Raw genomic sequence first — 70,661 nt, forward strand, 5'->3', positions numbered from 1 at the left:
CAGTAGTAAGGCAGCTTAACATACAGGAATAATGTAAATAAAATAAATAACTGCAGTACTACAGGATAACATGTTTATCATTGAACATACTATAGCTGCTTCCAAAACATTAACACAACATACCATTACTCTGATGCAGTCAAACTAACCTTTCCTGGTGATATGTGAGTCTTGCACACAGTCATACCTGTGGTCACAGTGACGCTGTGCCTCTATCTCCACAATTGTGAGTTTATCTCTGTTGTTGCTGTTGCTGTACAATCTCTTTCCTCTCCTCTATTGAGAGTGTCTCATAAGGCAGTGCTAAAGGATGCACTGTTTATATGTGCTGTATAAAGTTAATTGTACATTGTGGCAGGCTGGCGAGTGGAAAGAGGCCCAGAGACAGACTGCAGTTCAAAAAAATAACTTATTATAAATAAACACAAAAATGAAAGGGCACAAGGGCCAAAACAAAGCAATTTAAACACAAAGAAAGACAAAAAGCAAAACTTACAAAAATAACAATTTCCAGGCTGGGCAATGCCTTCACTGGATTGGATAACCTAACCTGGATTGGATTGGATGGGACCCGAACCGGACCCGACCCGACCCGCCCGGCTGGGACCCGACCCGACCCGACCCAACCTGCTTCCTCAGCTCCCTCTCCCTAAATGAGAAGCAGAGGCCTCCTTTTATGTCAGGTGGCTGGGCGCTGATTGATCGTTAATTAACCTAATCATCTAATCAACCCCAGCCACCTGAACATAATAAACCTAGGCAGGTAGGGAAAGTTAACCCCATCCCTGCCAATTTAAAAAGGGCAGAGCTTTGCTCTGCCACATACATTTTAATACTAGAACTGCCATGGTTATTTGTACTCATATAGGCAGTCATTATGATAGTCACATTTTAAATAACCTCAATATGAAAATGAATGACAAACTGTCACATACAACTCAAAAGTTTCATTCAAGCACATCACATCAAACATCTGCTCAGCCGAAACGTAGTATTTAAATGAATAATTAAACATACAAAGTTTTATTTTCTTACTTACTTACCACATATAAAGCACTACTTCAAAAAATGAAAAACTATAATATAGTAAACATTTCAAAAGAAACTAGTGTGTAAACAGGTATATGTACATACAAAACTGTAAAAAAAAAAACTCAATATTTTTTAAATTTAAAAGGAAAATAACGTATGTTTTCTCTTGCGTGTGTCACTCGGTGCAGCACTGAATCCAGGTTGAGCTGCGGCACTCTGCTGCTTTGTAGTTTTCTGATCGAAATGTTTTTGCTGAAGCACTGTGGCTAGCTTCAAGATGAAATCTCTCCTACTGATATTTGCCCCGATGCATTCCATGTACAAAACAAAGGAATTAATGGCTGCCAGGTCTAGTAGCTATATAGTGGCTCTCAAAAGTATTCACCCCTGTTACTGTGTTACAACATGGAATCAAAATTGATTTAATTAAGAGTTTTTGCCACCGATCAACACAAAAAAAAGTTCATAATGTCAAAGTGAAAAATAAAATCTACAAATTGTTCTAAATTAATTACAAATATAAAACAGAAAATAGATGATTGCATAAGTATTCATCCCCTTTGCTATGACACACTTAAATAAGCTCTGGTGCAACCAATTGTCTTTAGAAGTCATATAATTAGTTGAATGGAGTCTACTTGTGTGCAATTAAGGTGTTTCACATGATTTCTGGTTCAATGTACCTGTCTCTAGGAGGTCCCACAGTTGGTTAGTACATTTCCTAACAAAAACTACATCATGAAGATGAAGGAACATTCAAAGCAAATCCAGAATAAGGTTCTTCAAAAGCACCAATCTTAGGATATAAGAACATTTCCAAGGCACTGAATATCCACCGGAGCACAGTAAAGTCCATTACTAAGAAATAGAGAGAATATGGCACAACTGTGATTCTGTCTAGAACAGGCTGTCCTCAAAAACTGAGTAACCGGGTGAGAAGGGCACTAGTCAGGGAGGCCACCAAGAGGCCTATGGCAACTCTAAAGGAGTTACAGTGTTATAGAATGCCTCAAGGCATTTCTTATTTTGAGTTTTTGTTTGAGTAAATGAGTTTGCGGCCTGGGTTATTCATTCACAGTGTGGGTCTATAAATACATTTGAATCTACTCACTGTTTTGCTTTGTCCAGTCAGTTTACAGCTCCATTGTTAGTTTTAGCAGTAGGGTTAACTGTCTCTCTGAAACGTGCGTGTCTGTACAATACTTCATTTTAACTTGATACACAGGATTATAAGGTAACAACTTTTGTTTAAAAATAAAAATAAATAAATAAATATAAATAAATAAATAAAACATGTAGATGCATCTGGGGAACCACACTTTTATTCTTGCTGCCCTTTTAAATGAGAAGATACCCATATTCAAACACATTGTCTGCCGGCCAGACATTTTGAGTTTTGCAAACCTCAGCATAGTGACAGGTTCTCTAGAAATCAACATGCAATGCTTCTACATAAAATCTTTGCTATAAAGTATTCAAGTTACCTAATATATCTGATAGCTACATTATTGGTTTACAATCCATGGCCAGGCATCATGTTTCAGAGACGTACATGTGACAGGTGTGTTTTAACCCTTTGCAGTCCATTTATTCTGCACCTGTCTGGCTCGTCGCTTATCTTATATAAAATAACATTACACAACATGTGTTGTTTAAATTGAATAGTCATTTTATTCACAGTAGAACAGTTTTAAAAGCTCTGTATATCAACATGACACTCAGCACTGCATCTCCAGCCCTGCCCCTCCCCTTGTTCGATGTATTTATCACATACCTGAGTCGTACATACTGATAAATCTATCTCCTGATCACTGATCCTGATCACCAAACTCCTCAATAATGCTATCCAAGTTATTATTTTATTACTATAACATCTCAAAAAGCTTGGCAAATGTCCTGATTTTCTGTGAGCTCTGGATGCGGAAGCAGCTATCTTGCTTGTTCATGCCCGTGTTGTGTCTATGGTGAAGGGACTATGTGTATTGCTCAGATCCCCCTCCAGTTTTTCTTTCCAGCTTTTTCCGGCTTCTCTTGGCCATTGAAAGCTTTTCTCTGCTTATTTTTTAGACAAAAAACAAATAGGAACCTATAAGTGACGCCTTTTTGATGATGTCAGACAGGGTCCAACATTGGAAAAGAAAGGGAATTTTGAAACGTCAACGTCTACAAAAAGACTTGAATTAAGATAACTCTTATTTCATAGCCTTACCAAGTTGTTAATTAAGAGTTAATGCTTACGTATATTTGAATTGCATTTGAATTGCCTTTTTGATTAAATGTTTTCATAACACCTATTTCTGGTATATCTTTTAAAGGATGTTTCCGAATCGAGGTACATTTCAAATTGCATTTTCTGTTTTTACAGTTAATTATGAAATAATAACTTAGACAAGTCAATGATACTTGAAATCCAGAAGCAAATTAAACTGGCTTTAACCCTTTGCAGTCCATTTGTTCAGTACTTGTCAGGCGTGTCAGATCCAATTTATTTTCACACGCACTGTTTATTTTACACGCAGTGTTTAAAATATTTTTTTCAGTTTAAAAGGCATTGAATCGCAAAAAGACACTCAGTACTGTATCTACAGCCAAGCCCCATCCGTTGTTCGCTGTATTTTTCACATACCTCTTTAGAGATGTGCATTCTGATAAAGCCCCTCCTGATCACTCATTTTATCACCAAACTCCTCAATAATGTGATCCAAGTCATTATTTTATTACTATAACATCTCAAAAAGCACTGCAGAGGTCTGTGATATTCTTTGAGCGCTGGATGCAGAAGCAGCTATCCCCTTTGTTATGTCTGTGTTATCTCTGTAGTGCATGGGGCTATGAGATACGTCCTTTCACTCGGCTCCTATCGGTCTCACTCAGCGATTGAAAGGTTTTCTCTGATTTTTCTGGAGAAAAAACGACTGGAGACCTGTGCTTTATGATGTCGGACAGGGTACAACATTGGACTGGGAAGGGAAAATTGTAATGTCGCAAAGGGTTAAACATGACTGTGGCCTACTGTATTTGTCAGTTTTACAAAAATGCTGTGCTAGGATCAAGTATGTTAAACGTGTAATGGGCTGTGTTGTGTGATGTACCTGCATTACAGATTCTTTGAGGAGGTTAAAAGCTCTATAACTACAAATGCAGACAAGCCTTTCTCTTTTGCATTATGATTAAGACGCTTGCTTGCAGTGTGCATGGATTCCGGTTCACTCCCAGCCTCTGCCCCTGATACATTGGTGCTGGGCTCATCTGCATTCGTGGTTATAGAGCTTTTATCTCACCTTACCTTCATTGAGAACCCTCTGGATAACATACAGGATTTCCACAAAAGAATATCAAATTACTGTAAGTCATTGTTTTGCCTGAATTTAACATCTACAAATTCTTTGCATTTCTAAGATCAGACCAGTTGATTTCTGAACATGGAGACTGTTCTCCAGTCACACTGATAACTCACTAACCTTGATCTGCAAAAAACATATTGAAATAAAGTAATTAAAAAAGTAAAATAGTATAAAAGTAAGTAGCTTCAAAATCAATAGTCCCTTGCCTTTGCAGCTTTTGAATTCTGTCAAAAAAAAAATACTTTCACAGTATGTTTTTACATTTTTAAGTGCTGAATTACTTAACCCTTGGCAATTTAGCATGTCTACTTGTGTTCCCTCACCACAATAGCTCAGGAGACTTGAAGGTCAGTGGACATCCTCCAGTCCCACAACCATCCAATCGCCTCTTTACACACAGTTACCAGCCCCTGGAAGACACAGGTCAGCCCTGCAGGTGTCCACTTCACCAATAGGTAGAAACAGTCTCTGACAATTTTTGACTCCCTAACTTGGGGAGGGCTAGAGCCCTGTTCTCTGTCGAATCCCTAGCAAAGGCTGGCAGCTTCACGTTGGACTGATGTACGAGTGAGTCAGCACACCATGTGGCCGTTCCTTTACCAGGTGAGCAACTCAGGACCCAGGCCCTAGCTGATTTAACGTACCCTTCTGCTTTGTGAATGCGGCCCATAGCCACCAATAATTCACTTTTCAGCAGCATATAACAGCCAGTCTTGGATAAAGGGGCAAATCCTTGTAGACTGCTTAGAAGATCATCTTTTTTAAAAGCGGAAAACTTGAAAGTTTCCTCAGACTTGAATATGTGTTTCACTTAGAGGCTGAGGACATTGGGAACACAGGCTGAGTGCTTTAGTGCCTGCCGATGCTGATGCGATGTGACGGCTGCAGCGAGGCATGCAGGTGGAAGAGTGCTGCACGACGTGGCCTTTGGGACAACGGGGCTACTTTGCAGAATAAAACATGAGGCCCATGAGGGACCCAAATCCGCAAGCTTGTCTCAGCCTGTCTAGCCAGGCTCTGTCAGGTGTCAGACACCTGGAAAGGTGAGGAGGAGGAGGACAACAAGCTTCCTCTAAGCAAGCAAGGCCAATTCAACGGCTCTTAAAGGAATGGGTGACAAATCCTATTTCAAACTCTTTATGCCAGGTAGTCCTGTGTTGATGTGTTGAGTGTATTTTACAGTCTTTTTCTTTGTTGCACTCACTGTTTGAGCATTGGTAGACATTAACGCTACCCTTATGCAGTAATATTGAAAGGCTGTGCAGTGTACCTACAATGGCAATGCTTCTTTGCTACATTTGTATAATTTGACACACCAATGGTATCACAGTGATTTGGTTTTCTTTTGCAGTGCCATGGTACCATATCACCACTGTAAATTTGTTCCAAAACCATTGCTGTAGTCTACTCTGCTAAGGTGTCGTAAAACAATATCTCAATTTTCACTTGAGTGCCCAATTATTTTATCTCTGTTTTTTTTCTCCCAGATTTAGACTGTCTAATGTTCTCTCACCGTAACAACTCCCTACAACAGCTCACAAGAAGTGAAGGTCAGTGGGGGGTCCTCTGATCACCTCTCCACTCCCAGTTGCAGGTATCCGCCCTGACTGTATGACTCACCCTGCACACCACACGGTTGCATCTGTATATGTGTATTTTATCACTTGTTTCGGAACACGCCTATTTGTCCAGCCTGTGCAAAATAAGAGGACTTGTGGAAGATGTCATGAAAGTTGGTATTAACATTGCTTAGCATAAGTTATTGAGAGAATCAGACTCTGGAGATATACTGAGGTGTCTATATGCTGCAGTTACATTTTTGCATTAATCTGGAGGATCGCTAATTACATTGTGATGAAACATTTAATTGCTCATTCTTTTTTTTTTTTTTTAAATACTTTTCTGTACATATTGTTCCTATAAGTCATGGCCATGATTTTTTTTTTTTTTTATCATACTGCTAGCTCTAAATCCTGAATTTACAGCTGTGCTGGAAGGTGTATGTTACTGGCATTATTTTTAAGAATATCTGAAGATGTTCTGAAGATAGCTAGATATTCCAAGATACTGTAACCCAGTTAAATCAAGATATTTGGACTAATGTACGAGAGGTAAGAAAATGTTTTTATAGACCCTCAGTTATCCCCTTGTATGACCTACAAATGACTACATCAACACTGTTATATTGAACTGTCTGAGAGAGGGTACATCAAACTGGTCCTGTCCTCCACTCCTTTGAAGGGTGTTTGTAGATGGACTGTATCAAGTTTATCCACCGGCAGAATTCTAACTGTGACCTTCTAGCACGAAGACGATTAAGTCACCAACACCCTGTAAAGAATGAAGATCGCGCACACTCTGGGGACTAGCACGACAGAAATGGGTTACTCAATAAGTCAGGATTGTGCTGGGACTATTGACAGAAATGCTTTGGAAAGCGGTCGCTCAATGTAACACTAAAACCTCAGCAAAAAAATGACCAAATAATTTAACCAAACATCAATATTTATCAACAAAACTTTCAGGAAGTATAGAATAACAAGTAAAAAAATATACACATTTTTATAGTTTCAGAAGTACTTTATACTGTCCCCAGTGTGAAAAGAATACACCAATTCCAAGATACTTCTGGAAATAAATTTGTGCATCTTTATAGGAAGAGAGTCAATACAGCCAAAAATAAAACTGGTCCTGGGGGCACATCCCACTGAAAAACGTTTGGTCCTTAAAGAGTTAATAAGAATGTCAAGGGACAAGCAAAACAATGTGCCTCATCAGTAATGCATACTGTCAGTTTTATCAAAGTTACAGTACCACTGAAATCTGTTTTCAATTATAGTTCAATGAAAATGATTCTAAAGTACTTTACATTTTATTGAAAATACAGTTGTAAGTCAACTTTTAAAAAGTACACATTACAAATGACATGCACTTGAAGTCTGCATGCCATTCTGATCACAGGCATTTTTAAACCTCAAAGGCAATGTGCCCTCAGCATCAGGGCATTAAGCAAATCCGAAAGCTGACCGCTTCATAAGCCTGTATTATTGTATCCTGGGTTTTCAGAATGGTTGACGAAGTGTTCACAGGAATGTTTAAATCTGGTGGTGCATCATCCACCTCTTCAACACCTCCACTTTTCTCAGAAAAGATAATGTATGTTTTTTGCGCTGCTTCGTGGAAATGGCATTGATGTGTGAGCACTATGGCAACGAAAACTACAGTATGTCTATAGCAACTTGAAATGCATCATAGTATCAGTAATCCAAAAACAGCACTGAAATACAGTACAGAGGCACTAATCTGGATGCAAGCTAATACATTTCCTAATAGCCTTTATACTTAGCTGTTCAAGAAATAATTTGCACAAACAGGAAATTCATGCTGAGCAAATTCGCATTATAAGTAATTTACAATAAGCAACTGCTAAGTTTGTCTGGGACCACGTAGAAAATTCATAGTATCAGGAAATGTGTTTTAATCAGAGTTCAATTTTATGAGAAATGAGAAAAATGAATGTTTTTATATATGGATTTCCCAATAGTAGTTAATTAGTTCATTATTAGGTATTTGGGGGATTCTGTTGAGGAACCTTTTGCTAAGGAATATAAAAATGGAGCAATGAATGAGCACAGTATAAAAGAGAGTTGGATCAGTGGGGAGGTCTGGAAGAGGACAGCTTTATGTTTATTTAGAACACATGAAAAGTCTGAGAATCAGAGAAGGCCATTCGTCCCTTGTTAGCACACCATTTTCCACTACTGGTTACATTTAAAGTTGGAACATGCTGCACAAACTTTATTTCATCCATCAAAGTGGTCTTTGAAAGCTTTTTTACTCCAAAGTGTGTACTACTCCCATTTTTAATGAGGAAAAACTATTTTAAGATGGAAATGAATAATTAGTAACCAAACTGTACTTCAAAGTCTTTATATTAAATACCTGATGTGATTTGTGTTTAGTTTTGGATCAGCCCATTGGGGTGAGGTTGGAGTGGAAATTATGAAGTGACTGGGTACTAGGCGTTAACTTTTCATCTATGGCATTGCCTTTGAACCACACAAGCAAACCAATCCATCTTTGACTGAAGTAATGCCAGAGCTTAAGGTAAGATCATTATTATTTATTGTTTATTTAGCAGACACCTTTATCCAAGGCGACTAACAGAGACTAGGGTGTGTGAACTGTGCATCATCGCTTACAACAACGTCTCACCTGCAAGACACAGCACAAGGATGTTAAATGACTTGCGCAGGGTCACACAGTGAGTGACCCGGGATTTGAACCAGGGGCCTCCTGGTTACAAGCCCTTTTCTTTAACCACTGGACCACACATCCTCCTAATATGGATTTAAAACTTTATTATGCACTCCTTTGTAAATGGGACCTATATCTCAAAACCCATTACTGATTGTTCTATGTGATACCCCCAGAGCCACAGCTGAGATATCTTTATGTGACATGATTCAACTCAAACCAGGTTCTGTAGTCTCAATGTGGAGATGGGACAGTCAGGGGATCCAGCCTCAATACTAAACAGACACCCGGTCCAAGCTAGCTTAACTCCAACAACGATGGCACGAACATTTCAATCCTAGCCAAAGATTGAAGAAGTACAGAATTGTGATAAATAATAAATTTGTTCTTCTGTGTTTATTCAGGGGGAAAGATGTAACCGCACAATGCTGCTCAAAACATGAGCCCTGAACTTTATTTATTTAACTATATATTTTTTTTGGCTTAAACGACAATGTTTTAGATCAGTGGTGCACAACTCGGTCCTGGAGGGCCGGTGTCGCTGTAGGTTTTTATTCCAACTGCACCCTAAAGTACTTTATTGGACCTTATTAAAAGCTTAATTGGTCCAAATAACTAATTTAGGGTATGGTTAGAACAAAAACCAGGAGGGACACCGGTCAGCTATAGCCTGAGTTGTGCACCACTGCTTTAAATCATTTAAGCCATTAAGAAGACAGTAAGGGAAAAATATAGTTACAGTTCTGCCAATATAAAAGAATTGATGTATAAAATGACTTGGACATTTCTAGCATTGTGATTGGCTAATGACATTCCAAAGCCATATGGCTACTAGAGTACAAGCAGTGGTTCAGATAGAATTTCATTGCATGCATTAAGATCAAAGCGCGCCTGGGTCAACAGCTTTTTAAAGTGAAATTCATCTCCATTACAACTGCTGGTTAAGAGCTATAGGCCACTTATAAATTGAGTTTTCCATTAGTCTAACCATGTGATAAAGTAAACACAACTGTATACATTTTAAATGCCTGAAAGTATCTAGCCCAGGTATAAACCGGTTCTTAAAGTAAATAGTTATTTACATGGGTTCAGCAAAAAAAAAAAAAAAAAAAAAAAAAAACAGTGTGTCAATATGGTGTAGAAATGACTGCAATGATTCAAGGTTCTAGAGCAGGGTTTCCCAACCCTGGTCCTGGGGATCCACTGTGTCTGCTTGTTTTCATTCCAGCTAAATTACTTAACTAGAACCTTAATTGAAGTGATCATTTGCTAACTTGAAATATGCAACACTTAAGAGCTGAAAACAATTAAAAAAGTCAAATTCAGCAAATTATCAGTTCAATTAACGGTCTAGTTAAGTGATTGAGAGCTCAGTTGGAATAAAAACCAGCAGAGACAGGGGATCTCAGGACCAATTTGGGATGCCTTACAATTCTTTAATGATTATGTCTGCAGATTCTATTGGATAGATATCGGCTGTCTATACAGTATTCTGTGAAAATATGACAATGTGTACATTATGATGACAGACATAAATACTCATATTGGTGGGCACCCTAATCATAGCATCTCCAATTCTGTGGTGACAGAAGATGTTTCGCTCACAACATTCTGAGATGTATATAAACCCAGCCTGTTCAGTAAGAAAGCCATTTTAAAACCACCTTAAATGTGTCGGAGTGGCAGTGTGTGAAACAGACTCTATTATATAGTTAATGCCCATTTCAAAACGTGTAACTGTCTGCATATGAAGTTCTTTTATGATTAGTATTCCAAGTCTACTTTATGATCAGAAGATATTCTTTAATTCCCATTCTATACTATTCCCAGCCCATGGACCATTCATTTTTAATTCGTAAACCATTTACTTTGCTGCCTAAAAGCTGCAGAACATGCGGGGGAAGTACTTTTCAACCTTGCAGAAGAAGTGAAGCAGAAGAATGGACTGTGTGGAAATGAGGACATGAAGAGAGGGAAGTACCTTGGAGAGCTGCTAAAAGCCTGTTTTCAATATGGGCTTCACTTCACAGCTTCACCGACTAGGACTGCGATGCTTGCTGATGAACATGAAATGAAAATCTGTCCAGAAAGATTCTATGGAACATTTGAAAGACTATCCAAGCTAATGAGATACTCAAACAAGGACACCCTTAGATCTGGTCATTATGTCAATGTGATGACTACAGGAGTAGGTCAGCTTCACTAGTATGTGGAGTACATATTTCTTTTGTCTTTGTTGGGTTTGACAACATCGTATTTACATTCAAGGTTGCTGGTTAATTCAAGATTACTGATTAATGCCCTATTTTGATTAGTTTCTAAAAGGATGCAGTTAAAGGTGGGTAGCTTAGATTACATTGTTATTTGTGAAAAGTTCCTTTTGTAAAATAGCTAACTCACCGATATCGACTCTCAAACTCTGAGTGAAGAGATAATTGGTTTGGAGGACACCCACTGATCTTCATTTCTCCTGAGCTGCTGTGAGGAATAGCTGCAGTGCAGGAAAATAATAAAACAAGCTAAATTAGGGAAACAACACAGATAAAAGAAGTGGACTCCCTACATGTACTGCCAGACCAGCTAAAGAATTCTTTGACAGAACTCTAGAAACACTTTCTTTATATGCTCCACTGTTAATGCATCCTCTTACAAGCCCTTCATATCTGATGAATCTTCACTGCCTGTTGCAGTAAGTGACCCTGAGCTAGCTCTTGCATCCTTCAAATGTTTAGTCCCCTTGGATAAATCCAAAGTGACAGTCCTCCCCTTTTAAGGTAGGGAAAGATCAGTAGTGGCTATCTGTTTCTGAGCCTCACACAGTCCACCCTTCTCACAAGCACTATCTCTCTGCAGTTTGTTTTTTACCTTCTAAGTGGCAGCTATTTCAGGCACTGTGCAAACTCAAATTTTCCATGATACCGGAAAACTGCCAAGATTCCATTAGGCCTGCCTTTTATAAGTACCACCTCATATGGAAGTCCCAAGTTTCTATCTGCTAGGAGAATAAATACACTACTCAACAAGCAATAGAAAACTTCACAAACGATAACAGCCTTCTCTTCAAATACATGCATCATTTTTTTTAAATAAATTGGGATCCGAAAATATTATATATGAATGGGCTCCTGGCTGTCACCTTTGTATTATTTTGAGATTAGAACCAATATCCAACGTTGTCATTCTGCATTGGTACAGAATGTATATTGTTGGAGTGGAGTAGCACTTGTAGGATGGTCTGTACCTTTTTTATTTCTTGTTCCTTGGTTAACAGCACCATGGTACTGTATGGTTTAATATAATTCATTAGCGCTACAGTTTTTCGTTTTTTGACAGTTTCTGGCTTTTGGTGTTTATCGATGTTGCTGCCATTGTGCTAACAATCTGTTTGTTGAGTCTTTTATTTTTTATACCACCCGAATAGTGAATTGACTGCCTCTTTATGTTATTTCCCAGAAGCACTGCTCTGCAGTATTGGTGTGTTTGGTCATCCTGAGAACAGCACAGACTGGAATCAAAGCTCTACTACTGCACTATGAGCGGGTTTAAACTGTGTTCTCGGGATTTGTTTGTTCAGGGTGGAGTTTTTGAACTGTGTTCATCAGTTAACCCTTAAATCAGAAACCCTAAGTAAACACCATTAAACACCACGTACATAATCTTCTAGGGTACACGTTACACACATATTGTGAAGCCATCTGGTCCATATCATTTATTTACTGCAAAAACCAACATGTTCACAATCCCATTGTAAAATAACGACAGTACAGTTTTTATTGTATGCCCCCTTCATGTCTCTCTTAATGGTTTTCCAGAATTGAAGGGAGTGAATAGATGTGTTTTTTCAAAGCCCTGCTGCTCCTCTGTTCCAGTCTTCATTTGCCCTCAATTGCAATAGTTCTGTTCGAATGGTATCACCAGAGCAATTGCAATAGCATTCCATTGGTAGAATGGTACCACTGAGTCGCAACCCACTTAGACCAAAAAAATAAGAAAATCTATCTTTGAGGCCACCATTTTCCCTTGAGGAAAATGAATTGGGTGTTAACAAAACGTGGAGTGCTGGTATAAACTAGAGGGTAGTTTCTGTATTTTGTCGAGTATTAGAGATGACACTGATCGAGCTGTTCTTATCTCAACGCTTAGGGAAATAAACAGTGGGGCTGTTAGTATCAATGAACCTAATGAGTCCGGAGAAGGTGCTTTTATCTTCATTGTAAGTTAAATGAATATAAATATTTTTGGCTTTAAATCTATTCCTGAATACACTCTTCATTTGTGTGATTTAATGAGTTAGAGACGGCATTTGATACAGTTTGAGCAGTCAGAACCGTTCCGTGGTCCTGTTGCCCAAATGACATGCGATGCCATCTCTTCCAAAATAAGAGACATCCTACACATGGTGTACTGACGTGTATAAATATAAATTGGGATCCCAAAATATGATATATGAATGGGCTCCTGGCAGTCACCTTTGCATTATTTTGAGATTAGAACCAATATCCAACATTGTCATTCTGCATTGGTACAGAATGTATATTGTTGGAGTGGAGCAGCACTTGTAGGATGGTGTGGCAAAGTGGCTAGTGGAGGGGAACAGGTATAACGGTGATGCGATGCAGGAGTGACAGGCAGACAACAGTTTCCAGTGAAAAGGTGCTTTTATTTATAATCCAGGTCTGGTGACCGTTAAATAATAAATCCCCGGCTATACACAACAATGTGTAAAGCACGGGGATAGCAATAATACAGACACAGTCCCGAACAAAACGAACACACGGTCACCAGTCCTGGGTGAGTGCAGACGTGCTTGTGGTGGGTGAAGACACTGTATTTCGTGACGGTTCCGTGCAGTGGTGATCCGGATTGTGCTGACCCTGGTCGACAGCTCCGGACAGGTGAGTTAACTGTCTGGTGGTGCAAAACGCAGACAATTACAAACAAACACAACAAAACACAACACGTAATTCTCTTTACAACGAGAGCTCCTCTCTCGCTCCTTCTCTCTCCAAGCGTTAACCCAAACGAAGGAAAAGACCAGCGTTACCCTGGCCCCTATATGTAATCCCGCATGATATCGAGATAAACGGTTGCAGCTGCCTTATTACTTGCAGCTGCCTCTCGTTTATCTCTCAAATCAATACGGTCTTACAACAGAGTCTCGCTTCTTTCCAGGCTGACCCACTTCCCTGACCCGGAAACGAACTGTCAGGCCAGCCCTTCCAGATGCTTCTCCTCCCGTTCTTTAGCGCCCTCACAGGTTGGGAGGAAGATTTATCACCAGAACTCATCTTTCCGTCACATATCCCACCGCTCAGAGTGGAGCCGAAGGAACACTCGGCTAAATCTACCTTCCCCATTACTCCCCCCTCCCGGGAAAAATAATCCGCATTTTGGTGGTCTTTCCCCGCACGGTGTACCATGTGGTACATGAAGGGCTGCAATGCCAGATACCACCGAGTTATCCGGGCATTGCTGTCCTTCATTGTGCTTAACCACTTGAGTGGGGCGTGGTCTGTGACCAGATCGAATGAGTGTCCCAGCAGGTAGTATCGTAAAGAGTGAGTAGCCCATTTAATGGCCAAACACTCTTTTTCGACTACGGAGTAGTTGCGTTCCCGAGGTAACATTTTTTTACTGAGGTATAATATCGGGTGCTCTACTCCAGCTACTTTTTGGGACAAGACTGCACCCAAACCTACATTCGATGCGTCGGTGTGGAGGATGAATCTCTTGGTGAAATCTGGAGTAATAAGAGTGGGGGCCTGGCAAAGTGTACGCTTAATAGTATCAAACGCTCCCTGACACTCAGCTGACCATTTAATTAAATTTGGAGCACTCTTTTTGGTGAGGTCGACTAACGGGTTAACCACTGTGGCGTACTCGGGGATGAAGCGGCGGTAATAACCGGCTAAGCCCAGTAGTGACCTCACCTGAGTCTTGGTTTTGGGGATCGCTGCATCAACCAAAGCCTGGATTTTGGTGACTACAGGTCTCACCCTTCCATTCCCCATTAAAAATCCCAAATATTGAGTCTCTGTTTTGGCAAACGCACATTTCCTCAAGTTAGCTGTCAGCCGGGCTGCCCTTAGAGACTGAAGAACGGCTGCAACCCTAGCCAAATGCTCTCGCCAGGTGGAGCTGTATATCACCACGTCATCAATATACGCTGCTGCATATTCATGATGTGGGCGTAAAACCTGGTCCATCAGTCTCTGAAAGGCAGCGGGCGCACCATGTAGCCCAAACGGCATGGTTTTAAAGTGGAACAGCCCTTCTGGTGTTGAAAATGCGGTTTTCTCTCTGGAGCTGCGGGTTAAAGGGATTTGCCAGTATCCCTTCGTCAGGTCCAGAGTGGAAATAAACCTCGCTTTTCCCAGTCTGTCTAAAAGTTCGTCGACCCGAGGCATGGGATATGCATCGAACTTAGCAATAGCGTTCACCTTTCTGAAATCCACACAGAAGCGGTTGGTGCCGTCTTTCTTAGCCACTATGACGATCGGACTGCACCACTCGCTCCTGGAAGGCTCAATCACCCCAAGCTCGAGCATATCCCATACCTCTTTGCGAACGCCACTTCGTCGACTTTCCGGGATCCGGTACGGTCTCTCTCGCACTGTGACACCTGGTGGAGAGATAATGTCATATTCAACTAAGTTTGTCCTGCCGGGCACGTCAGAAAAAACATCGCTGAACTCCTCAATAAGCTTACGCAGCTCTCTTTGCTGATCCGGAACCAATTGTTCCCCCATAGAAATCGCTCTTGTGCTCGGGGTCTCTGAACAGGGACCTAAATCATCCTCCATATTGCCTGGGGCTATAAATAAGACCTCCCTTGCCTGCCAGGGCTTTAATAAATTGACATGATAAATTTCACGTTCATTTCGGCGATCGGGCTGTCTAATTTCATAATTTACTTTCCCTATAGCCCGAATCACCTCATACGGCCCCTGCCATTTAGCACACAGTTTCGATTCAGATGAGGGAAGTAGCAGCATTACCTTGTCCCCTGGTCGAAAGGTTCGAATCCGTGCATTTTTGTTGTAATGCTGCTGTTGTCGGTGCTGAGCCGATCTGAGGTTGTCTTGGGCCAAACGACCGACCAAATCCAGCCGATCTCGTAGTAGGAGCACATACTTCACTACATTTTTAGACGAGCCTTTGTGCTCCTCCCACCCCTCCCTCAGCAGGTCGAGAATGCCGCGAGGCTGCCGGCCGTACAGGAGCTCAAAGGGGGAGAACCCCGTTGAACTCTGCGGCACTTCTCTCACCGCAAAAAGGAGGTAGGGAAGAAGCGATGCCCAATGTTTCTGCTCCTGTGTTACAAATCGCCTCAGCATCGACTTTAAGGTCTGATTAAAACGTTCAACCAAACCGTCCGATTGTGGATGATAAACGGACGTCCTGATGGGACGTATTTTTAATATTTTGTACACCTGCTGTAACGTATTGGACAAAAAATTGGTTCCGTGATCAGTCAAAATCTCCTTGGGGATCCCTACTCTAGCCATAATCTGCGCTAACTCGGTGGCTATTGCAGCTGCACTAGTGGACCTCAATGGAACTGCCTCTGGGTATCGCGTTGCATAATCCACCACTACTAATATATGCGTATACCCAGAGTCAGAAGGTAGCAAAGGGCCCATTATGTCCATTGCAATGCGCTCGAACGGAGTGGAAATAATCGGCAGTGGGACCAAAGGAGCGGGGCGCACTCGACCTGGCGCTACTCGCTGGCAGTCTGGGCATGTGGCTACATATTTCGACACATCAGTATGAAGACCGAGCCAATAGAATCGAGCCAATATTCGCTCCCTCGTCTTCTCGGCTCCGAGGTGCCCCGCAAAAGGGATATCATGCGCCAGCCTCATGACCTCGGTCCGACAAGACGGGGGAACCAATAATTGTGTTACAGGCTGTCCTGTGCCCGCGGCTAGGTTTACCCTATATAGTAATTGCCCCTTTATACTGAAATGTGGATATACTAGCGGCCCAGCGCCATCAACATCCTTACCTTCAATGGACCGGACCTGCCCCCAAGCGTGCACCAGTGACGGGTCGTTCTTTTGGCCCCACACTAGGTCCGCGCTTGAGTACCACGGGTCCGGTATATTGAGAGGGGCTGGAATAACCTCTGCCCTAGTCGGCCCAGTAACCTCGCTCTCTCGGTCGCACTGCGTTCCCACTCCCTTCGACTGGCGTTTGTTCCCATTACAGCACTCTCCCACCAGACCCCAGCCTTGTCTCAAAGACGCTCCCTCCCATTTCGCGGTCCGTCTCTCCTTATTTGTTTTTCTAGGACGGAACAGAGGGGAAAACATTTCAGGATGAAAAGGAAACACATCACCAATCCGTTCCTTTTTCCCTTTTTCTGCCACGTTTACGTGTGTGGCTGAGACTGCCATTATTTGCACCAATTCTTTGAATTTTGGCCAGTCTCGGCCCAGAATAACTGGGTGCGGCAACCTTTCCGCCACCCCGACTACAAGGTGACGTTTTATCGGTCCTACCGATAAATATACTTTTAGGGTGGGGTATGCCGCCGTGTCTCCATGGATACAGGAGATGGCCACCTGACCTTGTGGCCGCCACGACATACCGCCCAAGAGAGCTGTCCTGATCAAGGTTTGCTCACACCCTGTGTCCACTAACGCGTGGGTTTTCACATTCCCTAAAACCACGTCAATCAGACAGGGCCCCTCCCAACCGTTTTCCCCCTGCTTACCCGTTCCAGGTGTCCAGTTGCATGCAGCCACGTCACACTCCATAGCAGCGGGGCATGACCTGGCCCTATGTCCTGGCTGGTTACACCTAAAACAGAGTGGAGGGACAGAGGGGGCATAGGTTAAATATCTGTCCCGCTGCTGGTAGGGCAACGGGGCAGGGGCAACACCTCTACCCCAGCTGGGGGCCATCCTCGGTCTCCATGGGGGGGAGGCAAGGGGGCCCAACGGGGTCGGCGGTCTGGGAGGTCTGGGTGCCGGGACCGAGGGTGATGGTGGTGGTGTTGGAGGAGAGGGAGGGAGAGGTTGGTTCCTGAGCAGGGCAGGGGCTGACAGGATCCCGACCCGGGCTGACGTCAAAGAGTCCTCAAAATCTTCGGCCAATTTGACCGCCTCCTCCAGGGTGTCAGGGTTGTGGCGCCGTACCCACGCCTGAGTTTCGGCGCCGACCACATGGCAGAATTGTTCCACCACAATGGCTTCCCCCATTTGTTGAGCGGTCTTCTTCTCTGGGGTCAGCCAATGGACCATGTGGTCGCACAACCGCTGTGCCACCACCCTGGGGCGTGTCTCCGGGGCTCTCCGGTACTCGCGGAACCGCGTCCGGTGGGTCTCCGCGGTGATGTTGAGACGACGGAGGATAGCCTGCTTGACTAGGTCATAGTCAGTGGCGTACTGGTCGCTCAGGGCTTGGTAAGCTGCCTGCGCTTCCCCGATCAGGCAAGGTCCTAGCTGGCTTGCCCAGAACTCCCGAGGCCATCCCGCCGCGGTTGCCAGCCGCTCGAACGCCACCAAAAATGCCTCCGGATCATCCTCCGCCGTCATTTTCATGGCCCGTGCCTTCGGGGCCGACATCAATGATGTTCCGGTAGGGGTCGCTCCTGCAGCAACGATCAGCCCTACCCGTTCAATGAGCGCCGTATAGCGCTCCTCCCTCCGTCTCTCCTCTGCATCCCGTCTGGTCTCCAGTGCCTGCAGCAACTCCGCCAGCGCGTTGCGGTCCATAGTCCCGTGTTCTGACACCACGTGTGGCAAAGTGGCTAGTGGAGGGGAACAGGTATAGCGGTGATGCGATGCAGGAGTGACAGGCAGACAACAGTTTCCAGTGAAAAGGTGCTTTTATTTATAATCCAGGTCTGGTGACCGTTAAATAATAAATCCCCGGCTATACACAACAATGTGTAAAGCACGGGGATAGCAATAATACAGACACAGTCCCGAACAAAACGAACACACGGTCACCAGTCCTGGGTGAGTGCAGACGTGCTTGTGGTGGGTGAAGACACTGTATTTCGTGACGGTTCCGTGCAGTGGTGATCCGGATTGTGCTGACCCTGGTCGACAGCTCCGGACCGGTGAGTTAACTGTCTGGTGGTGCAAAACGCAGACAATTACAAAACAAACACAACAAAACACAACACGTAATTCTCTTTACAACGAGAGCTCCTCTCTCGCTCCTTCTCTCTCCAAGCGTTAACCCAAACGAAGGAAAAGATCAGCGTTACCCTGGCCCCTATATGTAATCCCGCATGATATCTAGATAAACGGTTGCAGCTGCCTTATTACTTGCAGCTGCCTCTCGTTTATCTCTCAAATCAATACGGTCTTACAACAGAGTCGCGCTTCCATCCAGGCTGACCCACTTCCCTGACCCGGAAACGAACTGTCAGGCCAGCCCTTCCAGATGCTTCTCCTCCCGTTCTTTAGCGCCCTCACAGGTTGGGAGGAAGATTTTATATTAACAATATTTATAATTATAATTTCTATATTCATTTATTGTGAAAGCACAATGACACCAGCATGGCATGGATTACAATCACATGGTATGGGCTTCAATCACTTGGTATGGGCTTCAATCACATGGTATGGGCTACAATCACATGGTATGGGCTTCACTCACATGGTATGGGCTTCAATCACTTGGTATGGGCTTCACTCACTTGATATGGGCTACAATCACTTGGCATGGGCTACAATCACTTGGTATGGGCTACAATCACATGGCATGGGCTACAATCACTTGGCATGGGCTACAATCACTTGGTATGGGCTACAATCACTTGGCATGGGCTACAATCACTTGGTATGGGCTACAATCATCACTTGGTATGGGCTACAATCACTTGGTATGGGCTACAATCACATGGCATGGGCTACAATCACTTGGCATGGGCTACAATCACTTGGTATGGGCTACAATCATCACTTGGTATGGGCTACAATCATCACTTGGTATGGGCTACAATCACTTGGTATGGGCTACAATCACATGGTATGGGCTATAATCACTTGGTATGGGCTACAATCACATGGTATGGGCTATAATCACTTGGTATGGGCTACAATCACTTGGTATGGGCTACAATCACATGGTATGGGCTACAATCACTTGGTATGGGCTACAATCACTTGGTATGGGCTACAATCACATGGTATGGGCTACAATCACATGGTATGGGCTACAATCACTTGGTATGGGCTACAATCACATGGTATGGGCTACAATCACATGGTATGGGCTACAATCACATGGTATGGGCAGGCACACTTGACCTGAACACCAAATGTTACTAGTTCAGGCCTATCTCAAGACTGACAAGTGTGCCAGATTGTGCCAGGTACCATCATTCTTTCTACTAGGAGGGATGTGCACCTTTAAATACTCTACCTTATGACGTTATAAAACGTCTTCATTTCTATGGTTGAAGCCACTTAAAGAGTAAGTAGTGGATTTCCAAAAAAGACAGCGTTACACATCCCCACATGATGCTACAACTATTTAAACAACATACTTGACCCTTTTCTTTTCATTGTTAACATCCTCTAGCTCTAGTGCGCTGATAGTGTAAGGATTATTGCCCACATTGTCAAACAGGTAACACAGCAATAACGATCCATGATGTGGTATGAAACAGAAAAGCCAAAGCACTTGCTGTGTTTTTTTGTTTTTTTTTAATTGCTGTTCCTGCAGTGATTTAGAGGACAGATCTCAAACCCCAGTGCACTAGAGCAGACATTTTGAAAACATCTTTGAAACAGACTTTAAAGTTATAAGTGTAAAAAGCTCTCAGGATGTTAACAATGAAAAGAAAAATTACAGGTATGTTATTTAAACAGCTGTAGCAACACGTGGGGATGTATAACACATTATGTTTTCTTTAATGTGTCGTGCCCAATACTAAATTACACAGGCACGGGCCATAAATATATATATATATATATATATATATATATATATATATATATATATATATATATATATATATATATATAATATAATATATGGTAATAATGGTACATACCTTCAAAGCCAATGATAAAAATAAAAATTCTGTTTTGTATTACCTTTCAAATGTTACTTTGGCCTTATAGCCAAAAGGCAATGGTGCAACTCTGAGTCATATTCCCTTGCACTGAGCTTGAATCCAAAGGGAAATTTAGCACTTTGCTGTGGCAGACTGAAAGTAGGGCACTGACAAGAGAGCAAAGTTTATTAATTTCAGGAGAAATCACCTTAAACGGAGTTCAGCTGATACGTGTAGAAAAGACATCTGGTAACACATTATGTGTTTGTCACATTTGCTGTCATGGTTACCAGTAAAAATATCTGCGTGAATTAGTAGCCATGTACTGATTTGTGTTCGAGCTATGGCATTATCATTTTCAAGAGTAGGCTTTATTTTCATGTTGCTAAAAGGCTTGTTTACAGTTTGTTTACATTAAACTGCAGGTTTTGCTAAATGTTTCCTTGCCCCTTGAAACCTTCTTGTCATTCTAGAAGTTAAATAGTTTCACTCTTTCTAAGACTGTAGTAGAAAAATGCTGGGGGTTGACCATTTTTTTTACCAAAAGGTCGAAGTGATTTTCAAGAATATATTTCATACGTGGACTTATAAGGGCTTCTTAAAAATGTTAAAACACTGAATCATACTCTTAAAAGTTGTTTACTGGGTGTTGTTTGCATGTGTGTATCACTTGGTCACATCTAAAGGAAAAGGGCTTAATATAAAGCATATTGCAACTAGAAACTCATACACAATGGCTTCATCTAAACTGTTAAACAAATCTCAAATGTACAGGTTTATTTACATTTTCATTGTTGTGTTTTCCTTCTGTTTCATTGTTTTAAAGCTAGACGCTCTGTCTGATTGTTCTGTGGTCGTCTAATGTGTGGTAGTGCCCTACAATGGAACGTCCTGATTGGTGGTTGAAGGAAGGTTCTAATGTTTGCTATAATTGTCATCTGGTTAGTGACTGATTTAATGTAGCCACTGATTTTACAGTATACATGATGGATTACCAGCACTGCTTTGGTGCAACACAAAAAGTATCCTTTCCTTTTATTGTTAACCTCATTAGGAAGTTGGACATGGAACAAATTAGTAAAGGATACTTGTTGGCATGTAATTAGATGAACTTTACATGTATATGGGACTTTTTTTCAGCGCAGTTAAGATAATCATGTTTTAATTACTAGAAATAAGCGATTTAGGTGTTTCTGGCTAAAAGGGTTTAATCTTAATTTCAGGTTTTTATACACATTCTTAAACATTGTGTTAAATAAATGTGAAAGATAAGATACAAGGCTACAATAAAAAACATGTTGGTTTGCTGTAACCCACCCTGCCTATCATTTTGAACCCTACCTCAATATGTTTTCATGCGGTTCTCAAACTGGGGGTCCGGACCCTTGGGGGGGTTGTGGAAAGGTTTCAGGGGTCACACAACAATAAACTCACAATTAAAGCTTTACTGAACGTAATGGCTCCAGAGCACTATAACGGTTTCTTTCTTTTTTAAATCTAAAGCAGACATTGCATTTTGAAACTCTTGTCAGATAAGAATGTATGTCTTTTTTAGCTGAGCTCAGACTTAAAAAAAAAAAAAATGAAGACATTGAGAAAGATTTCACATTTTGGGTGACTCAACGGTTTTGCTATCGCCATTCGCTGTCTTCTTGTCCAACCAAAAAACTCACAAGAATACAGTTTTATACCATAAGTGACAGAGTCAACTGAACTTCTAAACTAGCCATATAGACCACCCTGCCCCATCATCCAAACAAAATAAAAAACTAAAGATAAATATGTTACTGTCTTTTAGGGGGGAAAAAAAAACTTCAGCACTTTAGTTATTAAAATATTTATCCCTGTGCTTTCGTCCAGACATGAAATTGCTATAAAAATTACTAAATGTTTAATTTGACAAAAAAGCTTGACAAGGTGTGGGACAAACAAAGTTAAAATGAATGCACTTCACTGGAGAAATTAAATCATGAGAAATATAGAAATAAACTTTCATTTAAACAAAGGGGTCTGTGTCCCCAACAAATGTCCCCTCATTTCAGCCAAAGAGGATTGAGGCAGATTTAACTTTAACATGTTGTGGGAGGTCAAGGTGTTAGGGTGGGGTTTATTCTTTTCTTTTCTTCTTTCTTTTTTTTAAAGTGCCAATTTTTTTCTTCCAGATTTTTCTGCCCAATATAGAGGTCCAATTACAACACCACAGCAATTCCCCACAACAGCTCATAAGAACTAAAAGTCAGTGGCCATCCTCAGATCCCCAAGCTAATTGCCTCTTTAAAACCAAGAGCACCAAGAGAGTTGGAAAACTACCCTCACTTACCTTGGGCCAGTGGGGTTCACTGTAGTGAGGAGACACATTCCCTGCTGGTTTTGCCTCCCTAACCATAGGATCACCAGAGCCAATGCAATACTCCCTCTACAATCCCAAGTGAAGACCAGGAACTTTGCACAGCTATGACACAAATTTGTGTTCCACTCTCTATACAGAGCAGAGACACAACAGGTTTCAGGTTCAAACACCTTCATGCACCCTTTTATCAAAGAAAAGATTTTAAGCCATGAAAGAAAGTATATTTAAAATACTAAAATAAACTTGATATACTCTTTCACAAAGACATTGAAAGAGATTGTTAGTCAGAACACTTGTTATTGAATTTACAAAGTTGATTTGTGCTTCTTTGTGTGTTTCTTCCAAAACTTTGTGACCAATGTAGCTAATGGAAGGTAAAGGTTTGGGATAAACTTGTGGTTTAGGGTTATGTGTAAATGTAAATGTAAATGTTTATGTCTCAAATGAATCATCACAGTGAATTATTATGAAATTGATTATGAGCCCCAAAAAAAGATAACCTCAAGTCTACAGTATTTGATATTACATTAATTTCTGTCATCTGTTTTGTGTTTCTATTGCATTTTGAGTTATTACTACTTTCATCTAAATACAAAGGGGATTATTGTGGCTATGAAATAATTATTTTCATTAGCAATTTTCATCTAATTCAGTGCAATCTCAGTTCCTGTGGATGTATTTTTAAGCTGAACTATATGAGGATAAATGACATAATGGGCTGTAGTTAAACTGTTGCTGATCTTTTTATTTGAGAATGTTCTCTGAAAAACATTCAGGAGCCTGATTCTGGAGTTAGAAGCAGTTTGCCTTTCTGAGTGACATTTTGTTAGCATAAATATATATGTGGAGATAACATAGTGTCTTTTTTGGAGAAAACTTGAGAGCCCTTTTCTTGAGTCCCTATAATTTTTAAAATCCACTGTTTTACACATTTAAGAAAGTTGTTACCTGGGCGTCCTGGCTGTGCAAAGCTGTGTCTTCACTGGGGATTCCACAGGATGTTGCATTTGGTTCCGCACTTGCGGATTAGGGAGGTAAGATCAGCAGGGACTTTGCCCTGGCCACAAGACAGCGGCCCCTATCGGTACCAGTAAGCTCAAGCAGACACCTGCAGGGTAGATCTTTGTACTCCAGCGGCCAGAAACTTGTCAACATCTGCGAGAAACTCCTGGGTATAAAGAGGCACTCAGCTTGGTCATGGAATGAGAGGACACCCACTGACCCTCAGTTCTCTTAAACTGTCGTGGGGAGGTGTTGTGGTCACGGAAGCATGCCTGTCTGAATGACAGACCCTTAGATTGAACTATCCTTAAAACAGCATTTAAAAAATACCAAATAACTTGTCACAAGATAACTCATTGTTTCAGCAATGGTATCCAGGGTTAGCAGTAAATATCTTCAGTGTTATATTTATTCATTATTTTGTTAACCATTTTTGTATACTGGACAAGGGTTAAGGTGATATAAACATTTTTTTAAAAAGTTTGTGCATGTATTTGGAGAACTGCGAATCAAATTGTGGTTAAACATTTTATTGCCATTTGTTATTCTGTACATCCTGGTCATATTCTTGTTTCATAGTAATTTTTCTAATTTTTAATTTACAGCCATGGAGAGAGGATGCTCTTTACTTTCCATATGAAATAAGGAAAAGATACGGTACTCAACCTTTTCCTTCACCTTTTCTAAATCTCCAAACAATATAAACTATGTCAGTACAGTTCTTCCTTTGTCTAAGTTGACAGTGTCTTTGAGAGATAAATTGTGTTGGCTAAGTCCACATAGATCCAGTTTGTTTTTGTTAGGCAGTAAGATTTATTGCAGCCTTGTGCAGTGTTTATTTCATACCTTCTCTGTTATAATTAAGACATTCTTACTGTTTAAACTAATACAATGGTGATCGCCTTAAATGGCAAATAATTTGTAACTGAATTACAATGTCTAAGCTACAACACTTTGTCAAATAGGCCTAGATATGCTAGCCTGCTAGGTTACAGGTTCTGTAACAACAGCCAACACAAACACAGGTTGTGTAGTCTTGAGTTGTTAGGTATTAAGTAAATGTATTAAAACATGTTAATTACTCACTACAAAACCAAGGGTTCCCTTTGTTGCACTTGTTTGCACGATCATTGAACTGAACTGACACTGTGATTTAATCAGCTAACTAAAACCACTCATATTTTCTATGCGATTATGTCTTAAATGCCAGGGTCAAAGAGTCCCAATCAGTTTTAAAATCATTCAATGCAGCACTGAATTGCCATTGATATGTACTTAATTGTGAGAGAAAGGCAGCTTTTCCTGTTGTGAAATAAATTAGCCCATTAATGAACAGGCTTATTTGTTTTCATTTAATACTTGCCGACAAAAACATTTTAAAGGGACTTGCCCAGTAAATACGAGTATCGTATTTCATTCATGAAAATTAATTTTAAAACCTTAGTTATCACTCATTTTGACTTTTTCAGTGCCAGTGAGGAGAGGTCTGGTCCTAATCTATTGTTAAACATAAAGATTTTAACAGTGAGCAGCCTACAAAACATCAAACGTCTCAAAAAAAAATACACTAATGTATCTGTAATGACTGATCAGTGAATTATGTGTGTGTGTGTGTGTGTATGTGTGTGTGTGTGTGTGTGTGTGTGTGTGTGTGTGTGTGTGTGTGTGTGTGTGTGTGTGTGTGTGTGTATATATATATTATATATATATATATTATATATATATATGTATATATATATATATATATATATATATATATATATATATATATATATATATCGTATTTCATTCATGGCTATTTCAGTGCTGTTTCTGAAACAGACAACACGCACGTCATAAACAGCTACAGGTTTCTTAGATCCGGTCTGAATCTATGTGTTTTCACTGCACTTAGAGTATTTTCTATTGCATTATATTAACAAGTTGATGTGTTTTTATAAAACACCTTAACAAGGAATGCCATTACTGCATAAGTTACAAGGTTAATGTTGGATGTGCCATGCTGGTCCACATAAAAAACTTTTTTTTGCAATACCTTTCAATAGAATCAGCTGAATATGTATTTCAAATAAGGGAAAACTTTATAGGTGTATTATTACCATGGCAATCCTCGCCAAAAGATCTTCTATAGCATTATAATATCAGTGTAGTAGTTCTCTACCAAGAGGTAAGGGTAGCCTAAAGGCAGGTGCAATGCCTGAGTCAAATCTGAAATCTGAATCTATCCTTGGCCCCACACATTGTTATCCATTGCAAAACCTTGTAGTGTGCTATTGTATCCACTGTGCAATATCTGCTTCAAATCTATATTGCTATTGCTGATAATGTTGTGGTCTGCTAATGTTAGAGTTTCAGGGCAATAAACTGGGATTTTAATGGTATCGTATTTGCATTTTTCGATTATTTTCTGGAAGGGTAGCCTTACTGATCTGCTGTAGTTGTGTTTTCTCTCAAAAACTGGGGTCCTCAAAGAACACATTAGATAGGACCTTTTTGGTCTTGTCCTGTCTGGTGATAAATTACAGTAAACAGTATATGTAATACTGAAGTTAGTAAGAAAATAAAACCATTTTTATTTTTAGAATGCCAAGCTCTTGGAACTGTTTGAAACATACATTACAGTAACAGACTCTGTTGCCATTGACGATCTCCCTCCCGCAGCCACCACTGTTGCATTGAACTGCCACTCAGTCAAACACTGGCTGTCGTCCCTCGGTCCTTATCTGTGTCAGGACGGAGGTGTTTGGGAAAGTGATAACCGACTGGAAAACATAGAAACACTTTATTTATAAACCCAGGAAAGAGATAAAGGAAAGCCAGTGCAGGAGGAAGTTTATCGTGATTCTACAGTGTCGCTTTCAGCTGCTGTCTGAGCAAAATAATGCCTCAGTGTGCCAGAACATAAAATAAAATATGTACCATTTTTACACAATATATACCATAGGTTTATTTGCCCTTAACCTTTGTGAGATTTGTCTTGACTTCTTGGCTCCAGCTGCACTCTGTGATAGTGGTGCTCCCACTTGAGGGCCACTGACTGTAATTCTCCTTCACAATCCCATAGATCTTTGCGTTTACCCTTTTCAGCTTTTTGCTACTATTCAGTCCGCTATTTAGCTTTAGTAAAATTATTTTATGTTAGTCTTTCACTTTTTTCCTAGGCATTTGCCTCATAACCAATGAGGGTTGCAGCTCGAGCTTCTCGGCTGATCAGTCGATTTGATTGGCTGTTTGGCTATGTTCTGATTTATATTCATGAATATGCATTAGACTTCTACGAATGTGATTGGCCAGCTGTAAGGCCCCATTATGTAGCAAAGAACTCAAACTGAAGGACTTGTGAATGAGAAGTTTTTTTTTTTTAACTTGCTGATGGTTTATTGGATAGAAAGAGTGTTACTTGCATCTACTGCCAAAGTGAGTTCCAGTAGCAAAGAAGTTAATCTAGTCTGCAGTACCGCCTGCATGCTAAACACACTTTCACGTCTCAAAATACACTTTCCAGTAGATCTTCTGCTACAGACAACAACAAAACAACAAATTAAACCTGTCAGTTTCGACACAGTTCTCTTTTAGAAAGTCAGGATCGCTGCAAACCCTTGAATCAAGCTAGGTACGATGCTATAACCAGTGCGTTACAAAGTGGATAGCTACTGACTGTAGGCCCGTTCACATTGTGGCTTTGTTTTATTTCAATAACCACATTTATTTTAAACAATATTATTTACAATTATGAAGGATATAATCGTTACTCAGTGAATGTTTTATTTAGACAATTTCAAGTTAATAATTTTAAATTAATAAAACAGAATTTTATATTATTATTATTATTATTATTATTATTATTATTATTATTATTATTATTATTATTACATGTGTTTCTGAGCAAAGGAAACTGTAAAGGAAAGTGATCATTGTAAATGCAGTAAGGTGAGTAATAAACTGACTCCATTGTGATTTAGCAGTTGGTTCAAACAATTTAACAGCAAATGCTGGATTGTAAATAAATATAAAACTATAAAGAGGGACCAACAAATAGGATCCAGAATCCAGAAATAGGAAAACAGGGTTTTTATGATTATTTTATTATTATAATAATAATAATAATAATAATATAATAATAATAATAATAATAATAATAAAACAAACTTAAATGAGATGTATGAAGTAATTGTATAAATTAAATAAGTGATTATTTAAGATTGCTTTCAATATCTAAAAACATGACAGTTACCCAAAAGATTCATCCAGGAGCTCACATAAGCAGAAAACACTATTGCACTGGTGAAGTGCCTCAGGCTTTATTCCTTCTTGGTCACACAGCCTTTATTGATGGCAGGTTGCCTTTGCTTTGTGATTCTGGGGAAAATAAATCACCATTAAACTCTGTTTGCTCCTCCAGTTGAAAAGTTACAGTGTTGCGTGATTCTATTTCTCTTGAAATAAAGACAGATGGGCAAATAGCAAGGATTCTCCAAGCAAGTTCAAAACAGGTTAGCATGGGTACCAATGCTGTTTTCTCCTGTCTTTTTGTATAATTTATGGGCTGTCTATCTGTGTCATGGGGTGAACATCTATGAAAAATATTGAAAAATAAAATCTCCTTGTTCTAAAAAAAACAATTAAGAAAATGAATTGGAATGTGTGTTTGTTTGAAAGGGACTTCATGATTTGAATTCTGTTTCAAAACACTCGCTGACCTCAGAGCATGCCTGCGAACACTCTGGCCTACAGCTTTGAACCTGTTTTTATTTTTGCTTTTTTTTTAAATCTGAAAAGAGCTTTGAAACAGATTTTAATGTTCTAAAAATAAAAGTTCTGTTTTGTATTACCTTTCAAATGTTAATTTGGATTTATTGCTAAATAACAATGGTGCAACTCAACTCAGAGCCATATTCCCTTGCACTGAGCTAAAAATAATTGTCTATGTTAAATTGGGGGGAAAAAATAATTAAATAATTGGCAATTACTAAATGTAATAAATACAAATACTGCTTCAGTGCAATGAGATTGAAATACAATTCCTTTTGTTGTTTGTTTCTTTGTTAAGGGTAGATAGCCGTATGGGCAATATGACAGCCCCACAATAGTAGGGCAGTGTAAATATATGTTTATTTGATCTTATTGTATTTTTATAGAGGGCATGGGCAGTATTTACTGTAAATAGGCAGTTATTTAAAAAGAGTGGGACGTGTACATTACAGTTACTGCCTCTAATGAGAAATTATGGTAACTATTTTTTTTTTTTTTCCCTGTTTATGTCAAAATGTTAAAAAAAAACCAGATGTTTAATAAAAAATATGTATGTAGTTAAAACATGATGTATACTACACTATTATTCACATGCATCTGTTTGATTGTTTTATTAATGTGTATCTGTAATAAAACTAAATAAAATGAAATTTGTGAAAAAATAAAATGAAAAATTATAAAAAAATAAAAAGAATTGCACAGGGCCTTAGTCATGATCTTATTGGGATAGGCTCTGGACAGAACAGTGCGTGTGGTCTGCTAGGCCAGCGTTGAGGGGCATTGCTAGGACTCGATGGAGAAAGTTGGTGTTGGGAGAGTCGTTCAGATGAATAAACATCAATTTGGTTGAAGCCTGAACTACTTTTCATAAAATAGTGCCATATTACAAGAAAGAGGGTCCATCAAATGGGAATTCTGCCTACAAGTGACAGCAAAAAATGAAATGGTTATTATGGAGGTTTCACCTTTAATTAATATACCATCAGGGTATATTTGCATAAATGAATGTCTAGTGACACATTCATGTTTTATGTATCCTGTGTAGGTCCAATTTTGCTCATTTTAAGTCATTTTCCTACTTTGCATCAATTTCCTTTTCTTCAGTTTAATATTAGGATATGTGATGTGGGTTTACAGAATTCTACACACATAGGAAAATAAGACGTGACAATGCACAAAATAATTTCTCCAAATATATCCTCTGGTAGTTCCATTACAGGTGAAACGACTTCCATAGTAAATGCTTCATTTTTGTCTGTCATTTGCAGGCAAAATTCCCATCCGATAGACCCTTGTCCTTGTAATTTGACACTGTTTTACGAAGAGAAGCTGTGTCTTCAATAAAATTTATCAACCAGTGTTAATTAAAAAACATATACAGCAACTCAAAAGGTTTGAGGCAAGGCGTTTAAACAAACATTCTCAAAAGTTATCTACAGTACATTTGTGAAAATACATGCTTGGGATTTGACATGCTATTTTTCTGCGAAATGCAGTTACTTCCTTGGTTTCATACACCTCTATCCAAGTGCATCACACTGACACAAATATAAGTTGAAGTGCTTAAAGTAATTGCGAAGATGTTTAGACATTTGGATTATTATTCAACAGCAGTATCTTTTGTGATAGTAAACACATACTTCAATTGGTTTTGGACTTTGTCTTCCATTCTCCATTAAAATAGACCTACATACAAGCACATGTGCTATCCAGTATATTTAAGAAGCAAGGGGTCTGAGTGGGGCATAATTGATAACTTTTTGGAATACAACAAGACATCTGATCTTGTAACATAGGTAACAATTGCCCCACTGCTAGTCATTCTGCATGTATTGATCTGTCCAGCTTCAGCACACATTTTTTTAGTTTGTGTTTAGTGTCCTCATTTTGAAGATGTTTGCAATCATTCTTTGCAATTATGTGTTTGTTTTTTATAATTCTGTTTGTCTATAAGTTCAGAAGCTGCTCTTCAGGTCTAGTTACCAGTGTGTTACCAGCAAAAAGAAAACTTTCAAAAGTAGCTAGCTTAAGTAGTATATGTTACATGCAGTATATCTGGCAAAAAATAAAAACAGTGTTTTATTTGCTTTAGGAACCATTAAGCATCATTAGAATGTAAAAGGACAGTAAAAACTGAACAAAATAATAAAGTGTAATTGAAGCTACTTGTAACAATTCCGTGTTTCCAACTGTCATTTAAAAAAAAAACATCATTGGCTAATTCATGTGAATCTATCACATTAAAATGTGTATAATGGCTTGCATAGAGCATGGGTCTGAGGTGCTTCATCCAGATAAGCTCATTTTTATATGAACTTCATTCATGGCCTTCCTTCTCTCTCTCTCTCTCTCTCTCTCTCTCTCTCTCTCTCTCTCTCTCTCTCTCTCTCTCTCTCTCTCTCTTGCCATTATATGATCTGAAGCCAGTGTTCACATGCTTACCTGTCTGAAAGAGATTCTTCCACAGGGGAGATCTGGGCGATTAAGATACAAGGTCATTCTCCCTCACTCTGCATGCATTTATTTTCATTAGAACCAAGCTTTATCAGTCTCAGCATGAAACATTGACAGGCCTGCTTTGAGTCAAATGTGCAATGAAATCAAAGCTGCAGTAGAACACACACACACACACACACACACACACACACTTTCCCAAGTTAACTATTAGCTAGTGGTCAATTGTAAAGCTGGTTATAACTTCAACACTGATGGAGTCTGGAGAAACTAGGTATAGGAGACTTAATGCATTTTCCACCAAGTTGCTAAAATCAAGATTGTTTCACTGTAAAACAAAAGTCAGCTATGCATGCAGTAACAATTACTTTCAATAAGTTCAATAGAAAAAAAAAACATCCTTTTTTCTAGACTGTGTTTTTGTTAAACTTCTAACAGTTTATAGGAAGCACCTGGGGAGCAGCTATTTTCAACATTGGCTTATAAGGCAACTTAAATATTTACAACATACTATTATTTAAACAACATTGCTCACTACACTTTGACATAGTAAAGCTGTTGTAGAATAGCTTACTGTAACACCTCCAAAGAAGAATTGAATTTAATGAAACCCCCCTCATCCAAGGTTTTTTTCAGAGCTTGAGGACTTCCTGCATGCTTCTTTGGGGAATTCACAGACCATCTTTGGTGTTTTTTTCTTGTAGCAGCTTCACTGACACAAAATAGTCTTGTGTGCGATATCTTGAGACCAAGGGTCGTAACATCCTATAAGTACAGCGGGAACATTTAGTTGGGTGCATCTTTGTGAATGTTCGTGTGTGGGTGTGTGTTTGGGAGAATTATAATGCTTTCAGAAATCTAACAGTCATAATACTCTTCTACACTTCAGGAATTGTGGGTGTTAAGCAAACAGACCAATCCCCCCCCCCCCCCCCCCCCCCCCCCCCCAAAATGCTAGTTGCTCATTAAAAACTACCTGCAAAACTTTGACTACTAGTTTTATGAGTTCACAGGCAATAAGGCTGAAGGTCATTGGAAACAATTAGTCCATGTTAAAAGTCTGTCAAATATTAGCAGGTCTACAGTAGAAAAGTAATGCAACCACGAGTCAATCTCTAGAATTCTACTATAGCTTTTGCACTTCACATATACATTAAAAATGCGTCTACATGTAATACGTGCTATTAAAATGTGAGATTTGTTAGAACATTGTTGTCTGTATAAGGTGTATTTCTACGAACATGAATAATTTTTACAGTATCACAAATTATTTAAGAAGAATTATATTGTTAGTACGACTTCTACTTCTAAGACTACGTACTAATAATAATAATAACAATTACAATGTTAAAATCTATGTGTGTAAATTGACACAAAACAGCGACTTACAAACAAATATAGCAGTTTAAGAATACCGTATGTAATGAGATTTTTATTTCCGACGTTAACATTCCTACTACAGTAAAAAAAAATGTAAACAAAATAAACACATAAATAAATAAAATAAATGCTGCGGATTGTGTCACAAAAGGAACATAATATAAACATATACATCTGTTATTTGGAGTTTGTTTACAAAAAAAAATAGATAAAATGTATGTTTATTTATTTATTTGTTTATTTGTTATGTTAGGATATATCGGTACACAATACAGAATTACTACAAGGGTTCAGTTTTAAACATTGATTTTTTAAATATTCAAACATTAGGTAAAATAAAAACTTACAGTAAAAATAAATAAATAAATAAAAAGATTATGCAACTTCGGAGGTGTGTTATTAACAGTTTAGCTAGAATGATCAAAGCCACAAGTTTTGAGAGTGAATTGTGATTGGCTTGAAGGTTTCCCATAGAGACGGTGATGCGGTCGAGTAGGGGGCTGGACTTGGTCCCAGCTGAGACCCATCTCAACATGAGTGCCATAGATTTTCTTTGGCTTTTAATTAATTGATCACCAAATTGAAAAGCAGAAGGAGCGAGACCACGGCGCAAACCCCCTTTAAATTCCAGCTGGTTGTCTTTTTTCTTTCTTAATTGAAATTTAGCGCAAACAAGCTTCATGTGAAGAGCTAAGGGGGATAAAAAAAGACTTTTTCCCTTCTCTCACCTTCACAGAGCACCTCTCCACCTAGATCACCTTTATTTTTAATTTCTTTTTTTTTTTTGGTACCTCCTTGGATATTTTGGCTGAAGCACTGCTTCACTTGGGCACCCCCCTTTTTTGAAGTCTTTCACGAAGCGACACAAACTAAAGCACTTCAAGGTGAAAACTTTCTTTTCTCTTTTTTTTTTTTCTTGGATCAAGAAGCTTAAAAGTTCCGCAATGAGTAACCTAAAATCTGACAGCGAGCCTAACAATAACAACATTGAAGAGGAGGTAAGAATAAACTGCTGTTTACTTTCATACAATAAGAAATTATGTCAAGTGTGTGTGTTAGTTTGAGTTCAAGGTTTGCGGACATCCTAAAGTGTAGCGTCAATTTCGTGTGTGGGGTGTAATTATTGTTGCAGGGTGAGATTGGGTACTCCGGTTTTAAAGTTTATAGATACATTAGTAATGTATCTGTTTCTACAGAGTTGTGTAATATGGTAAACAATGATATTTAGAGGTCAAAGGTAATGCATTTTCTATTGTAATTGTATAAGTTTTGGTTATTTAGAAGGAAGCACTACTGTTGAAGGACTGCCAGTCGATCTAATTAATACTATCAGGCCTGAAGTGTGTTTTTTTTTTTGTTTTTTTTTTTTTAACTAAAGCTCTACTAAGTTTCATGAAACTGCAGACAAAACTGGACACAGCTAATGATGGCAAACCAGTGACTCTTATGCAGCGGAGTAGAACAATTAAGAGCAAAACATGAAGCGCTTTTATTTATTTAACAGAAGCGAAACTGAACTTCAGTAAGCGGTGCAACATTCAAACAGATACGAGTGAGATAGCAACCAATAGTTTACAAACTATAACCCTACTATAGTTGTAAACGGATGTATTTCATAATGGGTATTGACAAAATCATACGTGTGCGACCATAGATTAATGGATTGTTGTAAATTGGACTCCTTTGTTGCTACATTTAAAACTCTTAACTGCGTGATGCTTGAAGTAAAATCAGTTTACATTATCATGAACATATTGAACAAGAAACTAAGAATTTGTTCTGACCTCTTTCACCACGCAATAAGGAGAGTAGAAAAGCACCATAATTCTCTAATGCGAAAGGAATGCTTTGCCAAGTGGGGCAGCAAGCATTCCTTTGTTTAAACTTCATCTAGTTGTAATTTCAGGAAGTGAAAGATGGTTTGGCAAGAAGCATGCAGTTAGGGGGGAAAACGGGTTATGTCCTCTGCTAGCGCCTCAAATGATATTTCTTAACTTAATATACTATGCAACGTTTAGGAACTATCCAAATGAATGGGCCCAAGTGTCCAAATGGAAAAGTTTTAAATCTTCGCGAAGGTGACGGAAATTAGATGGGAATAAGGTGACCAGTTGTCCACTCCATGTCCACACTACATAACCGATCTCGAAATCCTTAATCCAACCGTTTCGTGTTTGGTCATGCATGTGTACACTTTTTTTTTTTTTTTTTTACAATTAACAGCACAATGGAAATAATACGATAGTGTCCCACCGTGCTCTTATTTAAAAAAATGCTAGGCTTCATACCAAGTGTTTATAGATATAGATCCATGTTTTTTTTGGGGGGGGAAGGGGGGAAGCGCAGTAAATGCGAACACACGTAGGGCTTGGCGTTTTAAGTGCTTTTATATTTAATCTGGTGACATCCCTAGATTGAGCCGATGCTGTTTTCATAATTAACTCGAAGCGTTAATTACAAAAATGTTTGTTTACCGTTATTTCTTGCCTGCGGATTCTGGTCCTCAATTTTATTTCAAACTGAGCAAATTATACACATTGTAGTTTCAAGAGTTCTGACCTTGTTTTATTTTAGAGCATAAATGAAAACCCACTGGACAGTGTTAACTGATAGCAAGTCCTTCAGGCATCGGTATTTCGCCAAAAACACCACAAAGCGTTTGGGGATATTGGAGGATACACATCTGTAGTGCGGTATTAGAGTCCGCAGTTCGGATGCGATCTAATCGGAACTAGACTCGAGATTACCTTGGTGTGGACATTAACCGGTTTAAAGGCAACTGTACGGTTAAAGACGTAGTGTGGACAAGGCCTAAATTATATCTGTCTTCGCAGCACCCAAGTCAGCATTGGGGTGTTTCGCGGTGAGCTGAACCTGAAAGTAAAATTGTACCTATAAAATTGGGAGAAACTGGGTAAAATCAATTAACGATTTACTAAATTAAAAATTTAAATATAAATTTGCTTTGTCAGTTTTGTTTATGCCCTCTTTAATGTGTATCACTCTAAGTAGCTTCTACCTCTGCACAATTTTGTGTAGAAGTTAAATTCAAATGGAGCAGAACTTGCTTGTGGGTTAGGTTACCGTATCTGGTTACATTTAAACTTTGTGATATAAAACAATGTAACACTTACACCAGCTTCTGTGTTATTTATTTTTTGTACAAGACATCCAAACCTGTCATGTAAAACATTAAGAAAATGTCACCAAAATCTGTAGTTTGGCTGCTTGTTTTTCACTGAACAGCAGCAACTGTCAATGTTTTGCACAACAAACTCCAAATAAGGGTATGAGCTTTACTTCAAACGACTACTTCATTTGTTATACGGGTTGGGTCAGTATTCCTATTTTGGCAAGGGCTGTCTCATTGTGTCCTCAATCACTGTTCTTACTTGGCAGGCATGTATGTAGGAACAAAGTCCTAAAACTACACTGCAAGATTGAGGTCTGTGTATTAAATGCTAGCCTTTCTGCAAGTCCTGTATGTAGTATCTGAACTCCAAATAGCAACAGGCGCTTTGACTCCAGCTGAGTACTGAAGGAGATAAAGGGCAGTGCCACAGAGGTGTTTTTAGTATTTGAACTGTATTCTAGGTGGCTTTGAGGATGTGAAGTGCAATACATATCTGTTTAATTGTATGTTTGACTACTTGATGCCATCCCTGTTTGCAAAAATGACTACTCATGCCGTTTTGCTATTGCACAGGAATCCATGCACAGTGTTCTCGCTCACGAGAACCAGTCTTATTGTGCCTGCTATTCTATTGCAGCCGATTTTGACTTTGGTTTCTTGCATTAGTTTGACTGGGTTAAGGAAGCGTACGTCTGAACCCAAATTGAGTACAATTACATTTGTTCTACAAATTTTCAATCCTTGCATCCATTCCTCTGGTCTTCCCTTTCGCTGTTTTAGCGCATCCAGAATATCTGTTTCTGTGCAGGAATTGGATGATGTCCCATTGACACAGAACACAACTCCAGTTTGATTTTGATCCGATTTGAATCTTGTTTTATGCCAGACAGGTCAGGACAAGAGACTACTTGTTTTCTGTCTTAACACACAGAATGATCTTTTCAGGGAGTACTGAGCATGACTGGCTACTGTGGGGGTAGCCCCAATTCAATTGCTATGTGGTATTGCTTAAGACAGGATTGGGGATTTGACTTTTTTTCCAAAAAAAAAAAAAAAAAAATCTAATTAAGCTGGATCACTATACCGGCACATTTTTTGACCAGGCTGTAATTGAATAACCATTTGTCATTTGTATGTTTATTTTGGTAGGGTGAGAAAGATGTAGCACATGGACACTTGTAAAGTTCAGAGCTTTTATTTGTTTATTCTCAGTGGCCAGACATGAGATTTCTTGGAAATTGTAACAGTTCTCCCAGGAGTTTGCCATTATCCTTTTAAGCATTCCCAACTTTCTCATTTCAATGTTATAATATTGCAAACCTGAAGTGGGGTGATTTTTTTTTTTTTTTTTTTTTTATATAAAGTTGGGTCCGAGTTGAGGTGTTACTCACATGAGGCACCGTCAAACAGTTTTATAAACCTGAATATTGTCACTGATGCTGCATCCCTTTGACATTGAGTTACCAGAGGTCGATTCTTGTCCAGGAAGTCCTTCGTGTTTCAGCAAAAAAAGTGACTCAACTGGAGGAGTGATTATGTTAGTACAATACACAACACTGTACTTGTTGTTGGATATGTACATTCTCATTTCGTTATCCGTTCATCATTTGATATTTTCATTGACAGTTATAAAAGTTTGTCAAATAAATTTACGTTGTCGAGATCTAATAGATATGGACATGTACAGGAGCAATATTCAAGACTTGCAAAGTTATTTAACAGAAATGTGTCTTACCACTGTTGACTTTGCGGTTGGTGAACCACTTGACAGGCAAGTTTTTCAAAGTCTCGAACGTGTTAAAGGTTGATTGTAACAAGCGAAATGCGTTTTTTCGCGTTAATTTATATGCTGTTTTGTAGCAGAGGTGCACTTGTGGAAATCGGAATACAAAATAAGGTAGTGATTCCAATTCTAGAAAGATTTAAACTGTGTGCCTGAAGTTGGATTTTGAAAAGATTGAATAAGCCATTTGAATTAAGCTTGTTATCAGGTTACAAAATAGTACTGTATCAGTTGTGAATGAATATCTAGCGGTGCCAAAAACGTCCTGTTCCTTTTTAGACTGAGCATTACGTGGGGTGGGGGAGGAGGAGGTCCTATACGTGGAGATTACTGTGTAGCATGTGCAGGAGTTCAGTGCTTAAACTATGCCTAAAAAACACTTTTGGTCTGATCAACAGGATTGCTGAAATACTACATGATTTTGGCTGTACCCAAGTGCAAGCTTAAATTTGTACCTTGATATGCTGGTATTTAGAACACTAACCAGACTTCTACTCTTGCCATAAATTTTAGAATCTAGCTTGTTGTACAATGAAGCCCTAGTTTATAATTAGAGGAACTCTGGAGCATGTGTTCTTTGCCTAATGTGGTTGTTTGCCTTCCAATACATCCCAAGCAATAGTTATTTAAATATGAAGCTGTCCCACGTGATCTGCTAAACTGGTCGTATTACTTTGAATTGACAGCAAGTGAGTTCCGCCTTCCTTTTCAGAGGAAGGTAGGAGGGTTGCATGGTTTGACTGCTGTGAACATTGTGTTCTGCAGAGGAGTATTTCATGTAGTTGTCATGACAGGGGGTTTAGTTGTGAGTATTGGGTAGAGGACATATTGTAAAATGAAGACTTGCCAAGGTTGGCCATGGTTCAGAGATGACTGTCCTGGATTCCTTCAGGGATGTGGATCATGTTCTACAAATTATACCTCCATAAGTGCCAAATACGGTTGGCATCCTCTTAAATTGAATAACTGGATATACAACTTTATGGATGAGACTACATGTGTACAACATTTGTGCATTCAGTACTTTGAAAAGTTTACCTTGCAATGTATACAACCTACTGTATAAACCCTACAGCTGATCATTTACATGCCTATCTGGCAATGGCTAAACATTTAGCCATTGCTGAGTGACTGTTGTCCTTTTGCAAGTGAAGTCTGCAACCTCTATCTGCCAGATTTAATTGTCATAATAAATGACAGTCCCCATGTGCTGCCTTTTTTAACCACTAGTTTAAGTTTGTGTCCGACTCCATTTACACCAGCTGAGCTTTGTGCTATATGGCATTCAATATTGAACATCTGTTTTATAAATGGGCTGAAAGTGATTTTTGTGGGTAGTAATGGCAACAGATTTAGTTCTATGGTGGAATAAGCTGCCATATTACATCATTATCTGATTGTACAAAGTTGGTTAATTTTGTTGAACATGGTGACTACATAATAATGCTGAGGCACCATCCTTGGTGGTTTAGTCTATGCAGGGTAACTTTCAAATTGTAGAACTGGTTTTAATATAGTATAGGCACATTGATTTAAGTTGTATTTTAAATAAACTTTACACAACTAGACACTACAATTTCTTTGAGGTTTTTTTCTTGGATTGTTTGTTCTGCTTCACTGCCTTTTTGGACATCTCCTGCAAAACCTCAATTAAATGCACTTTGACACCAAACAACGTCCAAGTATATAAAGACTTCTTTCCCAAGCTTTTGGCTTGTGAGCTTCAGGGGAAAAACGCAAATTTGCAAATAGGCTTATGTTCTAGAAGAAACAAAGATGCTCACAAGGTGTTTTGTTAAACGTGTATTACAGATCATACGATTCTATGTATTTGAGTTTTAAATGGTAGGACTTTTTAGGAACATTGGGGAAATGCACACCCACTTCTCTACATGCACTAGTTTTACTTGTACAATTGAAGGGGGAAATATTTCTTCCCTAGTCATCCTATTTTTGTGCTGAATATGCAGCAAGTCTAAATTGTATTTATGCTTTTGAGTGTTTTGACCTGGTTAACCCTGATGTAATTACAGTGCAGTAATTTGTATAAAGTCCATGATAATGTAATTTTCCACATGGTGTAGTTATGTTCACTCACTATCTGGAGAAACTGATTTGATTGTGATAAACCTTGGCTGGAAGGAGCAGAGTGGGAATATATGGAGGTGCCTGCTTGTACTTTCGTGTCAAATGTACTTAACCTGGATACACTGTGGAAATGCATCGTGAATAAGCATGATGCTGATTGAGGCCCCTTGGCTTGTTCTGCATTGGTAGCAAAATGCTCCTCTGCAAGATGAACCACAGCATGACTATCCCAAAGCTAAACATCTCTGCCATATGTATCTCTCCCTTTTTCTGTAGTTTTACAAGTGGGGCCTGACCAAGGATACAGTGATTTACATTATATCAAATGGGTTAGTCACAAACTACATCCATGCTCAAATAAAACTCTGTTCACCATATCAATGACAGACTGATTTTCTGCATGCGGACAACCAGCAGTAACGGCACAATCAACCAATCAATATTGCAAAATCTCCTCCGCTGGCTGACGCAGGTTTGCGTTCTGGAACGGTGTGGTTCTAAGCAGCGAATGCCAAATCCCCATAGGGGTGGACAGATAACCAGTGCCCCACTCTTTGGGAATTGGATTATTTTCCCTTTTTTACGGACATGTAGCGTCCCCAAACGGAGCGTTATCATAATACAATTAATCTACTTGCACAAATCCATATGTACAATAATCTCAAATATACATAATTACCCAATGTGCAGGGCTTCAGCCCTGTCACAGGGGTGCATTTACTTTTTGCGTTATCTTCTCAGACCCTCAGGATAGAGTACATGCATTCATAAATCATTTGTCATCACACTTGTGACTTTTGTTAATTCTGAAATCCGTGGTTTTTGAAAGCTTTCATGGCACCCAAACCAACACTGCTTCAGGTCTCCAGTTTGTGAAGTCGGGTGTTGAGCCACGTGTCATCACTGATGCTCGGCCATGCAGAACACAGTCCATAAATAGTAAACCGTGCTGTTCCCAGCAGCAATAACTAATTGCATTCATTTCTGGAACAAAGGTATTTAATGCAAGTGGGATCTCCTATAGGAGCAGCCCGCCCCTTGGTCTCCAGATGAATCTCTGCATTTTTTTGGGGTGGGATAATTGGCTTTGCAAATTAGTGTACCACCCACTCTTGTAATGGTTTGGTGCTTTTGGAAGGCAGTACCATTTCACTTTTAGTATCTTCACACTGGCAGGGTTGTTCTGTTAGTTTTAGTTTGGATGCGATTTGTAAGGGCTAAATATCTTTGGCACACTAAAGCAATACCTTGATTCAACCCTCTTCTAGTATATTGGTCAGTCCTGTAGGTGATGCTTTACTGTTAATTCTGGCCTCATGCATGAGCCTGTTCCCAGAATGTTCTAACCTGAGCAGGACAAGCTGACTGATAGGGGCCACTAATAGCCTGGTTTCTGGCCTGGCACTGCTTTTGTGGTCATTTTAATTTTATTTCCTTGGTGAATGGGTCATTTTAAAAATCATATTTTGTTCTATAACCTGACTGATGGCATAAGCACTTTGCCATTGTAACAAATCTGTTTTCTAGGTTATAAAAGCAGTAAGGGGTAGATTAAGTTGCCAACAAATGCTATGACTTGCTGCCTTTTTAAATGCATATCTTCCAGCTTGCTAGCATGGGTCCAGTTGATTACTTCTGATGCAAGTGTCGGAGCATATAGAAGCCAGGGACGTCAGCAGGGTTCGTTTTGTTGCAATTTGTGAATGTGCTGCAATAACAAATTTATTTTAATAACGTTTATAATCTGATTTCCAACAGTCTGTGCCCACCTCTTGTCTTGACCAGTAGTGCTTGATCTTGCAGTCTGTAGCCTGGCAGATTTAATGGTTCCAACTGCCTATTGTCCTGTGCTTCAGATGCTGCTGTTGGTGGCTTAGTTTCCAGGTTAAATTAAAGCCAGCAAACTTATGCTTTCAAAATTCCATTAACCTATGCCTCACAGGATTAATCTTTGTCCAACTTACTACTGTATAAATAGTGACTGTTTCCCCTTAATCCCATATGCTCTGTTTTAAATGTGGACCTTCCCATCCAGTTTTTATTGGAAAGCTCGGCATGACTACCTTCACATTTGGCAAGTCCCCCTCAAGTGATTTTTATACTTGCCTTAATGTCTTTGCTTGAATAAACCATTGCTTCACAGGATAAGTTCTTTTAGTTTGAGGCTTTTTCTGCAATTAGTTTACACTGAGCGATCTGTGAAATAGTCAGAGCATAGTCCAGAACAGTGATACCCAAACATTTTTTGGTGGCCTCTGTAGCCACCAATATTAAACGGGTCAAACTTAATAGGGTAATCCTATAAATTTAGCGAAATACCCAAGCTAAAGTGTTACTAATATATTGAAGTTAAATACAAAAACTACTTTCCTATTCCAATCGCATGCTGCAAAATTCTTAGCTAAATCTAACAAAGCTATTTGCAATGCTGTCTTAATGTTAAGTAAAACTAATTCTAGCATGTTGTGAAGAATTTACTCTACCCCACTGAATTGGCTGAAAGTGTCAAACTTGTGTGTTTCAGGCGGAAATTGACTTGTTTTGCAATAAACGGCAAGAGACCCATTTTCATAAATGGCATTACTGAGGCAAAGAACTGTTACACGCCTCATAACATTGATCTCTACATAACCTTTGTCTTGCAAGTTGGGCCAGTGTTTAGAAAGCAAAGCATCAGAGTGCCTTTATTCCCATGATTCTGACTTTGTCACTTCAGATTTGGCACTTTGTTCATCCTCTTCATGTTAATCCTTGCTGTGGCAGCTTGATCTTGCTGGTGGCCACATTTCAGAAACATTTGTCAAGTTTGAGATGATGCATAACTGTCTTCTGCCATGGCATTTGAGGGAAGATGGATGAGCAGTCCCTCTTAGGCCCTGGAGTAAATCCTAGTCTGAAGTTTGAGTAGAATCAGCCTGGCTGTTTTTACAGTATAACAATTGTGGTGTGAGAAGAGATTAGAGTATGGGCTGTACTCAAATGTACAAATCCAGCAAACTTGAGCATTTCATTCTGTACTAAAGAGGACTGGAGGGTATAGGACTATCTGCAGATTATTTCTAGTCCTGAACTATCTTGGTATCAATTGTAGTGAAACGCAGGGAACAAAGTTGCCACATTCTTGTACTTTTTTTTTTTAAGCTCTAACTGTACCTGAACTTGAAAATAAGTTAGAATATGGTCCTAATTTAAACCATTATGTAAAGTTGAAATCCAGCGCAGGCTTTTTTGCTACACACTTTGACTAGTAACTTTAATCATTTAAGTCTGTTATACATCAATGGGCTCCAGTTTGACTGGCAAGTTAGTACAGCTTTTGGTCTTTTACTGGACTAACTTAATCCACTGTTTTACAATCTGGGAGGGGTGGGCAGACAATGGATAAGTTGTTGCAACTGAACATCTTGACCTTCTGGCATCTGGAAGCGCTAGATTTTGCAGTCAATCATTTAGTAGTGTCAGTTGTACTAACTGCAGGATAATCTCCAGTTAGTGTGCTGCTTTTAGTTTGCAATTGCAAGGGTGTTGGACTTTTGGACATGGCTAAGAGTTACACATGTGCAAATAAGAGTTCAGCACATCCTGGGTGGAAAGGCTTTCAATGAACCTTTAACCAGTGTTCATTTATGGTTTTAAGCACCTGTCAAGTTGTGGATGGGTAGTGTTTTATTTTAGCTCCTGTATAGACTGAGGTTTAAAAAGAGCCTTTCCCTTGTTATAAAATGTTACTGTTTTGATTTTAGCTGCATCTAAAAATGTAGAACACCATACAAATGTTCAGAGATTAACATGCAACTACACTAGTTACACAAGAGAAACACATTATGAATATGGTCCTGTGTATTTAAATATCTCAAATAAAAAGCTAGCTGGTACTTGAATGCTTTTTGTAAATTTGTTCAATTTACTTGGGCATTACAGGTAAACTTTTCTACACAACCTTCCAGACCATGCCATTGTCTGACTACCAGTTTAACTACCTTTTACTGGACTTGCCAGCTTTTTCTCTGCTTAAGAACAAATGCAAACTGTTTGCAATGGTTAAGTTCACACATGTACATGCTTTGGTTTAGTTTGACCTACTCGTTGGCCATCTTTATGAAATTTAAACTGATTCAGTACCGCATTCATTTGTTGCCAAGTTTTTGTTCCTTGCTTGTAAATGGCTGTTTACAGACCTTCTAGATGTCTGTGTATACTTGTCATTAAGTGTTTTCCTTGCTGGATGGCAGCATCATACCTGGCCTACCAATCTTTTTGGTCCTTGGCTGTCAAACAAGCTGCAAATAACTATTCAGTCTGTCTTTCAAATTGCCAAAACCTTTTCTACAGCCTCTCTGGCAAAGCACTAGTTTTTAAAATAACATTTACTCTACACACCATAAAGGCCTGTTTGGAAAGTTTTTTTGGTAAAGTTCTTTTTATATAAGTTTTTTTGTTTGCATAAATCCATTATGCAATTGTAAATGGTTTGAATAGGTGTTTAGTAGTAAACAGCTGGTTATCCATCTTGGGCACTGTCCATTTTCCTTTTCACCATAAGGAAATGTTTACCTTTTTTGTATTCTACTAAATCCACTCCCTGCTGAATTTGTATTTTTTCAGTAGTTTCCTAAAGCTTTAAACTGTTCTGCTTCAGCAAGCCTTATTACTACTTGAATGTGTAATGGTCAGTCATCCTTCTAATATGTACTGTTACAAGTGGGCATTTGAGGTTTTTTTTTTTTTTTTTTGGCAAAGCAGTATCTTTTAGAGAAGATTGGTTAATTCCAGAACTATCTGAAGCTGCCTGCTTTACCATTGAAAGTTTAAGGGAAGCTATTGAAGAAAGGCCCACATGTTCACTGAATGCAAATTCTCAGCTGACTGTGGTTAGTCCTGAGAAACGATTGTTGACCCAACTCCAGTTTACAAGCATATCGTAAGACAGGTATTTTGTCTATGCAGTGTATTTCAGACTGCAATGTCGGGTATTGATGCTCTAATTTGATATGGGAATGTTTTTAGAACAATTGTACTTTTGAGTTGGTTTTTTGCAGTTGATGTCCAATTGGCTAAGCTATTCTGGGGGACAATGTGCTCCTGTGTAAATGGGCATCAATGGTTTATTACCAGGAACCTCCAGTTTATTTCAATCAGCCTTGTACGAAACAATATAAACTAATGGGTACATTTAATTACAAGGTCTTTGGTTGGCCTGTGTCCATTTACCTAACTGCAATATACATGATCTTTTTTTGGGTACAAGCTTAAATATTCTATTCTCTTCTAGGTACGAACTCTTTTTGTCAGCGGCCTACCAGTTGATATCAAACCCCGGGAACTCTACCTGCTTTTTAGACCATTCAAGGTAAGCCTTGGCTGCTTGGAGTCAAAATGCAAGTGCAGTCTAATGACTCGTAACCTGCTTAACAACCAATTGGAGCATTCTCAAAGCATAATTGTGTATAGGTATAATATAAATTTGTGTCCACTATTTTGGCTTTGATCGCTAAACGTTGAAAACCTGAATTTGCTGTTTTTAATCCCATAATAAAATGTGTACTGATCAGTTTCAATCTGTACCACAGTTGGTAGCAGCTAGTGTAAATGACATGTTCCGGAGGCCCATTGGTTAATGGAGGGTGTTGTATCTTGCAAGATTGACCCATGAGAGGTTCTACTGTACATATAATATTTTGATCAATCCAAAGTGTAGGTTGAACTGTTTCTGCTAATGAAGGCACTTATCAAATGTCTAAACTTGTTATACTCTAATCGACGTTTTGATCTGAATGGATACGGTTGTTGTGGTGATCACCACTATCGCGTGACCAGTGTTGTGCTCCCTGCCAAACAAATGGCACAGGAAGTTATTGTGACTTGCCGTGCTGCTCAATGGTTGTGGTGTATGAGCCAATTCAAGCATAACATCTTGGCATTTGAGATCATGGTGTTCAAATCCCTCTGTTTTGAAGACTACATTCCAGAACAAGATCAGGCTTACTGTAAAGCAGCTAAGGAACAAACAAGTTTGCAGTTCTGGAGAAGCATTAAACCCGGATTTCCATCAATGCTTAGCAGTACCACTCAACCGTGTAGATGCAGAGTGTTGCACATATTAGTGTGCTTGGGGATAATGGATGTTGCATCAAGTGACACATGTAGAGCTTGAATAAATAACCAAAATCACAGGTGTGAAAAGGACATCCCCAAAAAAACCCCACTAACTTATGTTTTGATTGTACAAAAAATGAATAACTTATTTCCTGGCAAAAGAATATTACATGTTTAGTGAATTACTGTTCCAGCTAAAAGCATATTTGGTTTCAAATGGCATTTTAATTAAAGCTAATACATTTGGAGCTCTGAAGTGTAGTCTAAGCTAGTTTACTTGGGAAATCTGATAAACTCTACAGTAGGTTTCACCTCTGTACTGCACTCTGATACTGCCTGTCAAACAATTCAGTCAATGGCTGCATTGATCTAGGCCATGTCATTTTATGGCTACTCGGATACTAGTCCTCTGCTCGTGTGAGGCAACAACTCCCTTGTACTATACAATCTCCATGAACCCTTGACCACCTGTCTCTTGTATTCTTGAATGTCGAAGCACTCATTAATCCATATCGTAGCCTGAATGGTTATCCATTTTGCAAGTTCCACTTGGAAAGCACTTCCAACTGACAGTGCTTTTTTTTCCTAAAGCATACCGTGGACAAATGCTAGTTTTCATGACTGATCTAATGTTATTGCAAGCTTATTTTTGGACAAATTAAGCAATTTCCTGTTACTTGCGAAGGGTAAATTTACAACTAGTAACATTCAAAATTTAAGCAATAGTGTACACCAAATTTGTAATGGCTTGATTTTAGCGTGAAAACCCACTGTCTAAACATTAAGATTTAGATGCCAGAAGCACTGATAGATGGAAGGATAGGTAGTGTCCCCTTTTCTTTAGTGCAGGAAATGCAACAGACTTATTCAGCCAACCTGGGTCTCGTTGATCCAGAGGAAGCTGGATCTGTTGTATCCAACACTTCCTTGATTGACTTGGTTAGTGAACCAGACTATTTTTCCCCGACCATGGAGGCAGCCCCCTAGGTCCTATCTGGAGCTTTTTTTTTTTTTTTTTTTTTTTTTTGGTCGGGTTTAAAATCAATTCAATGTGTGTTTTGTAATACTGAAGTTGGGGGCTAGCATTTTGATGTATCAAGGAAGAATCCCTGCTCCAAAATGTTACCCTGAAGTGTGGTGTTTTTTTTTTCCCTCAAGTTTAATGTTGCATGTTCCCTAATCTAATGCCAGGCACTGCTTGTTTAGAGTACTCAAACGAACCCATAGTGTAAAACCAACCTTCTTGGCAGTGGCTGGACTGGTATGAAATGCTGTTGACCTGAGCTGATGTTCTAAGAATAGTAAACCTAGCCCCTCAAACTGCATTCTATGCTCACTTCATGTGTGAGACTACTGCATGGCTGTTAATTGGATTGACTTTGTTTTCACAGGGTTACGAAGGTTCGCTGATTAAGTTGACATCAAAGCAGGTAGGTTGTGTCCTTTTTGTTCCAAGTGAAAGCTCTGGCACAAGTGCATTGCCTAAACCATGAGTACTGTGCATTTTAGCTTGTCCATTTGGCTTCACTGTACAATGCCCGCTTAAGCTCAAGGTACACAATCATTACTAATGTAGCAGTTTCCAACAGTAGGGTCTGCAACACTGTGGTTAACCCTGTTAGCTGCATGGTCTGCTAATCAAATGAATGTGTTTAAACTAGTTTATGGTAATGCAGTGTGTACAGGAGTAGTTGGGTGGAAGCTTAAATCAGTGGCTGTTAAATTCCTAGTCTGGGAGTACCCCCAGTTTTAATTACAACGGGGGGGGGGGGGGGGGGGGGGTTAAATTGTCTCTAAATGCTCCAGTAGTCCCATCAGGGGTCATCACTCTGCAAGCCATCAGAACCATAATGTTCAGTGCTTCTGCTCTTATCTCCTGTGGATTTGTTTAGTAAAACAGATGGCTGTAACTCTCCCCACAACTGCTCAGGTCTTGCTCCCGAGAACTTCCAGACCTCCCCACCTTGACTACTGATGCAAGCTGTCCCATTTAATGGCTCTGCTCATGATCACTGAACCGGTGTAATAACTCACCTGTGACTGACCCTGCCCCCCCCCCTGCCCCCCCCCCCCCCCCCCCCCCCCCCCCCCATTTTGTATTTAGTGTATTGCAGCCAACTTCATTTTAGGATAACACTGAGTTTTCCTCATAAAACTTAACAAATATTTAATTAGCTAATCCAGTTTAAGTGGGAGATCTTGGCCTAGCGCCCCAGCATGCATTAGTCATGTTACAAAAGCTCCCCACAACTCTGCTTGAGGCCAAAAAAACAATGGCTGGTTGGATCTTGCGGCGATGAGGTCCAAACTCTTGTCTTGTTCACCTGGTTGTCGCTTGGTGCCATTATCCTGTTCATAAGCTCTTAATTCACAAGCTGAAATGCCTGTCAGCCCTGTGCCTTGCCTAACAGAGGATGGATTTACAGAACCACCTACCTAAATTAACCTTGCTCATAGATTTAAGCTACTTTTATACTGAGACTGTAGATAACCATTTGAACCTGCTGTACTCCTTATCTGTATTCCGGAGTCATAGTTGAATGTGCTGTTTGTGTTCCATCTTCGGTGCTTGTGGAATGGAATTATGGGTGACGTGGCCATGCAGTATTGGAGCCTGTTTTGTGGTAGGAGCAACTTGTAAAGAGGCAGCACTGTATGATATTGGGATGATTTGTATAGGAAGTCCATAGAACTGAACATTCAAGTTTCCTCAAGCCTTTTATAACCATGTCAGACATACCCTGTGTATTCCCCCTTAATCAGTGTTACTTTTCTTGGTTTGAAAATTGTCAAGTTTCAAAGGTAGTTAAGTTGCAATCTTGCAACTAGTCGCAATTTCATGTGTATTGCTATCTGCTGGCCTTTAGTGGAGGTGGCTGTTTCAGAAAAGCTAGTACTCTAACTTTTTTCTTGTTCTCTTTTCCAGCCTGTTGGGTTTGTTACCTTTGACAATCGGACTGGTGCCGAAGCAGCAAAAAATGCATTGAACGTAAGTAAGCAGCGATGTGAAAAGTACCTCCTGAAACTTTTTTTTGTCTTGATTAACTTCCACCTCCCAATAGATTAAGTGGATCCAATATTTCTGCTGCTGGACCTGACTACAGATGCTGTGTGTGTAGCTGTATTTCAACAGTTGACATCTTTTGGGTGTTATTTTTTTGGTATGCTTAAACATGTAAAATAACATGGTCAGAAATATTGCACAATTCATGTTGGTTTTGGCCTGGTAAAACCAGATGGGACACCTGACTATTTTTTCTGAACTGTACATTAAGTACTACGGTCCTTCCCTCAAGCCAGAAGTGAATAATAAAGTGAAAGATGCACTTGTCATTTTAGTCTAAACCTTTGAAATTATTTTTAGAGGTATGAAAAGAAGCTTGTGTACTGCAAAGTAGATCTCCAGGAACGTGCACTTGTAGGGTAGGCTGCACCCCAGGGCGCAATTGAAACAGGGCATTGCCAGCACTGCTCCACCATCGCCACACGCCACCCCCCATCTGCTTCAACCTTTCCCCATGTGTTTCTCCCCTAGGGAATTCGCTTCGACCCAGAGAGCCCACAGACACTGCGATTAGAGTTTGCAAAAGCCAACACAAAGATGGCAAAGAGTAAGCTGATGGGAACACCAAACCCCAGTAATATGCACCCTGCTTTGGGAGCACACTTCATTGCACGGGACCCATGTAAGTATACAGCTTTTGCCTAATCCACCTGCCATTTTACACTGCAGCAATCCCATTAGCTTACCACATCCAAATGAACCCATGTATGTACTTTATGCCTGCTGCTTTTGGCAAGGCAGTAACTTTGGTGCATTAAGATATTGTGCAATGGAAACATTTTATTGTAAATTAAAAGGTAATGCATTGATATTGCGTAACCAGGTTATCTCCTCCTGAGACGGTCAAATTTTGGAAGAATAAACTCACTTTGATCCCTACATGTGGAAAACCAGCCACACCCCATCTTTACAAGACTCCTTCAGTACAGTGTTGCAGGTGCAGTTTACTGGCTGGTAAACTGCAGTGGAATTGGTGTTTTGGTGTTAACTTTCACTAAACTTACATAGATCAGGTATAGTACCTGAGGCTCTTATCCCAACTTGCTGGTCAGACATCTCCATTATCAACAGTAATGGTGAGAGGTCTGAGGCCTTGGTGACTGACTTTGTTGCTGTAAACCAGGAATGAACTCCATCTTATCAGCAGATGTAATCTTTGAGATGGAGGAGGGAGGATTGGCCAAACAACCAATTTCCTGGATTATTTTTAAATTGTAAATGCAATTAAGTACCCCGGGGGTACTGTAAGGTGCAAACAAAGTATGACAATCCTGTTTCCTTATCTTCACTGCTGCTTTGCAGCGTGCTTCCCAGTAAGTTTAAAGTGGACAAGGCATTTATTTCATGTCCAAGTATTTAACAAGCTTGTTTTTGTTAATGTCTGGCACAACTGTTAAACACTAATTGGTAAGTTTTAATTCATATCTAATTTCCCAGACGGTTGCATCACATTGTGGGGGGAGTGGCTATGCAAGATGAAACCTGTATCGATTCCTCACTAACTGGGCTGACAGTCCATAGTTGTCCTAATGTGTGTTGCTCTTTCACTCTTAGTCCAGGATCCTGCAACCATGCAGATTTTCTTCAAACAAACCCTGATTTTAATTGAAGCTATGGCTTCAAGTAATTAATCTAGTTGGAACAAGGTCCTACTGTGGAATGGATAGAGTCCATGACTGTTCCAATTGTTGCAGTGTTGGGAGTATTCCTTAGCCCAGTGGTAGGCAACTCCTGGTTTTAATAGGTCTACTTCAGGTTTTTAACTTGTTAGGGTATTTTTAATTGGTTCAGTTTAATGGTTGGAAGTTCTTGATTATCAGGATCTAGGTATATTAATACATCTGCAGATCCAATGAACCCCCTGCAACCTACAAAATGTTCTGAAGGGTCTGCAAAAATAATGAACTATCAAATGCCAAATACACTGCATTTTTACATAATCCAGCTTGGTGTTAATAAATTGTCCCTGTTTTGTGGGGGGAGAGTAATTATGGTAGTTGACCCACCACATGCAGTTCTGTTTGTTACTTTATTGCAAGGCACGAAGCTATTCAAGACTATCACTTGCCCAAAAATGTGGTTGTTTCTGGATTCGCAAGTTTTAGGAACTCTGCTTGGACACTTTACATGTTGTGGTGGTATAGATTAGTGCCCTCCATATTACTGACATTAATTGCATCCTCCTTCCAGTCTGAATAAGGATTGTAAATGTATCCAAAACACTGATTTAACGCATGTCTTTCAGACGACCTGACTGGAGCAGCACTGATCCCTGCATCTCCGGAGGCCTGGGCTCCCTACCCACTGTACACCACTGAGCTGGCCCCTGGTATACCCCATGCTGCCTTCACTTACCCAGCAGCGGCTGCAGCAGCTGCTGCACTTCATGCCCAGGTAAGGGTCCTGCCCAGCCAATGTGGACTGGAAGAGCAGCCTTTAGGTATTCAGAACTCTTGATTACTTATACATTATATACTGAAATATAAATGCAACAATTTCAAAGATTTTACAGTGTTAGTTCCTATAAGGACATATTTCAATTGAGAAATTCATTAGGCCCTAATCTATGGATTTTATGTAGCTGGAAATGCAGATGTGCATCTGGTTAGATACCTTAAAGGTAGGGATGTGGATCAGAAAACCAGTCTGACCACAATTTGCCTCATGCAGCGCGACACGTCTTCGCATGGAGTTGATCAGGCTGTTGATTGTGGCTTGTGGAATGTTGTCCCACTCTTTAATGGCTGTGCAAAGTTGCTGGATATTGGCGGGAACTGGGACACGCTGCCGTACACGTCGATCCAGAGCATCCCAAACATGCTCAGTGGGCGACATGTCTGAGTATGCAGGCCATGGAAGAACTGGGACATTTTCAGCTTCTAGGAATTGTGTACAGATCCCTTGACATGGGGCCGTGCATGATCATGCTGAAACAATAGGTGATGCTGGATGATGAATGGCACAACAAGCTTTTTGTGTGGAAAATTTCTGGGATCTTTTAGCGTATGAAACATGGGACCAACATGTTGCATTTTTATTTTGTTCAGTATATATTGGATACTTGTACTAGTTTTCTAATGAGATTTGTTCTTTCTCCCCCCCCCCCCCCTTGCAGGGTGCACATGAGCCTCCCCAGTTGACTTAGTAGTTGGTGAATATTTGGCTCTTTCCACAAAGCTGTTGGCTTTTTTCTTATCTTGCAGACCAGCAATTGGTCCAAATTCAAGCCTGGGTGGCATTATAAGAGTATACATTCAGTTGAAACATGCTTTAGTTTGACAGTCTGCTTCCCTGTTGTGGCTGCAAATTTATTTTTATTTGTATTGCCTCTTATAAATCCAGCTGTGCTTGATGGAACAACTTTGCTAAGAAACCGTGTTTTTTAAAATCATGGAAGCAAATGTCTTGCCACTACATTTGGGTTATGCACTTACAGGTGGTGTTGACTGTTTATATAGGAGGGTAAATATTACACTAGCTTATACTGGAGCTTGGGGGGTTTATGATGTGTTGGCAAACCTTTACATCAGTTTAGGCTTTTTCCAAATACCTGTTAACTGTGCAGTGAGGCTTTTAAAGGTGCACTGTTCCATTATTTTCCTTCTGATCTAAAACTGAGCTTGTATGACATGCATACCCCCCTGCTGAGGATGGCTTTTTAGTTCAGTGAGTGTTCAAAGATTCAAGGCGCTGTGCCTGTTGAAACTACCTTTGGATAATGTAAACACTCTTGAGCTAACCATTCCCGGTTTGTGATGAGGCACAGGAGGTTAATCTTTAGGAGACCTTAGTAAAACATTAACCTAGAAACCATATTTTGGTGTAAAATGTAACACTTGAGGGACATTGTAGCTTGTAGACATCCTGTAGTTTTACTGCTCAAAACAGCCTTTTCTCACTTGCTGCAGTATTCATTTTTAATGAGGTTCACTTTTAAAGAGCTAATCAAAGGTGACTGGCTAAGTGAGAGTAGGCCTGTGACCTCATGGATTAATCACAAACCAGTTTGAAATTGTTGCCCTGGAAACAACCTATTAAAAGCATAAGGTCAAAGATGAAAAGGGTTGACCAAGCATTGGCTTAGCAGAAACTTCTTGGAGTGTGAGGGATTTTCCACCTGACGGCTTTCAGGGATTTTATCTAATGCAGTTCAATAGTCGTAGACGTGCAGGGGCAGGTTTGAAAAATTACTTTCACCACTGTTGGAATATATGATCGCCAATACCTTTTGGTCAATGTAGCATGTGGTGTGCCTTTTGAACTATAGAGTAACTTGGCCTATTCTGTAATAAAATAAAGTTGCATTCAAGATCTAGCCCTTTTTGGCCTGACCATTTTATATATGTAAAATTAAAATAATTTGCTTGACCCGAGACTTCTCTTAATAAACAGTTTACGATTTGAGTAAATCTAGTTACCCATGTAATCGAAGCCATGAGGATTTAATCTCATTGGAGGAAGCAGCTGTAAATTGAACTGAAAAGCGCTTGGTTACCAACTAGAAGATTCCTTAAATGCTGGTAAGTCCCAAATGACCAGCGCAATTGTGCAAACACATTTCTTTAACTTGTTGAAGCTCTGCAGATGTACTGCCCTGTTTTATCCATTTTGGCAATGGGATGAAAGGCAATTAAGATTGCGTGCTCCTCATTTTGCATGAGCAGTCAGTTAATCTGAGGCCTGTAGATTGGCTCTCTAAGGACTGGAAGGTTGGGGTGGGTTGTCTCAGCCAAGGCAGACGGCCATGAATTTTTAAACTGAAACAGGTCAACATGACTTAATCTGACATTGTAAATTTGATCATTCTTGATGCATGTACACATTGGTAATTAAACACAAAATGGCACTCGCTTTAAAGGTGGTGGGGAAGGAGAATGGGCTGTACCTTCATTTGAATCCCTGTGGGCAAGGAGGCTGAATCTTTGCCTGCCAAAGATTTTTTTTTAGATGAAAAGGTGCAATTCTCAAAGGGTCACTCTCTCCTTAAGGTCATCTGTCTCCAGAGTATGGATTCTAGCTGCTTTTCTCAATATTGTTACATGTCTAGGGAGTTCTGACTGTCGTGAGTATTATATGACCAAACACTTTCCAGAAATGTACAATTTGCTCTTGTACCCACCAAAGGGTAAACTGGTCCGAATTGAGACTTTCAAATTGAAAGTTGATGGATGTTAATGGTGAAGTTTAGCGCTAAGACTATGCAAGGCAATTGTAATTGCTTTGTCAGGTTTGGCTTTCCCATTGAGGCCCAACTTTCCTAGCTGTGGTATTAACCCTTTGCAGTCATGTCGGACCAGGTCTGACATTACAATTTTCCAGTCCGATGTCGGACCCTGTCCAACATTTAAACGTCAAGCACAGGTCTCTAATCAATTTCTGGGGGGGGGGTGAGCCAGCCAAGAAAACCTTTCGATGGCAGAGTGCGACCGATGGGAGCCAAAGTGTATCTGATAGCCCATGCAGCACAGAAATAACAATAACAAATAACAAGAGATGGCTGCTTCTGCATCCAGTGTGCCAAGGATATCGCTGAAATTTTGCAGAGCTTTTAATGTTACAGTAATAGTTGGATTGCATTGAGGAGTTTGGTAATATAAAATGAGTGATCAGGAGAGGATTTATCAGTATGCATGTCTAAAGTGTGTGAAAAACAGGAAACAAGGGGCGGTGCTTGGCCGTAGATAAGTACTGCATGTCCTTTTGCAATTGGTGCCTTTTTTTTTTTAAACCTGTTACTCTGAAATTAAACGGTGCGTGTAAATAAGCTGGACCTGACAAGCACTGAATAAATGGACTGGTAAGGGTTATGAGCTAGTTGGTCCACTTCTGATGTGTCTTATTTCCAACTTGGTCCTGCAATGAAGGAAACTCCTTTTGCCCAAGGTTATAGACAGTTGAAATTCAAAGCCATGAGCTCCTGGTTTGACCCCAGCTGACCAAATGTGGGAAGCTGGTTTTAACTGCATTGCCTTTAACTAGGCAACTGGCATGCAGTACTGCTTTCATTAACCCATAGGATTGGTCAGCAGCCAGTTTTGGCAAGTGTATTTACTTGTCAATCTACACACAAAGTGGTGCCTCTCTGTTCACCTTCCAATTGTAGCAGGGCATGTTCTCCAAGCAGGTGCTCTGGACACTGCTTGGAAATTTTACCAGTTTCAAAGAACAGTTGCATCTTTGACCAGGAAAAAATTGTCTAGCATTGCTGTTTTGAATGTACTGCATAGGCCTGTTGAGGCACTGAAGGCTGTCTGGGTGGAGAGGCAAGCTCCTGTGTCTGCATGAGTGCCAACAGTTGCTGGGGAATAGATGGCATCAGTACATGTTTCAGACACTGAAGAAAACCATTTTGGCTTTCAGTGAAGGGTTTCACATGAGGCTTCAATTGTACCAGAGGGATATCCCTGGTGACCGATGTAGTGGCGTTTTGCTGCTTATTTATATAAAAAAAAATAACTTGTCAGATTGTGATAACTATTCCTGTATCCATTAACTTTCAGAGGGATTGAGCTCTCATTCATGTCTCATTCTGCAGTTGGCATGACCTGGGGTATTCATGTAGATTTATTGTGGCAGACTACATTAAGATTTTTTTAAACAGCTTGTTCCTTTTGTTGGTCTGTACATTGGCATTTTGAGATTCTAATCTTTGCACAGAAGAATGAAATTAAGCAAGGGTGGGTGGTGATGACATGCAAAGGCGCATGTCATTCCTTGGCTTTTTTTTTGAAGTGCTTGTGTCAAATTAATGGGAGGCAATGTTTTTACATTCTACAAAGGCCTAGAGATTGCTAGTACCCATTAAAGGAAAGTTAAATTAACCCTGTGTCCTCCCCTTTTTTTTTTTTTTTTTAATTTGAAACAAGTGTTTCCAGATGGTAATTTACCTGCAACCCATGAAAAGGATGCATGCTTAGAAATTAACTTTGGCTCTTAAATGTAATGGAAGTGCCAAATTGCTAGACTTGCAAGCTGAAGTGGTTCACTGGTAGAGATCAGACTTGTTCTGGGTGTGAAACTGTTGCATTTGGTTAAACTTGACCTAAATCTTCAATTTTTCCTTTCATTAAGGAAGCTGGCTGAACACTGGTATTGGACTCTTCTCAAATGCAAATGGATTTTGCTGAAATACAGGGTAGTTGCATGACCTATTACATTGTAATGCACCTGCTGTGTGTTCCTAAATCACTTCTGATTGTAGTAATGTTAAGTTGGGGACAACCCATGCACGGGGGGGGGGAATTAAGCCCAAGTAACTTTTTTTTTTTCTTCATTGTAAACTCTAACTCTGCAGATAGATTGCAAAGCAGTGCTCAAGTCATTGGATCTGTTTTACATGAAAGGATCCTCTTGCCTCTTTAAATTGTTTAATTTTTTTTTTTTTTATAATACTGAATTTTGTATTTCAGTTTTTCTAAACTGATGCAGTAGAAGTCTTTGAAATTGGCCCCTTGAAGGCAGATCACATTTGAGTTTTGTTTAGGAACAGTTAATTCCCACACTGGGGATAGTTTCTGCGAGACTGGCACTCCAAGGAGTGGGCACTGCAGTTTTGAATCTAAGGGCTCTGCTTCTCTCCAGTGTCAATTTGAGGGTCTCATGTGAACAAAGCTGATATGAAGTTTCCTCTGGCTGGAGGACTAGCATGGGGGGGGGGGTAGATTAACAGATGTGTAAAGATGGAGAGGGCAAGAAAAACTTAAGGATATTGTCCTTTTTGTTTTTGTAGCAGGCCTAACTAAACCCTTTGTGCTGGAATTGCAAACCTATTTTGGTATTGCTTCAAAGGAACTGCGCATATGATAACCAGAGTTGACTTTTTATTAACCTGGCAAAATGTAAATGAAACTGCATTGATGCAAGAAATGTTTTGCTGTGGAACTCTAAATTGAGTTCTAGTTAAAATATTCAGTAACCAGAATCTTCAGAGTCACTACTGATTTCCCACTTATTCTGGCCAGGGCACGAACAGATCTGTTATCACTAACAGAAGTGCATTTAAGCAGGTTTGACTAATATAAATGTCCAGCTTTTTCCTGGAAAATGTTTCTTGGATAGTGTAATTTCTTTTAATTGGGTTAGTTGACACAGCCCTCCCTGTTTCCACTTATCCTCATGGGGGGGGGGGCTTTTCCAGGTTGCGTTGCCACTGTTAATCCCAGGCAGGGATCTTGTCTATCAATTTACCAGAAGTGACATTTAACCAAGATGTGTGTTTTTTTTTTTTCTTTGGCCTGTATGTAATCTTCCAATCCTATTCAATACTTAAATACAAGATCTTTCCAGTAGTAATCCAGCTTGGCAACTAGCTGGCATGTTGTAAAGTGTCATTTATCACAATGCAGTAATTCTTAACCTTGTGCGTTCTGAATGTAGTTTTTACCAATGACAAATCTTCACCTGTTTGCACAGCCTGTAAAATGTTGCATGATTTAAGGCGGCCAGATTGCACGAAATCGTACATTTTTAAAGACTAATGATGCATATCAGAATCAAAGCTACTAGCACCAAAGAAGCATGTTTTCATTGAATTCTCAGTGTTGCACTCCAGGGGTGTAACTATTCATTTGTGTGCTGTTTTACATACAGTAATACATTGTATTGCGATACAAGGCCAAAAGCACTACAAAGCTACTCCTTAGCCTTTTGGATGATTTTGTATTTGCTTGGAATACATGATCACCAGATCTGTCTGTTAATGTTTACAAGTGGCCCATGAACAGCGATGCATATCGGGTTGCATTTCATAGGCTTGTATCGTTACACCTCAAACAAGCAGTTTTCATTGAAGGAGGAAGCCTTCTGTGTAATATCCACAGAATGCTCAGGGTTAGAATCCTGGCAGGTTACTTGCATATGCAGGAATATTCCATTGTTTGAAGCTCCCTGAAGTTGAGAGTACAATGTTATGCCTGACTTTAAAAATGATATTCACACACTAGCTCTGGCACTCCTCTGACTCTGAGATGACTAGGATTAGATGTTCCATACTTGTAAACTCACTCTGCTGAATTTATTTTTGCAAAGCTTATGTTTTTGGCCGTACTGTAGTTTCTTTTTACTGCCAGCACTATCCTACCTATCAGAAGTGAGTCTGGCTTTTAAGATTTATTACATTGGTTAATCCTGAAATGACTGTCTACTGGAAGCTAGAATAGGGATGCGATTAGCTGTAAGTGTGCAGTGGTGAACCTGAAGTGCAGTCTTTTAGATCCAAAATACCTTGTGTAAAGCCTACTCTGCATTGTAGCATTCAGTGCAGGCTGTCTTCTTGGTTCTTCCCTGCAATGGGTGTGAATAACTGTACATTTCAAATATACTAGCAAAACTGCTGCATCTTAGTTTTGCTCTAGCTCCTCTCATTTGCTGTTGACCAATTTTATCTATGCATTACAAGATTTAACAGAAAAGGGGGACCAGTGATTGATATTATGGCTGGTACATTTTGAATGTAGTCTTTTGGATTTGATTTCTCAAGGTTTGGGCCAGGGGTGCACATGTGCTTATCTACTTGTCAAATATTGTTTCAGATGCGCTGGTATCCTTCTCCATCTGACACTAGCCAGCAAGGATGGAAATCTCGTCAGTTTTGTTAAGTATTTAGTAAGTATAACTTCCATTATTACAAGACTGTGGGCTCGGGAATAGTTTTTATTGGGTCACCACCAGTTCTGGTGGGACTCAAAGTAGCCTGGATGGCAAATGTATTCCTTTTACAGTCATGTTTTGCATTTGATAAGACCTTTTTAATTAACGTGTTCTTAAAGGATAGTTCCATTTGAAGTTGTATAATCCATTAACCTGTTACCCTTTCTCCTTTATTTCAGATACCATTCAGGATCTGAATATTTTGTGTTCTCCCATTTCTGTGGAGTGATGACAAGTTGTACAGAGCTCTATTTAATCAGGTTTATTTAATGGACAAATGTGCATTATAGACAACTCCCCCATTTTTCCAACTTTTTTTCCTTTTTGAATCTATAGGACTTTAAACCTGAGAACCATTGTGAACTACAAGTTTGAAGCCAAGGCCTATTTGGAGAGTTCATGGTACAAGCGCGACACTTCAAAACTCTGCAAGGCCAAAAATCAATTACAGAAATGGACCTGTGTTAATTTAAATGTAAATGAGAGCTGCTCTTTTGGAGAAAAAAACCTCAAGACAATCAATGTGCATGTTAAAATTTCTGGCATGAATTAGAATGCTAAGTTTTGTGTATGCTTGTTTTATAGTGCTTGTGTTGTCATAGCAACAGGTGCCTGCCTGGTCAATTGATTCTTTGTTTACTGTATCTGTCTCTTGCTTCTGAAGATTTTTGGCTTGATGCTTGCAATGAATGTTACTTTCAAGATAGACCAAATTCTGGTTATTGGAGTTTCTTCTCAAAATGGACAACTTTATTCACTGGGTTTTATGATCTTGACTGAGTAATTCTGCTCAGGATGTAGGCTATTTTCCTTTCAAAGACCCAGCTTCTACAGAGCTACATAAATCCTTGTCTGAACCAGTCTTGCCAAAATATCAACTATCTGTTCAGAAACTATTTGAACAAAAATGAGTACAAGTATTTTTGTACTTGATTGTATAATAGTAATGAATATTTATGCATCATTTTTGTGCAATTAAATAAGTAATCTGTAAGTTTGTCTAGTTTTTAGTTGATTATACATTTTTTGAAAAGATGCTGATTCTATCTATCCTGGTTGTAGTTCATAAGTGCAATTGTATGTTATGTATCCAATTTTGTTTTTGGCTTGGTGTTTAAATACTAGTGTTCTATGAAGGTGAATGAACTGTTTGCTAAAGGACTGCTGACATAAGGTTGCTGTAAAATAGCTGATCTATGCGGATGTGAAACTGGATAATAAAGAGATAAAGGTAATTTTGTGATTTATTTGGAGAGAGGTTGATTTAAGAAAACACTTCAATATTGTCCAATACCTTTGGTATCCTTTTGTAACTTGAATGAAATAGCAATTATAGTGGTGCTGGAGAAACAAACGTTGTGCAACAATTGGCCTTTCAGACAAAGGGCTTCAGATTTGTTTTTTAGTTTGCTAAAAGTTTACATAAACAGAATTGTGAACTTGGTGGTTTTCTGGAAGGAGAATCCACCCATAACCAAAACATCATCAGCAAGCGCATAAAAGCTCTGTGCTATTCATTCTTGTCGCTTTTTGTTTCAGCTGCTCGGTCAAGCGCTGGGAGGTTGAAATGGGAGTTGACCACTTCAAGCCTGGAGGAGGGGCTGTCCTCAGCCATGGATTTCCTGAGTTTGCCCCCTAAAAAAAATTGAGTAGGGTTTTCTTTACCAGAGTGCTGAACAGTTTGTATTTAGTTCTGTGGGGTGCATGGTTGGGTTTGAGAGGCTGGGTTCTCCTTTGGCGCAGTTCATGCTTTGGGGGACGGATTGTGTCTCGGCTGCTGTTTAATTTATTTTATTAAATTCTATTTGGGGGTGGCAGTGTCACTGGAGAGCGTTATGAATTCATTCATGGTTTGGAGGCCTCGTCATTTTGGGAAGAGGTGGCTACAGCCACTTATCTGCGGCACTGGAATGCATGTATCTGTTTGCAGGTAGCAGTCGGGCACCCGTGGAGGAGACCTCCGGCCAAATGTTTCACCCTTCAGTCGTCATAAATCTGCAATCTCTATCATCTTTCATTTAAGTGGATTCTCTGCTGAATTACAAATTCACTTCAATGTAAACATCTCCTTACACCCCCCCCCCTTTTATATATTTTTTGCATTTCTTCTGGACTGGTTCAATAACAATTTCTTCATTTAGTAAATCGATGCAAACTCTCTTACATTTGTGTTAACCGTTGTTCAAACAAGCATACAGCCCACTTGTGTTTTCAAAACGGACAATTTACTTTTTTTCTACTGTTCCTGGTTCACAATTTTTTGTATTGAGGTTCTTTTTTTAAATTTAGGGTGTTCGCACTGGATCTGCTTTTAGAGTGTTAGGTGTGAAGTCCGCTTGGGGAACTGTACAGAGTCCACCTAAAGAGGTCTTGGTATGTTTAGCAAATGCACAGTCTGGTTTGCTTGTTAAACATAAATGTGAACTGCAAGATGTCGTGCTTGGAAGCAAACTAGCCTTTTTAAATATAGGTTATGTTTTAAAATCTGGCTTTTTATAGTTAACGTGTGTTGACTGAAGGGTGAGAACAGTTATTTGCAATGAAATTCACCTGATTTAACTATTGCATGCTGTTGTAATTGCTAGAGCATCAGTAAGATGAAAAACTTGCAGTGCTCTGGAAATCTGGACAGTGGGAGAAACTAAAGCTGTGACAGAAGTTCAAACCAAACTGGACAAAACAAGTAAAATAGTCTTAAATTACTTTTTACATAAACTGCATTCTCCTACTATAGGTATTCAACATGTGTTAAATTAGTGAAGTGCTTTCTTCCATAGCAATATGCAAGAATCAAAGTACTTCTATTAAGTGGAGCGATAAATCAATAGTCGCTGTCTTTCAATATGCTTTGCAGGATATTGTAAGCATCCAGTCCACTTAAATTGCATTGTGAACACAAATGATCTCTGTCCTCAGACTAAAGTTTAACTTTAGTTTGTATCCAAACTGGGTTCCAGATAAAAACAGCAAGCACATTGATACATTGTTTCAAACTAAATGTAAATGCAGCTGTATTTAGTTAACAATTATGTATATAAGCTAAAAATTTGCTACCTGCAGTATTTTACTATTGTTAATTGGGTGGGGGGAGGAATAACCAAAAATAGCTTATGAAATATTATTTTACTTCAGGTTCACCAAATGGTGATTCAGACCCCCGGCGGGCATCGCTGTCAACTAACTGCTGCAACAGTATCCTGTAAGGTAGCATGTCCAGCTTCTGTCCTTGGCAAATAAGGCTACTAGTGACCACTGCTGGTCCTCAAATGTAACCTTAACAAAAGTGATTTACAGGTTAGTGTGTAAATGTCACTTGTAGCCAAATCAATTTTGAAATGTCCTATACAAAGTAAGAGTGTAATTATATTGTGTAAAACAGAAAAGCTGATGTAACCTTGCCAGTTTCTGCATTGGCTGTAAAAAATGTTGATCCTGAACAGTCAGCCTTTATAACTACTGTACACTGTGGATGGAGCATCCTATTCTGGATATGGATGAGTCTGGGACAAGCACTGCATTCCATTTATCAATTTCAGCTCAGTAGACCATAGAACTAGACACTGCTGTCAGGAAGTACCTGTTAGTGTTTTCTCTGTAGCAGAGGAGCATGTGAAACAAATGTACAGCAGTGTTAATATGTACAATAATTGGGTGTTTCACATAACTTTCTGTATGTGAGGTGCATGTTTTTCTACTAGGGGAAAAGATCAAACATGTTAAGGTGTTTTTTGTTTTTTTTTGCGCTCAGTGTGAATGATGTCTTGCGATTATTGGTAAGACTCTTCTACTCACCGCTCTTCTGTCTGAATGGACTTCTGGATTGTATGGTAGGACTTGTTGCCAACTTCTGACCTGTAATCTACCTTTTATTGTTGGTAGAAACCATTGCTATGTGTGTTAGGCTTATGAGCTCGGTTCTCGGCAAGAATGCGTCAGGCAGTGGAAATGCATGACTAATGCTGCACAAATTAAAGCAACTAAACTGATTGTTCATAGTCCTAAAAAGGGAATATGGGGGGTTCTGCACGGAGTGTTCTGTGTTAACTGCCATAGTTTGCTATCCAGAGATAAATTACAAAAAGGATTATATTACTCTGCACTAAAGGATTTTTTCACTCCCTAGTGCTGAGAATTTCTGGAAGAACTGAGATGCTCAGATCTCTGATCAACCTTGTTTGTTTTAGAGAATGAAATTGAGCTGTATTTCCAAGCTAACCTATAAAATGAATCAATACAACATTTTCATTCCCACCCCTAAACTGGTTTATTTGATATCATATTTAAGAACTTATCTGCTAATGGAAAAATATGGAGATTAGTAAAAAAAAAAAAAGTTTTAAAAGTAACATGACCAGTACATGGATCAGGGAAGTGCTGCAGCGATATAGAACTTCTCAGGTAGCTGTGGAGGACCACCTGAAAGAGAATTGTGTATACAGCACTATTGGGAGCATTTGTGATATTGGGTTTAACACATGCTTAATATTGTGTGTTTACTTCAGCATGTGTGAAAGAGGACACAAAAAAGAATTATATTAAATTTAAATGCATTTATTGCATGCATATACAGTGCACAGAACAGCGTATCTTGCTGAAATCAATGTTCTGTGTATTGTAAACCCATAGTGTTACTAAAGTAAGAGATCCTGCTGCTCCACCATAGAAGGTAAATAGAAATGTCCTTTATGCCTTGATTCTGCAACTAAGAGCCCCACCATAAAGAGCTGTTTTTAACCTCTTCAATATCAGATGAGAACAGAACCATGGTATTGGTGAGCCAACAGCAGGGACTTGTACAGGTACAACACAGTCGTAAGCACTGAGTGCAACTAACATGTGTAACAATACAATCTCAATAGCCCAGTCTGCAGAGCAAGGTGCAAACTAGCATTAGAAGGACTACTCCGACAGTCAAATAGTTGAGGTAAATACAGTTGCTTGACTTTAAACCGCATGCTTCACAATCATGGGACGTGCAATTAGGTGAGTTGGTTTCTGAGTTAACTGTGTAACAATCCCTCTGCACAAGTGAGAAGCAGTTGTACTGTCCTCCCTAAGGAGATACTACAGGCCCAATATCTACAACTAAGTCGGCAAAACTTGACAGCAAAAGCAGGGATGTCCAGAGGTGTAAATTTCATAAACAAACTGGTTATTGTTATAAACTATAATGTAATAAATGAAATAAGGACAACACCTTTTTTCCCAGAGAACAGTTAAGTGGAAGGTACAGGTACACACACAAAATAACACAACAAAACACCATGGTGCAAAAAGAGACAAAGGGGGCACCACACAAAACACCACACCACCACGCAAAAGAGACAAAGGGGAATGAATAAGTATACAAAGACAGTCTTGATGGCAATGGATGAAGATGAATGAATGAAATTTAGGTGTAACATATCCAGAGAAACAATACACATGTCATCTAAAGTAACAAAAGAACAAAACCCAAAATTACAGGAATCAAAGTAGGAAAAAAAAAAACAGCAATGACAAAAGGAATAATCTCACCAACAAATACAGAAGTCCTGATTAGAGTCCTGTACTGATGATGATGGTTGAAGGTTGAGGGAAAAAATAGCGACTGTAGAAAATGGCGAGTCTGTCGAGTAGTACTGGGTTGAATGATGAACAGCCGTTTGGAAAATATCAGGAGGATCAAGAACAAAATGGTTACTGAACACAAACAAAAACAAACCCAAAACAGACCTTAAACAGCAACTCAACTTAAACAAGTAACAGTGTAAACAAAAAGAAAGGTTTAGACAAAGTATCAGATTAACAAACGAGTAAATGGATGCACCTGCATTTATCTAAAATAAAGTTTAAGTTACTGTAATTAAGTAATATGCTGTTATTTGTAAAATGGATTCCTGAAGAGAAAAGGGAGTTCTCTCGTGCCCTAGCCAGCCAGCATTAAACAGGTTTTGGCTTCCAAGGAGCTCTGAGATTGGAGGAGTGGCTATCTGAATGAGCTAATGGGGGGAGAGGATGAACAGAGAGTGATACCAAGGAACTATGGGAAATTGAGTTTTAACCTGCCCAGGCTACTGACCCTAATAAAAGGGACAGGTGGGTGAAGCTTACACCCACTTTATGGAGCAAGTAACTGTCCCACCCCTAATGCTGACAATACCATCATCCCCACTATAATCTGCTGTAGCAAACTTTGAAATTTCATTGTTACGGTGCATATTTTAAATTTTCTTCAGTTGAATTATAACCTACTGTAATAAATCATATGTCCACACTCAATTATACTCTTCACCCTCAACTAAAAAGTTGTGTCCTTACACATTTTCTGCTGTAATCTTAATCGTGCATAATGCAGAAATATATATTACATTTTTTTTTTTTTTTTTGGCTTACATTCATGGAATTGCATATGCAAGCTCACACAGTGATGCATTCTGACTATTTATTCAATTGATGCAAACATTTGACCTCTCTGCATTCCTTATTTTCAGATTTGTTAAAACAATATTGCAATAATACACTGAAGATCAGGGCGTGGACTACTTTCAGCTCTTCTATTTTCAAGCAGACCATTTTGTGGACCACTGTGACAGTCTTTAATTAGTGAGAATAACAACAGCCCTTCAGTCTTGCTGCCCTGCTCCTGACTAGCTCTAATAGAATTTAACGACAGCACCATCAGCACAATCTGTGTCTCTGTATCCTGTTTGCCCATAAAAGGTCATGAGAGTCACTAGAGATGTTCTGTTCCTTATATCCTGACAATGCAGGAATGCTGGGCTAGATTAATACCTTGTAAATGCCTATAAGCAATTGTACATGAACGTTGCCATTGGAATTTTTTTTTTTTTTTTTTTTTAATTTGTTTTTAGGCCTGTACGAGTCTGGGTCTGATATTTCCAGTGCACTTTGGTAGCACTTCACTCACCGTAGTAGTTTGAGTTAGTGGCTCTCAAAAGTATTCAACAAAATGATGTAGCATTAACATAAAAGGTGTTTTAAATGCAATGCAATGTTCTGTACAGTAGTCTAGAATACAGTTGCTATTGTAAAAACAAAAATGGAACAAACATTACAATAAACAAGGTTTATTTAGACAGCATATACTTACAGTGGCTCTCAAAAGTATTCTCCCCCCTTGGACTTTTCCACATTTTATTGTGTTACAACATGGAATCAAAATGGATTTAATTAAGAGTTTTAGCCACTGATCAACACAAAAAAGTCCATAATGTCAAAGTGAAAAATAAAATCTACAAATTGTTCTAAATTAATTACAAATATAAAACAGAAAATAATTGATTGCATAAGTATTCACCCCCTTGAGTCAATATTTGGTAGAGGCACCTTTGGCAGCAATTACAGCCATGAGTCTATTTGGATGAGTCTCTACCAGCTTTGCACATCTGAGCACTACAATTTTTGACCATTCTTATTTGCAAAATTGCTCAAGCTCTGTCAAGTTGGATGGGGACCTTTGGTAAACAGTAATTTTCAACTCTTTCCACATATTCTCAATTGGATTGAGGTCCAGTCTTTGACTGGGCCACTCCAGGACATTGACTTTTTTTGTTTTTAAGCCACTCCAGTGTGGCTTTGGCTGTATGTTTGGGGTCATTGTCCTAAAGGAAGATGAATCCTCTCCCAAATACCAGGTATCTTGTAGACTTCAGCAGGTTTTCCTCCAGGATTTCTCTGTACTTTGCTGCATCCATTTTGCCCTCTATCTTCACGAGCTTTCCAGGCCCTGACGCAGAGAAGCATCCCCATAGTATGATGCTGCTACCATCATGCTTCACAGTAGAGCTGGTGTTCTCAGGATGCGCCAAACATAATGCTTAGTGTTGAGGCCAAAAAGCTTTATTTTGGTCTCATCAGACCATAGAATCTTCTTCCACTTGGTCTCACAGTCTCCCACATGCCTTCTGGCAAACTCTAGCCGAGATTTGATGTGTTTTTTTCAACAGTGGCTTTTTTGCTGTGTTTCCTAGCTCAGCTGTGGAAGACTGTAACTCCTTTTTTAGAGTTGCCATAGACCTCTTGGTGGCCTCCCTGACTAGTGCCTTTCTTGCCTGAATACTTGGTTTTTGAGGATGGCCTCTTCTAGACAGATTCACAGTTGTGCCATATTCTCTCCATTTCTTAATAATGGACTTTACTGTGCTCCAGGGGATATTCAATGCCTTGGAAATGTTCTTGTATCCTACCCTTGATTGGTGTTTTTGAAGAACCTTATTCCAGATTTGCTTTGAATGTTCCTTCATCATCATGATGTAGTTTTTATTAGGAAATCTACTAACTGTGGGACCTCTCAGAGACAGGTATATTTAACCTGAAATCGTGTGAAACACCTTAATTGCACACAGGTGGACTCCATTCAACTAATTATGTGACTTCACCAGAGCTTATTTAGGTGTGTCATAGCAAAGGGGGTGAATACCTATGTAATCAATTATTTTCTGTTTTATATTTGTAATTAATTTAGAACAATTTGTAGATTTTATTTTTCACTTTGACATTATGGACTTTTTGTGTTGATCAGTGGCTAAAACTCTTAATTAAATCCATTTTGATTCCATGTTGTAACACAATAAAATGTGGAAAAGTCCAAGGGGGGAGAATACTTTTGAGAGCCACTGTAAGTATATGCTGTCTAAATAAACCTTGTTTATTGTAATGTTTGTTCCATTTTTGTTTTTACAATAGCAACTGTATTCTAGACTACTGTACAGAACATTGCATTGCATTTAAAACACCTTTTATGTTAATGCTACATCATTTTGTTTCAGTGTAAAAATGAGCTGCTGGTTTTACATTCAATAGTTACTTTTATTTACATCAGAGCAATGCTGCAATGCCACTTGTTCCAGAATGGTTGGACTGAGCCAGCAGAGGGGAAATGTCAGGGAGTAAACCTGCTCAACAAGGCCTTCAAACAAGATGAAAACCAGGGGTTTGATTTTTATATTTCATATTTTAGACACTCTGTGTTGGACTGTTGTGGTATAAAGTAAAATGTAGTAGCGATGCGGCTCGCTTTGTTTTTTAGAGGAGGGTTAACGTGCCAGTTTCTTAGTTAAGCTGCTGGCCCATGGTGCTGGGAGTAGTAGCTTCTGTCTCTGCGTAGTCAGGCGGCAGCGTTCTGTCTTCAGCCTCCTTATTCGTTACTTTGAAAGCCGAGCCTCCTGTCTCATTGACAGCATCATTCATTGACCAGACCAATTAAAGTGTTGCCGTTTTCTTGTAGATTCCTGTAGCTCCATTATGTCCAATGGGTCTGTGCCAGCATTTTTGCATTTAAAATAGAGCTCATTGTCTGTTTTAGCTATAAGTTATACTGTAAGTTACACCTGTTCCAGAGTCCGAGACAATGTTTAAAAAAATAAAAATAAAAATTGTATGCAAAACTTTTAAATAAGACTTTAAAAAAAAAAAAAATGTAAAAAATCGGCCTTGTAAGTTGATCGCCACCTAGTTTTTGCATGGGTCCAGAAATGACACTGCAGAGAAGTCCATAGAGGGGAGTAAAAACTGGACCCTGAGTGGCACAAGGTTTTTTGTTAATGGGCAGTCCCACACATGACTGATTCATTTGTTCTGTGGATGTATCTCTGATATACTAGTAAATAAACGCTCCCAGTTTCAGTCATAGTGGGCGAGATCCATGACTTGGAGAGAAGGGATATTGCTGACCAGTGATGCTTAACAATGCAAGATGAAAACTCCAATTGAAAATAATTAATTTAGTGAGTTGTTGTTTTTATTGCTTTACTCAGAATGACAGAGACCTAGAAAACTGAGACCAAATGCAGCATCCCACTTACTTGAACGGCTCCTTGGTATTAATCTGGGGTCTGGTTCAGCCCCAGTTAGACAATTATATTAATTAGTCTAAACACTACTTCAACATTCCAAACACTGAGCCACTTCATGGTTTATTACATATGTTTCAAACCAGTCCGATAAAGGATTATTACTTGCCCTTAGTGTGTGTGTTTGACTAAAATGATTGTGTACTTTTTTCTTTGCTTATATAATTAACATTTTAGCATCAAAGTATCAAGGAATAAATGGAGGAAGGATGAATTTGGGATCGCGATTTAGAAGAGAGCGTCACACAGCTGCTCAGGGCAGATTTGAAGCTGGGGGAGCCTGCTATAACCAGCCTGCCTGGACCATGCACTATACAGGGCTATAGAAATGGCTTATGAAGTGCAGAAGTTCATTCATAATAATAAATCTATTTCATGAACACAAACCATGCTTATAAATGTTCACGTTTTAACATTGCAAAATAATTCAGTGTTTTATCTCCTGTATTTTCTGATTGATCCATGATGTTGCATCACCTCCAAATAATGATAATAAAGTATAAAATGTCCAAACTTGATTTGGCTTTTGCACCTTACTTGATTTCACCTTTTGAACTAAATATTGCATCTGCAGCAGTAATATGTAATCTTGTTGTTGTTGTTATTATTATAATGATGATAACAATATAATTCTGTGGCATGGGGAGATTGTTTTTACATCTATATTATGACATAAAAGATTTGAACATGACAGGAAACTGTTGTGTGCTGCTGATAATATGAAATACCAGTGCTATAAATAGCATAGTTGATAACAGGCTATGTGATGCAATTAATACCAGCTTACATTTTAAATATCCCATGCTCTTACTATACTAGATAATATTCAGGTTAATGTGTGTGTTTCTAAGAGTTGTAGAATGTTATGGTTAATATATCTTCATGTTGATCACAGGAAGCATTTGTTTTACATTACAATATGTGGTTTGATTCAATTAACCAGTGATTCTATTAAGTGTTTGTCACTATATCCTATGTTGGGTCTTTTTGAATGTGCCATTGATTTACTAAGCAAACCATCTGAAGAGAAAAGAATGTGCTTTGATAACCATAGTATAAATGCACTGGGTAATCTTTCTTTTCTGTGCTTTATATGTGTATTTCATCAATGACTCAACACTTGAATAAAAACACAGCTGTCATTGTTGCATCTACTCCTCATGTAATTAGGATATTAAGGTTAGGGTTTTCTAGCATATGGGGGATTGTTTTCCTAATGGCAGCATGGTTCAGATTATAGGTCTGTTCAGACTTGCAGGGTTCAGATTATTATAACCCTACTGTATATGGAATGAGAAGGTTTCTCTTCATTGACTCTGACAAGGTCTAAGATTGCACTGACTTCACTTCGAAATGAACATTAGGCTGTACATTATCTGTGATGGATTCAAGCTGATCTGCACACTGACTGACTCAAACCTCCCATGGAGAGCAGGCTCAGGCCCCTGCAGTGGATTAGAGCTGGACTGGATAAGAAAAAAAAAGATACCAACATCTTACAGCCAGTGATAATTAGCTAGGGTTGTGCTAAGAATAATAACACACACACACACTAATTAAACCTATTGAGGCTAAAGACTGTGAATATAAACAGCACAGATAATATCTGTAAACATGTCAGCTTCATCTGGCTAGTGCAAACCAGGCACTCATATCATTGTGTAGCATGAAAGCAGATCTCAGTTATCACTGTAATCAGCTCTCTTACTCTCTCTTACTCTCATATGGTCTGGTATCCAAATGAATCTCTCTATGCTCTATATAAAATCTTGTTTTGTTTGTATTATTGTTTTCACATAAAAGCGTATTGTGAAGATTTTAATTTGTGTAAACCTGCTTATTAAATGTACTCAAAAGTTGGAACTAGGTTGGGACACTTTAACTGGTAATGGTTTATACATTTTAAAATGCTTAGAAGTCCAAAATGAACCCACATTTTACATTTGCGTTGTAATAACATGTCATATCAGCAGAGCCAATCAGATCATCTTACACAGAATTTGAGTCATTGCTATAAAAATACTCACAATGATTGCAAATATTACAAGACAATGTTATTACTCTTTCAGTTCTGACAATATGTCTACTTGAAGATAACAGGGGAAGAAGCCACAAAGACCCGGGTCCCTGAGCAAATGAATGATTAAATGTGTGATTATTAATTATACATCTCTATCGGTGTTGCATGAGTGGCTTTCGTATTAGCAGTGAGTCTGCCCAGTACATGCTGCCCTTCGAGACATTAAAAAATTCCTGCTCAGTGAGCTGCAGTCCATTCAGACTCCTTAAAGCTTCCATTTACAGCAGGGCCAGCTGCCTAATTAAACTGCCTGATAAAATATCTGTGGTGGTTCTGTGCAAACTGTCAGAGCCTGTTTAAATCAGAAGGGCTTAATTGA

The 70,661-nt window shown here is 39.3% G+C and overlaps 1 protein-coding gene across 1 annotated transcript; it reads left to right on the forward strand.

The window, feature by feature from the left end:
- Nucleotides 1-33,116: 33,116 nt before the first annotated feature.
- Nucleotides 33,117-59,643, forward strand: LOC121299081 (RNA-binding protein, mRNA-processing factor 2a). The gene is made up of 8 exons (XM_041226597.1): nucleotides 33,117-33,594; nucleotides 44,873-44,950; nucleotides 47,088-47,126; nucleotides 48,623-48,685; nucleotides 49,232-49,382; nucleotides 51,006-51,154; nucleotides 58,291-58,363; nucleotides 58,588-59,643. The coding sequence occupies exons 1-7, from the start codon at nucleotides 33,541-33,543 to the stop codon at nucleotides 58,354-58,356; spliced, it is 600 nt and encodes a 199-aa protein (XP_041082531.1). The 5' UTR covers nucleotides 33,117-33,540; the 3' UTR covers nucleotides 58,357-58,363; nucleotides 58,588-59,643.
- The last annotated feature ends 11,018 nt before the right edge of the window (nucleotides 59,644-70,661 follow it).

Source organism: Polyodon spathula, chromosome 24 (genome assembly GCF_017654505.1).
Source record: "Polyodon spathula isolate WHYD16114869_AA chromosome 24, ASM1765450v1, whole genome shotgun sequence".
In the NCBI taxonomy this organism is placed as follows: domain Eukaryota; kingdom Metazoa; phylum Chordata; class Actinopteri; order Acipenseriformes; family Polyodontidae; genus Polyodon; species Polyodon spathula.

Coding starts and splice junctions, on each gene's coding strand:
- LOC121299081 (XM_041226597.1), top strand. CDS start 33,541: ATGAGTAACCTAAAATCTGACAGCGAGCCTAACAATAACAACATTGAA. Junction 47,127..48,622: donor TTAAGTTGACATCAAAGCAG/GTAGGTTGTGTC, acceptor TCTCTTTTCCAG/CCTGTTGGGTTTGTTACCTT. Junction 49,383..51,005: donor CTTCATTGCACGGGACCCAT/GTAAGTATACAG, acceptor CATGTCTTTCAG/ACGACCTGACTGGAGCAGCA.